Source organism: Cibotium barometz, chromosome 47 (assembly GCF_041138505.1).
Source record: "Cibotium barometz isolate CiBa-2024 chromosome 47, ASM4113850v1, whole genome shotgun sequence".
Taxonomy (NCBI): Eukaryota; Viridiplantae; Streptophyta; class Polypodiopsida; order Cyatheales; family Cibotiaceae; genus Cibotium; species Cibotium barometz.
Window position 1 is genome coordinate 16,327,895 of NC_141092.1, and position 72,089 is coordinate 16,399,983.

Here is a 72,089-nt window from a genome sequence, read left to right on the forward strand (position 1 = left end):
GTTTTTGTATTTTGGTTGCTTTTGTAGGTTTGACATTATGAGGTTCAATCATAACCGGTGATCCTGTATGACACTCAACAATGCTCAACATGCTCTCATGAGCTTGCTTTTTGCGTTCCACATATGTCATGTGATCATGATTTTCAAATCGAGGTAGTTGGGCGGGTTCTAGTTTCTTGATTGGTTTATGAGGTGCACTATGAGGTGCACTAAGTGACAGATCAAACCTTGTTTCATCCTCACTAAGTGACATACTAGAACTTGTTTCGTTTTCTAACTTTTCTTGGATCATCAGGTTTTCATTATGTTTGCCCATGCGACGAGAACGAACTTTCCTTTTGGTTTGTTTTTTCTCTATCTTACTCGTGGGTTTGTGGTTTGAGTGGTAGCCTTTGAGGTGGATTCTTGTGCATCATGTGTAGCTTTTGACTCTTGTGGGGTCAGATCCTCCACATGCTCCTTTCCTCTGTCCTTTATTTCAACTTTGGTTTTGATAGTTTGTTGTCCCTTTTTTTTTGGGTTTAGAGGGTTTGCTACCATTTTTTGCTTTTATTTTAAAACATGCTCTTCTACCCATTTCGAAGTGTTTTCTTTTGCATTCTTTTTTATTATTTCTCATGTCTTAGCATGTAAGCATATATGCACATTCAAGGGTACCGTGGACAATTGCCCATTTTGCACACTCAAGATATTAAGAGTTGTATTATGTGAGATAGGTAGCATTGAAGCACTCGCCTTGGGCAATCTTGGAATATGTGATCGATGCCACATCATTCACATATGGGTTGCAAAGTGTTAGTGCCTGTAGACTTGGAAGTATTCCAAACTGTGCACTCTGCTACTTTGTGCGGTCCACAACAATAGAAACATGGAAGTGTTCATTGAATTGTTTCTTGAGAAGTTTGAACCCTTTGACTGTGTTTGGTTGGGACACGTGAGATTGAGGTTTTAAGTTAATTGCAGGTGAATTGGGACATTGGAGTGTGTCGTGACCAAAGGTTTTGCAATATATATAGTACAAAAAAAATAGGCGCCTTCTTGTACGCACAATGGGGATTGGGATGGACGTAGTGATTGCAATGAACACAAGGCATTTCGCCCATTACTTGGAGAGGCATTAAGGATGGTTGGTTTTGAAGGGGCTCATCCTCTCTTGGAGATTCTAGTTCAAGCCTTTTAAGCAAGGTTGCATAGAATTCAGGAAATGGCAATTCTGAGATCAATTTTTCTTTAGCCATTGCGTCACTTGGTTTAGATAAGAAACATCTCGTATCATGATCATCCTCCATCATATTGTTGTCTAAACATGTTGCTTCTTTATAACATTGTTCGAATGTTTCTAGATCATGAACCGCTTAGTCTGTAAACTAGATTTTTACGATTTTTTTTTTAATGCGGGGATTGTTTCACATCGTGAAACAGCAGGGTTTCACGCCGTGAACCCTTACCCGTGAAACGTCGATTTTTGTTTTTGCCCGCAGGATTATTTCACATCGTGAAACAGCATGGTTTCACATCATGAACCCTTAACCCGTGAAACACCATTTTTTTTTTACGGTGGGGGGGATTGTTTCGCGCCGTGAAAAAGTAGGGTTTCATGCCATGAACCCTTAACCGTGAAATGTCGATATTTTTTTCTTGGAGTCTAGAGAAAAATTCAAATTTCCTTGTTTAGAGAGAATAATTTTTGAATTTTAAAATGAATAGTTATGTGCATTTTTTCAAAAAGACAAGTGGGAATAAAAAAAGTCAACACTTTTATGACACCCCCTTACACCCTTCATAAATGACCCCCAAAATGGAAAATTTGAATATTCATTGGCATCTTTTCATTCAATGCTCATTAGCCTTAATGAGTTATGGAAAAAGGTGCTTAAAATTTAATCAAGGATTAATCCTTTCACTAATCTTTTTTTCCTTTTGGACTAACTAAGAGCTCTAATTAACCACTAATCACTAATTAATTCACACCAATGAGCATATCATTGGATAGAGCATAAAATTGCTAAGCTATATGCATCAACTAATGTGTAAATTAATCTATAATTAGAGATTAATTAAACTCTTAATTTTGGTCTCTTCTCTTTATGCAAATTATGCAAATTAATCAAAAGAGAGGAAAATTTCTCCAAGTGATCACGAAATTGATGTAATTAGGTGTTTTGATACAGCTAGATGCTCTCAAAACACTCAAAAACACTAATTTTGACCTCTTACATGATCAAATTTGACCCCCAAAAAAAACACATTTTCTTATCTTTTTGCCTCTTGAGGTGGATCACCCTTAATGATAAAAATCAATCAATTAAGGAAGATTAGTCAATTTCAAGGATTTTTAAGAGTTTTTGTGAAATTTTTTAAAGGATTAAGCTACTCCTAATACTTGCTAGCACTCTAATGCATATAAATCAAACAAAAAACACATAAATCAAACAAAAAATAATGATTCTAGCTCTATGTAGCTAAAAACCTCTAAAATTTACATTCTATTGTATTTTTTGATGCAATGGAAGAAAACAAAGCCTAATACACTCTATGTGCAAGCCCTAGGAACATTAAAAACTAAATTAACAACAACAAAAACAACGATTTAAGTTAAAAATTAAGCAAAAAGACATTCTTTATAAAACAAAAAAAGAGAGATATTCTACACCAAATCACACACAATTCACCATAGAAAACCACTAATCAAGACAATGGGCAATGGGTAATGCGTAGATTAGAGGAAAACGATGGAAAAAGCCAAGGGATGATTCCTCAACGCGGCGCCAAAAATGTTATGGCTTACCCAAACCCCCCCTTGAAACACATCCAACAAGAGATTACTTGGTGAACCGCAACTTTTGTAAGGATCTTTCCAATGGCCAAGATCGTAACCCTTTAGGTCTCCAAGCTTTACAACTCCTTGATGAGAAGCAATTCCACCATGCCTCCCGCAAGCATTGTCACACCGTCACGTTTCACTACGTATACTCATCCTTCCTCTCACCTCACTTCACTCACACACACTCTCACTAGTATGCATTAGAGAGAGAGAGAGATTAGAAAGAGGATTAGCAAGATCATGACTCTATTGCACAATGGCAGAGTTCTTTGTATCATGAGAGCTATTCACTTATATACATGGCCATAAGTGTTCACACTCACTTTAAACTGTGGCCGACCAGACACTTTAGGCTCATAAGAGGCCTAATGCTATTACAATGACTACTCTCATAATATATCCATGAAGTACATCACTTGAGACTTCATCCTAACTTTCTACCACACGCTCTCACCATAAGCATTCTATAGGACCATTACGGGCGCCTGTCCAAGTTGTACATTTGGACACACCATTGCTTCATATCTTGAATGTATGACCTTTTGATGTATCTACCTTGACTCCTTGATATAAGATAATGGTAGTAGATCTTGTTAACCCTAGGAATGGGTTAACAATTGTGTATAACATTATCATACTTATGAATATTTTGTTCTTATCCTAGGATATAATTATTTCACAAATATGTTCACCTCATAGACCCTTTGGTCTTTTGTAGGCACGTTTCTTCTCCTCTCTCTCTCTCTCTCACACACACACACACACATGTGTAGTAGGATTTTGATGAGGCCACTTCACATTAAACCATCTCTCAAGGCTTAAAGTCATCATTGAGTAAGCCAAACACATGGGACAATCCATCACTTCATATTAAGCCACCTCTTGAGAATTAAAGTTACCACATTGAATAAGCCAAACATGGGGAACAAGATATATGCAGTCACTTTACGGACTTCTACATGACCTTAAATGCCCTTAAATGCAATCCTATGTGCTTTACTTATTAACTACTAGTTGAAACATATAGGCACTTAAACAATATACCATGTAAATAACGGAATGGCCAATCATATAGGAGCGGATTTCAAAGTCAATAAACAACATGGTTTAAGAGAAATAAGGTTGCCTCCACCCTTTTTGGGATCTATATAGGTGAGTTGGGAGATTTTATTTAAATTTTAGAAAGTGAGGGATGTACCCTAACTGACATATCAATCTCTATCCTCTCTCATGTGTTACATACTATAGCACCCTTGTTATGCAAAGGAGAGGGCTTACCTAAAAATTTCAATGCAATACACTATCTCATAGAGTGTCACCATGAATTTTTGAAAGACAAGGGTTATATTATTTCACGAGTTAAGGGAGGTTGCAAAAAGATACTTTTACATTTGATGCTAAAAGGATAGAGAAAGTGTGCACATACCTAGGTATTGTATTCACTCTGGTAAAATGCATCTTTGAGAGAGGCAATGCTTCCATAATGTTTCTAGCAAAGTACATCAGAGTGTCATCTCTTTCAAACATTAGTTAATCTAACAACTATGTACAAGAAGGCACCATTTTTGGTAATCAATCTCGCATCTGAACCTTGAAGGGAAGCCTTGCTTTGCTATCATGTTTCATATGCAATAGATCCTCCATAGAAATTGGAGTTGTGCATCCATAGAGTCCCTATCCAATAATGGGTTGTAAGGGGGATTCGTGAGACATATTCTACACCTTCAATGACTTTCAACTCTTGATGGAGATAAGACACATACATCTTGTGTTTAAGAATCAATCTGGTCATTTATAAGTTTTTGGTAATTCCCTTTGGAGTTACTCATGCTCCTACAACTTTTAGTCATATGATGAGCCACATATTCCTTAAACATCAAGATTTTGTGGTCTTGTTCTTTGATGACATACTAGTCTTCAGTAAAAATATTGAAGATCATAAGAAAAACATGGAGTTAGTTTTCTCTCTTTTGAAAGGAAACCAACTCTATCTCAACCGTGAGAAGGGTAGCTTCTTTCAAGATAAAATTGAGTACTTGGGCCACATAGTCTCAGGAGTAGAGGGCATTAAAGTAGGGCTAAAGAAGATCAAGTCCATGTCACTTGGCCTAGACCTCATGATGATATACATGATTTATGATCATTCTTAGGATTATGTGGCTATTATAGGAAATTTGTTGAGAATTTTTCATACATTACACATCCGCACTGACAGATCTCTTAAAGAAGGCTAAACAATTTCATTGGACCGACTGACATAACACATCCTTTTAATTTTTAAAAGGTTCCACTAACAAATCTCCTAAAGAAGGCCATTAAAGGAAATTTTTCAAGAACTTTGCATACATTGCACATCCATTGGATTATGCAACTATTATAAGAAATTTGTTGAGAACTTTGCATACATTGTACATCTGCTAGGTTATCCAGCTATGATAGGAAATTTATCGAGAACTTTATATACATTGCACATCCGCTAATAGATCTCCTAAAGTAAACAATTTCATTGGACCGATAGACGTGACATATCCTTTTAAGCTTTAAAAGAAACTCTTACTCATGCCCCTATGTTGTGATGATGCTAATGGTTATGGGACTGGGGCATCCCTTGGTTCCAAATTTCTAATCAAGACTAATCGACATAGTGTTAGACATTTTCTCTCTCAACCCTTAACTTCTGAGAAACACATAAAAAATGGATATCTTTTATTTAGAGTTTTCAACCAATGATACAATATCAACTTGGTAAGGAAAACATAGTGGCTATGCTCTAAGTAGAAGACTACGCAACAATCATATCTCTGCCATAGAGGGTTTAACCTTTGAGGCCATGAAGGATCCCTATAAGTAGGATTCGGATTTTGTGAAGCCTTAAAACTCAATGAAAGATAATATTTGGAATTCTAATGGTGAATACTCATATAATGAAGGATATCTTAAAGATTATGCATCACACGACCATTTAGACATATTTTTTTAGAGGAGATGCATCAACCTCCATACATGGGTCATAGTGGGATATCCTCTACATTGCTATGTGACTGGAGAATTTTTTTGGCCTGTGATGAAAAAGGATGTAGTTGAATTTGTTGTTGCTGCCGAGTGTATGACGTTAAAACATTAAGAGCTACAAAAATAAGACTCAAGGCCTATTGATGTCATTATGTATTCCCAATGACACATGGGAGCATCTATATCAATGGACTTCATTGCACTCTTTCCTACTACTGTGAGTCATAATGACATGATTTGGACTATAGCGGACATGATCATGATTCTAAGTTTTGCAGTCCTTTTTTGGACGATACTCTTTGAAAACTTGGACACTAATTTGTATTTCACGACGACTGCATTTCATCCAAAGTCTAATGGATAATCAAAATTCACTAATAGTACCATTCAAGAATTACTTAGAGGCCATGTTTCATCCTGACATATATTTCATTAGTTTGCTTCAACAATACACCTCATTCAGCTACTACGTGTCGTGCACCATTTGAGATTATTTATGGGAAGGCTTTACCCATTCCTACCTCTCACCTTTCTCATAAAGTAGAGGCTGCTGCTGTGATGAGTTTACTCGAGATTTTAAGAAAATATTTCAACAAGTATGCCAAGCTATACACAATCTAAAAGAAGCATATGCTAAACAAGCAAGCAAGAAACATGAAGCCACATTATTTAAAGGAGGAGATTATGCTCTATCAAGAATTGAAAAGAGACATCTCAAGAGTTTTGAGAAGAATCTAGTAGTAAAATTGGCACCAAGGTTCTATAGATCATTTACGGTCACCAAAAATACCCTTGCATATCGATTAGATATACCATCACACGTGCACATTCACAATCCTTTCCACATTAGTTTATTGAAACCATTTAAAAGATCACTTCCTTCACATCCTACTTACGAAGAGCCACCGCTAATAGTTGATAAAAAAGAAATACTTGAGCCTGACATAATTATTGATCATCAACACCCTCAAGAAACACATACACTAAATATCTTTTGAGCTTCAAGAACTATCCTATAGAAGATACTCGGTAGATTCATAATAAGAGATGTCTCAAGAGTTTTGCGAAGAATCTTGTAGGCACCAAGGTTCTGTAGACAATCTAAGGTCATCAAAAATACTAATGCCCTTACATGTTGATTAGATCTGCTATCACAGACACATTCACAATTCTTTCCATGCTAGTTTGTTGAAACCATTTAAAGGACCACTTCATCTTTTTAGTCCACATGCGGTTAAAAAGATGAAGTAACTCTATATGACACTTTACGTTTACGGTGTCATATAGAGTTACTCACATGTAACATGTCCCAACTATGCAAAATGGACCGTGAACATAATTTGTAATTATGTTCACTGTCCATTTTGCATAGTTGGGACGTGTTATTATGTTCGCCACCCATTTTGTGTCGTTGGGATATGTTATTACCTTTGCCACACCCATTTTGTATAGTTGGGACATGTTACATGTGAGTGCACTTTTTTATGGTTGCAAACAGTAGTTGTTGCAAGACTTCTTGTTATTTTTGTAAAAGGCAAGGCTAGTTTTGTAAGGAAAACAATTATGGCTGCTTTGGCTAATTTTGTAAGGAAAACTAATTATGGCTTAAAAAATACTTACATGTGGAATGTGGAGCTACTCAGGTCTCAGGGGGCCGGGGGATAGGGGGCAGGGGACAGGGGAGAGGGGAGAGGAGATTGCACCCAATCCTTTATCTTGTGTCACTTTCTTTATGCTTTTATGTGCTTGCATATGCTTTTGCTATGGTTGATTTATTTGCACACGTCGTTCAATTCTAGTTTTAAAGATACTTAAGTGAGTGGTGAGAGATTTTCCCTTGTAAGATTCTTAGGAGCTCTTAAATGGACTAGACATAACACATGTGACACACGTGACATTATCTTGCAATGGACAATGAGGCCATCGACTTGTATTGGTCTCCTTATACCATCAAGAAAAATCTCACGATGGAAAACTATGAGGTATCTTGAGTCTAAACTCTATGCTCTTTGAGAAAAAGATGTAATAGCTCCAAGTCCTAAGAACTATTGGTCTAAAAGTTAATAATCATGAATAACATGCCAAAATCTCAAAGAGGGAGTGAAACCTTTTCTAACTAAAACCCTTCTCTTACACAGATTTATTATCTTCTTCAAAGCCTTTCAATTGCTCTTGATCTATTATCTGACATGCCACATTTCATGAACATTCCTAAACAATTGTTGCTCTCTATAAGTAAGATCCTTCCTTTTTCCTTCCAACTTTGAGCACTTCATTGCAAGTTTTTCAATATTTTAGTATAATTTTTACAAGTATTTTAAAATTTTGCAAGTATTTTTCGGCCAAATGCTCGAAAATGGGCGTGACGCGATCAAAAATCAACTATGTCTCCTAATGGGCGCTATGGAGGAGGTCATAACTCAAAAGAGTGGCATGTGATCCATATCAAGTCCCTATAAAAGAAATCATTGAGAAACTCCAGGATACCACAACCTATCACGTCCCTATGTCGCAAGCCATCAAGATTACTCTACCACAATCCTTGGGAGTCCTATGTCTATCTAGAGTGTAGACACCATGGTATATGAACGTCACTGTACGTCAAGATCACTCTGTCACAATCCTTGGGAATCTTATGTCTATCTAGGGTGTAGACACCGTGGTGTATGAACGTCTTTGTGCATCTCTTAGTTTGATAGGGTGTAGTACAAAGGATTCACTCTACACCATGCAAGAAAACCTTCCATCAATCCTTCACTCCAAGATCTACCCCCAAAAAAGGAGTCACATACATCATCGATGAAGACACTAAGGTGTGTCAAATAATTTTCCCTTGGTGATAGGTTCCTAGAAGAGCACCTAGAAGCATTATCCCCCAAGGAGACACATTGCAACATGTTAGCCTAGCTTGGGTTATCGGACACACAGTAAAAAATCAAGCCAATGAAGGTAACTTTCAACAGCTACACACAAAAATGAGTTGATCTCAATGATGTCCCCTACATATGGGAAACGACACTTGGACATCACCCGAGGAAAGGTGTTAAAATGATGACCTTGGTCTTGCCTAAGTTCATTGTCAAAGTCCCACTACTTACAATTAATTTGATTGATATCCACATCCTATAGGACTTGACCTTGTGACCTTCAACTTAGAAGGTTGTTGCTCTATCGGAAGGATGTTGTGCATTACAAACACTTCTAGTAGAGAGAATGATAGAACCAAAAAGTTATGGGGTTTTTAGCATGGTCAACGTGATAGTCTCACCATCTAGCACAGTAGGCAATACAACACACAAGGACTTTTGCAAGTGCCCCATCCTCCACATTGTGAAATATCAAAATTTGCCAAAGGTTATTGCTCTTATCATTTAAGGACCTACACTTTCAACCATAGTTGTTACGAGACGCGCCTCTAACAGTTCGAGGCGTTCAACTACCTGATCAAGGCATCCATACAAAAAATAAATTATTTATTTTAACTGGTGTGAGTCTTTAGACGGGGGCTTTAAGGGCCCAAGGCAGCCCCTCTCACACACACTCTCTCTCCCTCATTCTCTCCCTCCCTCCCTTAAGCCTATCTCAAGACCCAAAGTTCAAAGTTCAAACTTCAAACACACTAGGATGATGATGTTTTTCATACCCACTTTTGGAGCTCTCTCTATACTCTACTGGTTCATTTCAATTCATTTCATTTTACTTTGTACCCTTGAATCTTGATGATGTATCCAGATGATGAGGATGGACTATATTGGTCTCATAGGTCATTTTGGCCTTTTGCAGACGTTTAATACAGCTTTCTTTCTTTCACACACACACTCTCTTCCCCTCTCTCATACACTCTCTCTCTCCCTCCCTCAAGGCTCATACATATACACTCTAGTCTCTCTCTCTCTCTCTCTCAACTTTCACTATATATATATATATATATATATATAAAACAGACGCCTCTTAACACGCCTCTAACGTCTCTAAGAAATACAAGTCTTTCGAGGCACGTACCATACCCGCCTCGTACCAAACACCTCACGCCTCTAACAACCTTGCTTTCAACAACCAAGGTGATTGTATTTAGGAGTATTAACCCCTACCTCTTACCCACGTCACGAATTCAGCTTAGATCAATGTGGCTTTCCTTGCTCTTTGGACTTTGTACACCTCTACAGTGACATATATGACAAAAGAGCTCTACAAATTAAAAGAGAAATAAACACGACAAAACCCTACCCTTACCTGTTTTGCCTTATATGAACATGGCTTTCCTTTTTCTTTGGACTTTGTACACACTGTACAGATTTGCAGACAGATGGCAAGGGAAAAAGTTATGATGCACATAGCCACTTCTGCTCCAATATCTACTTGTTTATGCATACATAGCCCCATGCTGCAGCCTTTTTCCTTCTTTAACAATCAGGAGAATAGTCAGTGAATAGAGTATAAAAATGCTCAAAACATGCATGCATGTATGCACTCATGGACCCACCGACCCGCCCGCACCCCCCCCCGGGCGCGCGCACACACAGAGAGAGAGAGAGCACACACACACACTCACACTCACACACACACACAGAGTGTTTGAGAATGAAAATCACCTTCTCATATTCGTCAAGTATATGAACTAGCTCTTTAAAAGGGGAAATCACTGTAAGGCATCTGTGTGTGTCAAGTGTCTAGAAAGAAAAATCATAGAGCACAATACTACACACCTCAAAAGATGAAACAATTTTCCTCCAATCTGAAGCCAAATGCGTACACATTACCAAAAAGGTAATGCCTAGGACTTCCCCAAAAGACAAAGCAAGCATTAAGGAGCCTTGCACAAAAACTAGGCTTCGAGAGTGCCGGAAGACTCTTTGGGTGTTCTATGCCATTGTGGAGACGTTTCAATCAGTTTATGAGGAACCAGCTTACTTTTGAACTTGGCACGGTCTCTGAAAGTCATGGTTTTGTACCTTGCGATTTCTGCCTCTTGTTCAGCACTCATCTCTTTCACAATTACAGTTAGTCTGCAGCTAGGATGATGCATTATCCCAGACCTGCCTTTCGCATGGTAAGATATCCGCTTCAGGTATCTCCCTTTACCAACAAACGCTTCAGCTGCATTGAAACAAACCCTTAATCAAATTACTGGAAAATAAAGGCATTGCGTTCTATTGCATTTAAAATGCTCCCAAAAAATACAACAAAAATAAAACCAATTTTGAACAACAGTTTGGCCTTGGTATTATAGTTCCAGGAAACCACCACAATGCAAGGCTTTTTAGGCCTTGGGTGGTGTTCTAACCAAAACGCATTTCTTACAATCTTTTTTTTCCCCAAGTAGAGATCCTAATAATCAGTCTATGATGTTGCTCCTCTCCAAGCTCGCGCACAAGGAGCAGTAAGTCCAAAGCCTGCCTGTAGGCTGCCTGTAGGCGAATATGACTGGGTGTCCATGGGCTGCAGCAAGTGGGGATTGAATCTCAGATCCCCCACTCAAGAGTTCAAACACTTGTACCACCTTTCATACATTCTAACACATTCCTGATGATGAAAGGCAGATCTAGTCTAGTCCAGCCAAGGATGGAATAGCATTAATGTATTGAAGTACCAATCGAAATAAATGACAGTTGGCCAGGAAAAGGACAGCAGCTGCGGACACGTCCAGTGGTTCCAATTTGCACAAGAGCAGGCCTGGCGTGCCCACATGCAAACACGAGGCACCAGAAGGCACTGACAGGCCCCCTTAATTATCGGCATGTATGGTATTTTAACACCCACAATCAAGGCTAGAGCAGCCCTGTGAGTGCGAGCTTGTCATCCCTTTAGGAAGGAGGGGGAGAGGAGGAAGGGTGATTGAATTGTGACAACTACATTCTAACCCATAACATCATACTCGTCACCATTGTACATCAATGTGGGATAAGTCTCCACTCTTCACTCTAGCTCACACGTCACCTCAAATCTCAATAATTAAGCCTAAAATGGGGTTAACATCCCCCCTACCTCATGTAAGTTTTGTCCTTGGGAACTTCTTCATGGCCTGAATGCCTTGTTGCCAAGGTTGAATCTGTTAGAAGTCATCTCCTGTCTAGATTTATACACCAGGGCCTTTGTTGTGGGTGTGCCCGCCCTTATGAGGTGTTTTCCCATTTTTCCCCACTCTCCGTATTTTTCCCCTATTTTTTCCCATTTTTCTGAGGCTTGGGAGGGCTGCCAGGTGATGCCAGGAGCACCCTATTGCTGGCCGACTGGATCTACATCAGTCGTGGGCTTCAGGGCTGCTGGCCGACTGGATTTGATCAGTCGTGGGCACCTGTTTTGCTGGCCGACTGCATTTATGCAGTCATGGGTCTTTTTTATCAGTCGTGGGCACTCCTGATGCTGGCCGACTGCCCTCTAGGGGGGTATAAATAGGACCCCAGCCCCCATGCCTTATTTGTATCATATTCGGGATCTTCTTGTGTATATAGAGCAGAGTTACACGCCTACATCTGTCTCTCTCTTGTGCTGTTTTTCTGCCTGCGTTTTTGCTCGTCTTCCCAGATTTGGTCATCATCTCCGCTGCATATTCTGACATGGTATCAGAGCCCTAGGCTCTAGATAGGTCTTGGGATTTGTGTGAGCAAGAGGGGGACTGTTTTTTGTGGCTGATTGGCGGACTGTTTTGGGCTGATCGGGAAGAGGAGAAGCAAGAGGAAGGCGGGCTGATTTGTTGGACAGCCACTTGCAGGTATCAGTTCTTCTTTGTTCCCACCCACCCACCCTTTTCAGAGTACATCCCCGCTATGGCAGATCTGTTTGAGATGGCCGAGAGACATGTGAAGATCCCGACACTCCCCACGTTTCCGGTGGACCGTCAGTTGGACGGGAGCAACTACGGCATATGGAAGGTGATGATGGAATCCGTTCTGGAGTCCTACGATCTCGCCGATTTCGTCGTTGTTGGTGTTCCACGGCCGGAAGTAGAGGAAGGGGAGTTACCGTCAACCCGAAAGGACCGGGAGGCCCAGACGCAGATGTGGGATCGCGTCAACGCCAGGGTCCGTTCGTTTATTTTCCTCAACTGCACACCACAGGTAATCAATCATGTAAAGCACATGACGCTGGCCAGAGGTATATGGCAGCATTTGGCCTCACTTTATAACAGGGTATCGCCCATGAAGAGGATTTCCTTGGAAGTACAGATGCGGGTTATGAGCCCTGCAAAGTCGTCGACGATGCGGGAGCATATTAACAAGCTGCAGGCTCTTCAGCAGGAAGTTCTTCAGGCTGGGAAGGAGATATCGTCAGAGGACATGGCCATCACGTTGCTGTCACATTTGCCCTCTTCGTACTCAGCATTCTACTCGTCGTTGATTACCAGTGGCAAGCTCAGCACCATCACGTGGGAGGAGCTTGTGCCCATGGTCCTGGACCAGGAGGAACGATTCACGAACCCTCCTCAAGGTGGAGGTTCGGAGGCCTTTACTGGCCAACGGTCGAAAGGCCGTAACTCGGGCAAAGGGAAGGCTTCATCGGAGAAGTCTTCTGAGAAGAAGTCCGACGCTGACCGTGAGAAACTAAAGGCAGAGAGGACTTGTAATGATTGTGGCGAGAAAGGCCACTACTGGAGGCAGTGTCCCAAGCGGAAGACCGAGAAGGGTGAAGACTCCTCAGCAATCATGAAGACTCCGGCTTTTGTGCACCTGGAGGTGATGGACACTGATGTTTCATTTTCTTCAGGCAGGGAGGAGATTGGAGGACTCTCCGCAACAGATACTTGGGAGTGGATTCTCGATAGTGGTGCTTCCAGGCACATGACTCCTTCCCGTTCCGGATTACAGGATCTCTGCAGACTTTCTGGTCATATTCTTACTGGGGATACGTCCACTATCCCAGTTCACAGTGAGGGCAGGATGGAGATAGTTCCCGATGGCAGAGGGGGGAAACATTCCTCCCAGGTGTTGTATGTTCCAGCACTTGGTTTTCATCTGTTGTCAGTGCATCAGGTTTGCAAGACTGGCGTACGGGTGGAGTTTGATGAGCATTTTGTTGCTCTCCGGGACAAAGCAACAGGCCAGGTGGTTTGGGAAGGTGGAGTGGAGAATGGAGTTTACAGGCTTTCAGCACTCTCTCTCCCAGGTCCTCAGGATTGTGATGAGTGGCAGTGTGGTAATGGCTACTCAAGTGTGGATACGCTGCAGGTGCGGGCTTTCCGAGACCTGGTGGTGGATAGCTTGCCAGTAGATGGCAGCAGTTGGCAGGAACTTACCAGTACTGATGTTGGTAGTTCTTGTGTTCGTGAGTCAGAGGAAGCTGAACAGGTCACTTATGCTCTGATGTCTCGTAGTGATCGGGACATAGAACTTCCAGTAGTTGAGGATGTTCTTTCCACGGGGACCTTTCGGAAAGCCAGGCAGGTGACAGGTGCTTACTTGCAGAAGGAGGTGGTTTCTCCAGGCTTTGTGGTTCCGGAGTCAGAGGGGGTGGTTGACAGGTTTCATCAGGTTTCCAGGACTTGTTTGTGCACCGTAACAGGTGTTGATCCTTGTGAGCAGTGTGATGTCTCTGTGATTCAGAAGCTGTATGGTTCATGGATCTGGTTGATGGACACCGGATTGGACGGGAGCTTCCTGATGAGGCAGTTGAGCTCTTGGTTGCAGATGTCTCTTTGGGAGGAAGGATTGCGTTTCCTGTGGTTTCTGCGACATGCGAAGGATCATGGACTCTTGTACACAGGAGGGGGATTGCTGGATGGAGTCCGACTCCGCGGTTGGAGTGACTCAGTTTGGGGAGGAGATCCGGACACGAGGAGATCTACTTATGGCCCAGGAGCAGTTTTACGGAGCAGGAGGAGGTTACATTGCAGGTTTGGGCTTCCACTGGAGGAACCCATGGTCATCCCGAGGCACTTTGTTCATGAACAGATCGTTGCTGATGACATCTTGCTGGAGTTCTGTTCGACGGAGGACAGTACGGTGGACCTCTTCACGAAGTCGCTCTCAGGATTTGCTCAGGCGGCACCCCAGCTCCCAGTGGTTGGTCACACAGCCAGGAGCTGAGAGGGGGTGTTAGAAGTCATCTCCTGTCTAGATTTATACACCAGGGCCTTTGTTGTGGGTGTGCCCGCCCTTATGAGGTGTTTTCCCATTTTTCCCCACTCTCCGTATTTTTCCCCTATTTTTTCCCATTTTTCTGAGGCTTGGGAGGGCTGCCAGGTGATGCCAGGAGCACCCTATTGCTGGCCGACTGGATCTACATCAGTCGTGGGCTTCAGGGCTGCTGGCCGACTGGATTTGATCAGTCGTGGGCACCTGTTTTGCTGGCCGACTGCATTTATGCAGTCATGGGTCTTTTTTATCAGTCGTGGGCACTCCTGATGCTGGCCGACTGCCCTCTAGGGGGGTATATATAGGACCCCAGCCCCCATGCCTTATTTGTATCATATTCGGGATCTTCTTGTGTATATAGAGCAGAGTTACACGCCTACATCTGTCTCTCTCTTGTGCTGTTTTTCTGCCTGCGTTTTTGCTCTTGTCTTCCCAGATTTGGTCATCATCTCCGCTGCATATTCTGACAGAATCTATAATGATTTCTTCACAGTTGTAGCGAGGTGCCCTATTGCCAAGCTTGAATCTGTAATGATTTCTTCACAATTGTACCTCAATGCCATGTTGCCAAGCTTGAATCTGTAATGAATTCTTCACAATTGTAACTTGCGCAGTGTTCTTATGAAATACGGATGGAATGGCCAAAAGGATGTGTCTATATTTCAAATTTAACATGCATAGCAAAAGGATGTAGACATATTTCAAATGTAACATGTATATACCAAGGCAAGCATCAAAGACAATAATAAAAATACAAAATTTGATGCTCCTCTAGACCCCTATTCATGTCAAATCCCTTGCTTGTAGAAGATTGGCATACCTTGTGTTGGCTTCTTGGGCTTGTCGTGTCATATCTTCAAGCTATAGTAGGGCCTTCTAAAGTATCAAACAAAGTTCGTTGGGAAGCCCACATGGGGCGTGTGATGCTAGGATGGCAAGAAATGGCAAAAACATCAAAACGGCAAGTGGAGTTGACTATGTGATGGCCCACCGAGAAATTTCCAAAAAGCTTTGAAACAGTCTCACAAACTTGATTGATGAATTAATTGACGCTGCTTCTGTAGAGAAGCTAGTCATCTTGCACCATGATACCATATGAGCAGGGCACTCCCAGAGTGGACAATTTTCGAACCCTCACATAAACTGCATGACACCACCAGTTTGAAACATGAATGGCAGTTTTCAGTGTAGCACCTACCTGCCCAAAATGTGCGGCAGATTCTGAGACTATACAGCATTCATTGTTTATGGGGATGCAGCACTGCACAGCATATTTGGGGTTCTATAGCCCAACTTAAGGGCAAATTGAGTGGCCGCGCCATGTATGTGACTTGGGGGGAAGTTGCTTGGCTCTCCAAGTCTGACCCGCAGCTTTTCTACGAGGGCTGTGTTACGGACTTTGCTATTTTCATTCGTAGAGGTATTGCCCAGCATGGTTTATTGCAGGATGTCCCTCCTCTAATTATACACCCCCCAGACAAAGGATTGACACCTATGGGGAGATTGTTGCCCCAGTATTACAGCATGGCATATCTGGAGAGCTAGATGCATAGAGGCTATTGAGGGTGTTTAGATTTTTGGGTCTCAGAGCATTAGTACTATATGGGGTGATATCATCCATACTCTCATGGCTACTTGGGCAGGCACAGTGCGTTGTATTTATGCGGGAGTGGGACCATGGCATTTTCTTTTCCTCTAGTCCCACAGGTCTCTCAAAGCATCATGATGCTCCTCAGTGGTTGAAATCACCGTGATTGTTGTATACTTAATAGAAGTCTCTTTCCTGGAAAAAAAAAACATGGATGCCCACTCCCCCACCCCACTCCATGATCTATAAAGAGATGAGCTGGCAGCCCACAATAAATTTCTAGGCCAGATCGTGCTTCCCCAAGGCACTTTCATGCATCACTCTAGTAGAATGGATGCATTCATGTAAGGGGAATACTTGAGGGAGGAGAGAGAAAACCATGGCTTGCTTTGTCTTCCTCTGCACATCAGCTACTTAATGTTAGGACCACACAATTGGTATGCACAGACCACATGAGCTCCCATTGCATACTCACCATCTCTCCTAATTTACAATTGGAGGCAGCCGATGGACTATTTTGGTGAAGAGAACTGAGTAGTTTGACATTTGAGGGTTAGCTCTAGAAGGGGAGGGTTTGCTCTAAAAGGGGCTCTCGCACTATTTGTACTTACTACTAACGCATTTGACCATTCAATAATACAACTCACTATGTGAGATATCCTTGCGAGGCTTGCTTGCCATAAATTTACAAGAACTTATATTGCATAGCAAAACTGACATGTGAAGAATGTCATAGCACCCAACATCAGATGTCGTTGTATGGTATTTAATGGAGCTTGCATAATGGATTGGCCTTGTGAATGCAACATGAAGACATGATTGTACTTACTTTGTGAGCTTGCTTAGAGTTTCTTTAACGAGTCCTTGCATATGGCTAGCAAGTTATAGCACTACATCATCTAGGAAGCGAAGGAAAGAAAAGCACAGACAGCTAACATTTTGCTTTTTTATATAGGGACTATCCAGAGTAGTATCTATTAGAAGTCTAGAAGTTCTGAACTGAACATGGAAAAAAATTTGAAGTTGAGGCCCATGCATAGCTAAAGAATCTTAAATCTTCACTAAAGAGCATAACAAGATTGTACATTTATGCCAGCCAATCGTTCCATGCCAAAGCTTTACTCCAAAAAGAAAATGAAAGAGATATGCTCGCATTAGAGTTTTTTTAACTTCTACAGCGCAAAGGCCAAAAAAAGACCCCAAAACATACCGACAAATAGGCGATCTCCATTCAGGCCATGATTGTGTGTTGCATTTGCACGAGCATTAGCAACCACCTGCAACACTACAAAAAATTAGTTGAACAGCAGGCAATGCCTTCAAAGCTTATTCTTTGGCAGTTGCGTGAGAAGCGTCAGCATAAATTAGAAGCAACAAATATATAAAAACTAAGAAAAGTGTACAGTAAGAGGACTTAAGAAGTTCAAATCAAACCGAGTAATCGACATTGATACAAAACTACGAGTATAATAAAGAAATTGCATTGCAGAAAAAGCTAGTGGGCAACTATATGCTATCTACAAGTAACATCACTTGCATCACATACAAGAATAGGAAATGTGGCCAATCAAGGCCATTTTGTTGGACAGTTAAGGAGAAAGAGAAGTAAGTGGCTCCAGGCCTAGGGCATAAGGAAGAAGGTGTTGAAAGTAAAATTGATAAGATACGTAGCCAATCAAGCCTAGCTCAGCTGGTCACATACAAGATTCGTCTTTTCTGGCCCTAATTAGCATACCTCCCGGATGAGGATTAAGCCCTCATCTCACCCCCACCCCCCCCCCTTTTTTTATTATAAAAAAACTGCTTTTCCTTATCAAGCAACCTTTGTCCATACAGTTGATGAGAGTCAGAATCACTATGTGCCCGTCACTCTAACAACTACTAGAAAACTTATAAGGACAATGCATTATAGTTAACACTAAAGTTCAACCAGAGGACAAAGAGCTGTCCTCCAAGGAGAGCATGGAGAGAAAGAAAGCAAGTTATATTAATGTCTTCAAAAGACCCGAAGGGTCTATGAGACAAAAAAATGTTACAGAAGTTCCATGAAACAACTGAATCACGGAATGACGGACTGCAAAAGGCATCATTTGTTTTCCTGAAATGGATCAACAGTGACATTCTATATTTAACATACAAGAGAAATTTGAGATAGCATTTTATGCTTAACTAATTATGCTAGAGCAGCAGTGGCATTCTATGTTCAACATTTTTTTTGTTTTTTTGTTTTTTAGAAATTTAAAATAGCATTTTATGCTACACAGTTTTATTACCTATGCTAAACCCAAGAAACATCATATTATGTCATCAAAGACCTACAAAGCTTCTAAAATATGAACATTGATTGTTGTAGCTGCAATCTTAAAAGCCTTTATCCTCTTGTACAAAGAAGTCTACAAACAGTTCATTTTAAGGCAGCTTTAGAAATAAATAGCAAAAAATATTATCATTAAAAGATAGCAAATTTGTTTAGGGCATCAAAAGACAGCCTGTACCCTTTTCACTGTCTTTGCAGCCCGCTTTTGCAGCACTGCTAGCTGCAAAAGTGCATCCTCAACTCGCATACCTCGAACAAGCGCTGCAACCAAATTCACCTTCTTTGGACTCTGCAGCCCAGCAGAAACAGTAGCAAGTTAAGCCCTCATAAATAGTGATCAAGGGAAATTAATGTAGATTCCTATTGCATACGATTTTGGCAATTCGAAGCTGACTACATGAGTTTTCTTAGTCTGGTCACAGCCAAGCTCTTTCAGCTTAGTGGATAGAGCCAGAAATATTTATTTGTTTATATGCAAGCTTTATTCAATATTCAATAATATACACTACATTAGGTTAAAAGTCTCAATTCTTTCAATCTTATTTACCTTCCTCTTCTCTACATATTCTCAGTTATGTGTTACAGTTTTGAAACCACCATGCTTCCGTTAATGCATGGTGATGCCTGCCATTACTGTGTCACACCTCCCAGATTGTTTAGATCCAGAGACTTGCAGGCATTTGGTCCCGTGCAAAGGACAGGCAGCCTCCGTCAAGCACGATCTGCCCTAGGACAAATGTGTTCCACAAGAGGAAGCCGCAAGGTCCAGGACATGGGCATGCTGGACAGGGGCCAGGCAGGCTGTTGGGCCAGCAAGCAGACCATTTGAGTCAAAGGCAAGCCAGGTAAAGTGTTGGTTGCCACTGGGAAAGAATACCCAAGTGGGGCTCTATTTTGACCCCGTCAGTTGGGTGCGCAAGCAGACCAGAGTAAGCTAGCAGAAGGGGTCTTGGGTCTTATAAATAGGTCCCCTCAACTCCCCTCTTCCTCGTTCTTGTACACAATGCTACAGTCCACAACTCTCTTGCCTTCATCAGGAGCCTGGAGGTGCAGCCAACAGCAGCAAAGATTTTCATCCTCAGTTCAGCCAGGATTCAGGCCTTCTGAGACTAACTCAGATTGCCCTGGAGGTTGGGCATATTTGGTTCCTGACACCACATATACATACGAACAATTGTGCATAGCATTCTCTCTTGCACTTTCTTTGCCTTTAATCAAATTGAGTATGTAAATAATTATCTTACGGCATATTTGGTTCCTGATACCACATATGCATATGAACAATTGTGCATAGCATTCTCTCTTGCACTTTCTTTGCCTTTAATCAAATTGAGTATGTAAATAATTATCTTACGCTGTTACAGTCACGACACGGTTTATTGATTTCTCTTGGCCACAATTCATGAGTGTCACATTCACAATAAGTGACCGGACTCTTGATTATATTAACAGGAACATTATTCGAAGTACATGTCTTCCTTCAAAGAGTGTACATATAATGAAAACACATGCCGCTTCCAAAAGAGAATTCATTTGATGGTTACACCACCAGAAAGTTGTGCGCGTCTTTATGTGTTACTCTTCCCTCTCTGTTCAAGAATGTACAAGGATAAATTTAATAGTGAGCAAAAATGTCCTGTATGCCTTGGCACCCCCTACATGTCCTCGTTCATGCCCCAAAAAAGGTGCATCTCATTGACCAATGATTTGGTCACACTGGAAAGCTGAACAATGCAAGCCTTTAGATCCATTTCACCACTAAGGTCAGCACAAAAGCTTATAAAAAACCACTCCAACCTGCCTTCAGAGCAAAACTATGTTGAAAATCTGCAGTGTGAAGTTGTATGTATACAAACCTCCTTGATCTTCTTCAGCACGGCTTGAACTGGCCTCTTCTCTTCCTCTTTAGTTGGAGTCTTCTTACCCGGGCCACTAGGGACAGGCACCATGGTTAAAGGAGAACGGACCGGCTGCTCTTTGCCATCAGTTGGTGGTGGACTAAGTAATGGAGCCCTTAAAGTAGAGATATTCCGAAACTTTAACAAATAAATAATCATGGAAAGCAAGCATCAGTAAACGTTGACAAGTTTCTAAAAACCAAAAAGATTATGAAAGAGGATTGTGATTGTGTCGGGTACCATTTTTTGGTGCAAATGTAGACCATGGACACAACCAACCATTGGCAAATACCATCTTAAACCTGAAAACGTCACCAAATACAAAACATGCAAGGGTTTAACAATTGACTTATTCACCTTATAAAATCATCACATGAAAGGGTTTAACAATTGACTTATTCACCTCATCACATGACTTATCTTTATCTCTACTTTCAACAATTAAACAACAGAAGGGTTCGGGTTCTCAATAGGTCTTCTTTCAATTTTGAAAGCTTTAAGAAATCCTTCCAATGTCTCACCCATCCGAAGCAAACATTTCTAGCTAAATGAGAGGCGGAGCTATATCAACTCTTTTTGGGTGAAAACAGCTTAGGCACTTGGCCACTCCTTGAGGAAAAGAAGCCATCCATCCCATCACAGATCCTCTCATCTAGAAAGCTTAAGCCCTTGTATGACATCCCAAATCAGGCTGCCCGTAACTTGACCCACACCATACACCCCACATCCGCATCTCTGTTCAACACAGCCAGCATAATCAAGACCCTCCTAAAGCTGCATGCCTTCTTTTTTGCCCTGTGCAACATGTGTTTGGCAGTCCCAAAATAGGTACAATCTGCCCATACCATTTCTCACATCTTGCCCTTGAGACAGCTCTAAGTAGGAAGCATGTCCACGTGGCACTCACATGAGTGATGTGTGTGACAGACGCCATCAAAAAACTATGCTAAGGTTGCAAAGAGGTCAATGAGATACCACCCATACACCTATTATTGATTTCTTTGGCTCTCACTTGATAACAACTAGCACATCGGAAGTACAACCAGCTCACGAGAGCCCCCCTCGACCCCAGGAAGAGAGTACTCTCCGCACCTCACAAGCACTCGCCACCCGCACAATGACACCACCATTGGGGCCAGAAAGAGCTGACCCCCCTCAATACTACATCAATGCTTATGTTTGGTAACATGTTTCCATACAGTTTGTTCATGAAAACTCTGGCTTAAAAGCCATGGATACTTGTACAAAAAAAAAGGCATTAGATTGTCGGAGCACGTATTCGACATAAGAAGACGATCATAGTCAATCCCTTACCTCCATGTCGTGGAGAGAACATTAAACTTTCGAGACCACGCATGCACAAGTGCTCTGGTACTACGGCCTGGTTCTCTCTCACCCACAGTGACAAGGATGCGGGTTCTCCAAGGACAGGCACTGGAGGTCACTCTCGAGCACAACCACAAGCAGCAACGGAGTAAATATGAACTGTGGAGTGCATCAGCAACAGGTACGCAATACGGGAGGCGCCCACAAGCACAAATGGCACCATACGCTGCCTGGCCAGCACCAAAAGCCAGTGACCAGCACAAGAGCAGGCCGGCCAGCAGATAAGCAACTGTATTCAAGCTGTTTTACAGGTTTCCAACATCACAATTGCTCAAAAACTGGATTTTAGAATTTCTGACAGCAAATTAGGTTTCTAACAAGTCGTATGGCCTGTCCATACCTGTACGTTCAAATTCTGTACAGGTCTCTACAGCACAGATCAGGGTTCCGTACATGAAGGTACAGGAGAAGGACATGGAAGAGGCACATTGATCACCGTGGTATGCTCGGATTTTCAAATGGTAGCTTGTAGATGCTTGTAGGAAACAAAACAATGGACTTCTTGTCTGCAGAGTTGGTCGTTGGTTAGGGTGCCACGTGGACATTCTAGCTAATCACTACACTTAGGATGGTGTCCTCCAGGCTCCCACATCCATGGCCACAAAGGGTGCCCATGCCGAAAAGGGTTGGCCACACTTGGCCTTCGACCCCAAGCACTAATAAATGGGCACCTCATGTTTTTAATGTGACTGTGAACCTGCAAAGCTTATAAAACATTACATTTAACCTTGCAAAAAATAACTCCAGGGTTTTGTAATACTGACCACCTGTTCACATGCCGCAAACGAAGACAGAAGATGGGGCATTTTTACGGTTCCACGTGTGGGCGTCCCCTACCCCTGAATTAAACACGTCATAGCAGGCATTCACACGAAATAATTCACGCAAAAACATTTTTCAGGCACGCAAACATGTGTGCACGTGCAACTTTGCCATGAAAGCATCTCCCTTTCCTGGAACTTGTAAAATGCACGCATCTCCGGGCTAAGGTCTAGATCACCAAAAAGCACGAATCAGGGATCCCAGGCACTCCGGTCCATGCACCAGCCACAATACAGGCGGCATGAAGGATGCAAGTGATGAAGGGTGCAATAATTTGGGCATTACGGGGAAGCATGTACCCTTAGGAAATTATGTGAAGGGTGTCAAATCAAATGTCACGTGAGTAGATGCGCCAAATGGGTCATAAGCCATGATATATGTGGGTAAGAATCAGCCCAAGATAGATCAAAAGAAGGAGCCTAGAACAAGTGGGCTAGTGGGTGCATAATAGTCAACTATGAGCATTAAAGGAGCTTTGAATCAAGAGAGGTGGAAGCTACAATCAAGGGAGCCATATTAGGCAATGGATTAAGCAAAGAAAGGTGCCAATGATGATGTACTCCAGCCTATTTAAAGGCACCTATCTAATGCAAAGTATAGTGTGTTGGATCTAATCTCTTGCCTTGTTATTATCTTGTCATTATTTTAATCATTCTTTCTCTACTTTCATTATGCAAGTATGATTAGCTTAATCCACTTCTTTCCACCATAGTGAGCTCCCAACTTAATTTTAAGTCTTGATTGAGCCTTATAAAATCCCCTAGAGTACCAGTATGTACATTAGTGCCTATAGTGACATGCCTTATTGCAACCACACGGGGAAAAACATCTACATAGACATGTATTCCTCTTGTTGTTGACATGGGCTTACTATTTGTCATCCTGAAAGCCTCTAGCAGCTCTGTAACATACCGCTGCTGCTGAGAAATGAATATGCCATCTTAGCGCTGAAAAATCTCCAATCCAAGAAAGAAATGATGCAACCCAAGATCTCAAATTCCTTACTGAGGGCAGTTGTAACTTGGTTGAACACAATGCTAATCAATACACTTAAATACACCAAGATTTAATGGACAACATGCTCAATACAAGAAGTAATTTGCTGAATTGACTAAGAGACGCACAATGAGCCAGAATGGCCGGCCCCTCCCTCAAATAAAGTATTGCAAACAATGTGTTGTCGGTGTAGACTTGCAGCTCACACTACCCTCTTTGAAAGAAAGTGAAGCAAATAGAAAACACAGGTGTAGGCCCAGGTATAAGACATGTAAATGCCGGAAACTGATGTTTATTGCTAAAAACTGAGCACGAGGGAAGCCTGTAGGTGATGTACAATGATAAGAAGAAGAAGCAGCTGCTAATGACCTCAACAAGATGCAAAAGAATGAGATGAAATGGGGGACAGCCCTTATATACTCCCCATGATAGCTAGTCGACCAGCTTTAGCAGGCCGACAGCATCACAATAGCATAAAAATGCTATAAAAGCATTTAAAAATAGGAACAAATACCTAAATAAATATGCACATGTAGGGCCTTGTAAATGGCCAATACAAGCATGAAAATGATGCAGTAGACCCTCTGGAGATCATATATAATCCGACACCTCCTCTTCAGCGCCAGAGGGGCAGTCCAATACCAGCACGCTGAAGTACCACCTCCATAGTAGCTCTCGGAAGTGGTTTGGTGAAGAGATCAGCCACATTGTCCTTGGTAGAACAGTAGGCCAACCGAAGAAGTCCCAACTCGATCAAGTCGCGTACAAAATAAAAATGCACTTCAATATGCTTGGATCGTCCCCGTATCACGGGATTCTGAGCTAGCGCAATAGCACTCTAAGAATCCGAGAAGATAGTAACCGAGGAAGTGTTGGCACAACACAAATGCTCTTGAATCTGATGAATCCAAAGTGTCTCAATGGAGGAGAGAAGATACGATTTATACTCAGCCTCGGTGAAAGAAGTAGAAACAGTCCTCTACTTTTGAGACTTCCAAGAAACCAATCCAGAACCAAGCATGAAGCAATATCCAGATGTAGACCTCCGAGTATCAATGTAGCCTGGCCAATCAAAATCTATGAAGCCAACCAAATCAACACCACTGGAGTAGGTGATGCCATAATCTGAAGTAGCTCGAAGATAAAGAAGAACTCTCAAAGCTACTTGCCAATGAGACCTTCGGCTGATCAAAACTGGCTGAGGACACTCATAGCATAGGAGATGTCTAGACAGGTGTTGGCAAGGTAAAGCAATGAGCCAACAATCTACAGGTATTATGTGGAATCCACCAAGGGTGTATCATCCTCCTTGGATAACTTGGCATTGGGATCCATGGGACGAGAGAGGTGTACAATCTGACAACCCATAAAGTGAGAGCAGCTTCTTCACATACTTCTGCTCAGTGCTGAGAAAAGAAGATACAGTCATTTTTCTGCCAAACCTCCAGCCGAGGAAAATAATGTAGAAGGCCAAGATCAGTCATCTCAAATATCTCTGAAAGCTTGGACTGAACCTCTGTGACCAACCCAGTATCTGAGCCAGAAAGGATGAGGTCATCAACATACAAAACAATGACACAAATATCTCCATTGAAAAGAAGCACATAGAAATTGTTGTCAGCATATGCCCTCTCAAAGCCAAGAGATAACAAGAAGGCATCAATCTTCTGATACCAGGCACGGGGTGCCTGTTTGAGACTGTAAAGAGCCTTCCGTAGAAGATACACATGAGTGTGTCCTGTCCCTAAATCAGAAAACCACGAGGCTGCTCAACATAAACTTCCTCCTCTAAATCTCCATTCAAAAAAGCAGATTTGACATCCATCTGGAACACGGCCATCTGAAGTGTGCAACCAGAGCCAAAACAATCCTGATGGTGGTATACTTGGCTGTAGGAGCAAATGTCTCATCAAAGTCTTCACCTGCCTTTTGAGCATATCCTCGAGCAACAAGGCGGACTTTGTACGTTTCCAAAGTACCGTCTGCATGACACTTGACTTTGAAAATCTATTTCACACCAATAACACGACGATGTAAAGGCCATGGCACCAAAGACCAAGTGTTATTCCTCTCAATAGAGACCATCTCTGCTTCCATGGCTTGCCGCCACTACGGCTGTGAAAGAGCCTCCTCTGGACTCTCAGGCTCATCGATCTCCTAGAGAGAGCTCATGAGAGCATAACTCATTGTGTGATGAGATGTGGAAGCCTGAGATGAACAGCAGGTCTAAGGATGGTGGTAGAGATCTAGTTATGAAGTTGTGCATCAGTGAGACCAGAATCTCCAAATGTTGAACCCACCGAGGTAGGCCAGCCTTCCTCTCAAAGCGTGAAGAAGAAGATCCAACTGCAATAGAGGACTCATCCGATGCTACTGGAAGTGGTGATGAAGCAAGCATTGGTGAGGGTAATCCAGAGTCAAAGCAGGACTCGTAGAGGGAACTGGGAGCTGCAAAAGCTGGTGCAATAGGAACGGGTGGCTGTAAAGTAGCAGCTGGCACCAGGGTTGTAGTGGGGGGGGGGGGAGGAGGAGGAGGAGGAGGAGGAGAAGGTAGACGTGGAAGAGGTATAAAATCACTAGCATCTGTTGGGAATGGATCATCCAAAAAGTCGGAAGATGCATCAGGTGGAGAGGAATCAATGCCAAACAAGCTCTCATTAAACCGAGCATCACGAGAAATGATTATGTCATCAACCTCCACATCCCAAAAGCGGTACCATATGGATCTCAGACTGTAGCCTGTGAAGATCATCCTCTTTGACTTCGGTGCGAGTGTGGTCCTTTCTTATCTGGGACATGCACAAAAGCAACACAACTAAAAACACGAAGATGAGAAACAGAAGGCTTGTGTCCTGTAAAAGCCTCCTCCGGAGTCATCCCCTCAACCGCTTTTGTGAGAGAGTGGTTAATGAGATAAACTGAGGTAGCCACAGCTTCACCCCAGAAAGCAGGAACGAGCCATCTCTTTGACGGTCCAGTTCTTGCGTTCCACACCTCCATTCTACTGAGGAGAGTAAGGCACTGAAGTCTATCGGTGAATGCCCTTCGAAGCAAGGAAGTCATCAAATGGTACAAACTCGCCACCATTATTAGTTCGGAGGAATGAAACTCTACCCCCATACTGATTTTCCACCATCGCGATCCAAGTCCTAAAACTGGCAAAAGCATCTGACTTGCGAACCAAAAAACATACCCAGACTTTGCGAGTGAAATCATCCACAAGAAGAATATATCGAGCCTCTCCAAGAGACTCAACCTCCATAGGTCCTGCAAGATCTGAATGTATAAGCTCCGGTCTTCGGGTTGCTCGATGAGTGGCCTCCTCTGGAAATGCATCTCGATGATGCTTGCCCATCATGCAAGATGAGCATATGTGTGAGAGAGACCTAAGCTGAGGGAATCCGCTGACAACCTGCTTAGAATGGAACTTCTGTAAGGCAACAATGGGTACATGACCGAAGTGAGAATGCCACAGAGAAGTATCTGCCTCAGAAACCAAAGCATCAAGAGGGAGAAAAGATGATGAACATGGGAATCAATGTGAGAGATCTGGGAAGAAAAATTAGTGATCTTGTAGAGACCCCCATCATGGGCTCCATTGGCAACAACCGAGAGAGTCATCCTGTTGATTACTTCCATGACCTCATCATCAAAGTACACACCAAGTCCCTTCTGAGAAACTTTGTATACTGAAAACAGATTTTTGGAAATCCATGGTACATGTAGAACATCCTATAAGGTGGTAGAGGAACCCAAAGAAACATTACCAACACCAGTGACAGGAAGTGAAGAGTTGTCACCGATGCGAACTGAAGAAGAGAGAGTCTGATAGTGAAGGAGATAGCACAGGCGGAAGCATAAACATTAAACATATGAGAGAGTACAAAGTAAATAGAGAGAGTTGGACAAGATCACCGTTTATAACAGCAGTAAAGCTTTACAATGGCAATGGCCAGCAAACTGAGTGTTGAACTATGTGTAAGGGAATTGGATGAAGGAGTGAATAATGGGGAACTCCTTATATAGTGCCTTAGTGAGCTCACCGACTGCCTCTAGGGCTGGCCGACTGCTCACAGGACAAATAAATAGGAGAAATACAATAAAATGCCCAGATAAATGGTAAAGCCCCAGAACACTGAGATGCACAATTCTAACACCCCCTCTGCAGCTCATAGTGTGCAAGAGTCGGAAGAAGATAAGTCAATGAAGATGCAACCATGGACCCTCCAGCACCGCGAATACTAGAATCACCTCGGAGAGAGCACCCACCAATCTGTTTCCTCGAAACAAGATGCCACCACGAGCAGCAAGGAACTTTGCTTGGCCACGAATTCCTACACAAGTGTGCAGTGAACTCCAAAAATAGATGATGACCTGCTAGACACACCGCGCCCATAATCCCCAACAGTGGACGGAACACATCACGTCCCAAAAGCCTCGAACAATGAACTTGGAACAGATCCAGTTCATAATCTCTGTTCTATCAAAGATAACCAAGTCTTGCCAAATGTCTAATACTTGGAACTCCGAATCACGGTCCCCATGCCCAGCCTGGAGGACTTCCTGCTGAAGGGCCTGTAGCTTATTAATGTGCTCTTGCATCGTCGACGACTTTGCAGGGTTCATAACCTGCATCTGTACTTCCAAGGAAATCCTCTTCATGGGCGATATCCTATTATAAAGAGAAGCCAAGTGCTACCATATGCCTCTGGCTAGCGTCATATGCTTTACGTGATTGATTACTTGCAGTGTGCAGTTGAGGAAGATAAATGACCGGACCCTGGCATTGACACGATCCCACATCTGTGCCTGTGCCTCACGGTCCTTCCGCGTTGACAGTAACTCCCCTTCCTCTAGTTCCGGCCGTGGAACCCCGATAACAATGAAATCAGCAAGGTCATATGACTCCAACACAGACTCCATCATAACCTTCCAGATGCCGTAATTGTTCCCGTCCAACTGACGGTCCACTGGGAACGTGGGGAGAGTTGGGATCTTCACATGCTTCTCAGCCAGCTCTAACAAATCTGCCATCGCGGAGATGTAACTGAAAAGGGTGAGTGGGTGAGAAAAAAAACTTTAAACCTGCAAGTGGCTGTCCAGCAACTCAACAATCTCCCTCTTACTCAGAAAACTCCCAAGATCTTCAAGAGCCTAGGGCTCTGATACCATGTCAAAATACACAGCGGAGATGATAACCAAATCTAAGACCACGAGCAAGTAGAGTGCAAAAAATAGACAGCACAAGAGAAGGAGAGAGATAGGCGTGTAACTCTTCTCTATACACAAGATCCCGAATATGAAAACAAGATACAATGATGTGGGGGCAATGGGGCCATTTTATATGGCCCCATATATCCAGTCGGCCAGTGGAAAAACAACTGCCAGCCTCACGACTGGGTCTCCTCCAGTCGACCAGCCAAGAAAAAAGGTCCACGACCTGAACAAAATAGTCGGCCTGCTCCACATGCACACGAGTGCAGTCGGCCAGCTTCTGGGTCATCCTAACAGCATAAGGCAACCACCCACACCATGGAAAAAATAGGGAAAAATGGGAAAAAAATATGGGGAGTGAGGAAAAATGAGAAAACACCTACAAAGGCCCAAAAGAGGCCCTAGTGTCTGATAAAGACAGGAGATAACTTCTAACACCTGCCTGGCCTCCCAATAGGTCCCCGTGTAAAGAGCTTCCTCAACTACAAAAATTCTTTGTCCCGAATACTACGAGACATCAGAGCATAGGTTACCTGTAAAGTTTCCTCTGACTAACGAACACAAGAACTACCAACATCTGTTGTCACGACCCTGTGTTTTTCTCTAGACAAGATGCAGATGTGCACGGGGACATGGTGGACAGTGTGAATGGCATCAGGTGGGAGTGAAGATGGAAGCCCATGTGTGAAAGGGGGCAAAAAGATTTTAGCTTAAAAAGGTTTAAAAACCTTTGTAATCGTTTTAAAAGCCTTTCATTAAAGAAACGTGGCCCTTATGCTATTTTTGGGGCCACGTGTGAGCTTTTTGGTAAAAGAGGGGCTGTTGGGCAGAAAAAGCAGGAGGCGCCTATCTTTTGGTGTGGGGTGTGCTTTTCCAGTCAAGCTGCTCATCTGGATATACTGGCGGCTGCTGCTGAAGACTGAGTGTGGCTGTTGTCTGTAAGCTGAGTGCTGTAACAGGCCGTACAGCAGCTGTACTGTGCTGTACGACTGCAGGTACTGCTGAGTACAGGTGGCGCAGAGCTGTGGGACAGAGGCAGCCATAGCAAGCGACTCTCAACAGGTGGTTGCAGGTTCAGGTACAGGCCGTACAGCCCTGTACGACAGCCGTACAGTGTACGGACAGGGCTGACAGAAGTTGCCTTGAACAGAGTTGCTGCAGGCATATTTGTACGGACAGGTACAGCCGATATAGGCGACTGCTGTACAACAGCTGATACAGAGAGGAGGGCTGGATATTCATGAACATAGACATCATGTCGATGGCGTTCATCTGATGGAACTTTCAGCTTCTCTTTGCTTTGGATTCGGGACTGTTTTGGGACAGTTTATGGGCTGTTTTTGTTTGGCTGCAAATTCAGCTATGTGCTTGGGTTTTTGACTGCAAGTATAGGTCACTTGGTTATGTTTCTTGGCATTGGAGTGATGCAAGCTCGCATGGCTGCGTGCTCATGGAGCAGATTGTTTTCTTCCTGCTAGAAAGGAACAGTGGGACCTACAGTTATGGGCATCTCTATGTTGCCAGATGTTTCATGAGGGAACAGGCAACTAGATGTATGGGAAACAGAACAGGAGTTTTCAAAGGGAAACAGGCCTAAGGGTTTCATGTGGAAACAGGTCGTAGGTTTTCTCGAAGAGACATGTTTTTGGGTTTCTCCAGGAGATAGGTCACATGCAGGCAGAAGGTACAGGAATGGACACATGTTTGGTACAGCCTTGCTACTGATTAGACAGGGGACAGGGAATCCATGACAGAGATGGATAGTACCCTTGGATGGTAGAGAGGGTTTGTACAGGTGTGTCGACTGCATGTTATGCTGTGCTGTGATACTCTTCTGAGAGACAGTTTGGGAGTCTGTGTTGTGATACAGGAGCACTGGATGTGTCAGGGTGTGATGCTGTTCATAGTGTGAGAGGCTATGGATGGTTGTGGCAGCCTTGATCATGGGAGAAAGCTTCTGTATGCAGACTCAATGTGAGAGAGTCTTTTGATATGAACAATGGCTGGACTTGTTTGTGGATGCCGTGTGGACTAGAAGCCAGATGCAGGTTCTTTGCAGGCTTCAGGGGTTCTACTGTGACGGCTGAGTTCCCAGCCTTATATTGTAATCAAAGCTCTTATAATCAATTAAAGAAATACCGCAAGGGGCGCCACTGCGATTTGGGGCCGATCGGTGTCGGTGTACTTTTTACAGGAGCACTCTAGCTCCCCCTGGTTGTTTTCCTTTTCTAGGTCCTCAATGGTGTTGAAGTGTTTTATGTGCAAATGTTTGTTCCACCGCCCTTTGCTTTCTGAAGGCCGGTTTTCAAGGTTCTGTTGCCGGGACTTGAACCCGGGTCGCTCGGCAACGGAACCTTGAAAACCGGCCTTCAGAAAGCAAAGGGCGGTGGAACAAACATTTGCACATAAAACACTTCAACACCATTGAGGACCTAGAAAAGGAAAACAAACAGGGGGAGCTAGAGTTATGGGCATCTCTATGTTGCCAGATGTTTCATGAGGGAACAGGCAACTAGATGTATGGGAAACAGAACAGGAGTTTTCAAAGGGAAACAGGCCTAAGGGTTTCATGTGGAAACAGGTCGTAGGTTTTCTCGAAGAGACATGTTTTTGGGTTTCTCCAGGAGATAGGTCACATGCAGGCAGAAGGTACAGGAATGGACACATGTTTGGTACAGCCTTGCTACTGATTAGACAGGGGACAGGGAATCCATGACAGAGATGGATAGTACCCTTGGATGGTAGAGAGGGTTTGTACAGGTGTGTCGACTGCATGTTATGCTGTGCTGTGATACTCTTCTGAGAGACAGTTTGGGAGTCTGTGTTGTGATACAGGAGCACTGGATGTGTCAGGGTGTGATGCTGTTCATAGTGTGAGAGGCTATGGATGGTTGTGGCAGCCTTGATCATGGGAGAAAGCTTCAGTATGCAGACTCAATGTGAGAGAGTCTTTTGATCTGAACAATGGCTGGACTTGTTTGTGGATGCCGTGTGGACTAGAAGCCAGATGCAGGTTCTTTGCAGGCTTCAGGGGTTCTACTGTGACGGCTGAGTTCCCAGCCTTATATTGTAATCAAAGCTCTTATAATCAATTAAAGAAATACCGCAAGGGGCGCCACTGCGATTTGGGGCCAATCGGTGTCCGTGTACTTTTTGCAGGAGCACTCTAGCTCCCCCTGGTTGTTTTCCTTTTCTAGGTCCTCAATGGTGTTGAAGTGTTTTATGTGCAAATGTTTGTTCCACCGCCCTTTGCTTTCTGAAGGCCGGTTTTCAAGGTTCCGTTGCCGGGACTTGAACCCGGGTCGCTCGGCAACGGAACCTTGAAAACCGGCCTTCAGAAAGCAAAGAGCGGTGGAACAAACATTTGCACATAAAACACTTCAACACCATTGAGGACCTAGAAAAGGAAAACAAACAGGGGGAGCTAGAGTTATGGGCATCTCTATGTTGCCAGATGTTTCATGAGGGAACAGGCAACTAGTGTCAGAATATGCAGCGGAGATGATGACCAAATCTGGGAACACAAGAGCAAAAACGCAGGCAGAAAAAACAGCACAAAAAGAGAGAGATGTAGGCGTGTAACTCTGCTCTGATATACACAAGAAGATCCCGAATATGATACAATCAGTGGTATGGGGGTGGGGGCCTATTTATATGCCCCCACAAGTGCAGTCGGCCTGCTGAAAAAGGCTCCACGACTGCATATGCAGTCGGCCAGCAGCATGCATCCAGTCGGCCAGCTCTGAGGAGTCCACGACTGATCAAGTACAGTCGGCCAGCTCCAATACACATATCAGATGTAGTCGGCCAGCATATAGATCCTCCTGCCAACTCAGGGATGCCTCCCAAGCCACAGAAAAATGGGAAAAAATAGGGGAAAATGCGGAGAGTGGGGAAAAATGGGAAAACACCTCATAAGGGCGGGCACACCCACAACAAAGGCCCTGGTGTATAAATCTAGACAGGAGATGACTTCTAACACCCCCTCTCAGCTCCTGGCTGTGAAACCAACCACTGGGAGCTGGGGTGCCGCCTGAGCAAATCGTGAGAGCGACTTCGTGAAGAGGTCCACCGTACTGTCCTCCGTCGAACAGAACTCCAGCAAGATGTCATCAACAACGATCTGTTCACGAACAAAGTGCCTCTGGATGACCATGGGTTCCTCCAGTGGAAGCCCAAACCTGCAATGTAACCTCCTCCTGCTGCTACGTAAAACTGCTCCTGGGCCTGAAGTAGATCCCCTCGTGTCCAGATCTCCTCCCCAAACTGAGTCACTCCATCCGCGGAGTCGGACTCCATCCAACAATCCCCCTCCTGTGTACAAGAGTCCATGATCCTTCGCATGCTGCAGAAACCACAGGAAACGCAATCCTGCCTCACAAAGAGACATCTGCAACCAAGAGCTCAACCGCCTCATCAGGAAGCTCCCGTCCAATCCGGTGTCCATCAACCAGATCAATGAACCATACAGCTTCTGAGTCACCGAGACATCACACTGCTCACAAGGATCAACACCTGTTACGGTGCACAAACAAGTCCTGGAAGCCTGATGAAACCTGTCAACCACCCCCTCTGAATCCAGAACCACAAAGCCTGGAGAAACCACCTCCTTCTGCAAGTAATCACCTGTCACCTGCCTGGCTTTCCGAAAGGTCCCCGTGGAAAGAACATCCTCAACTACTGGAAGTTCTATGTCCCGAACACGACGAGACATCAGAGCATAAGTGACCTGTTCAGCTTCCTCTGACTCACGAACACAAGAACTACCAACATCAGTACTGGAAAGTTCCTGCCAACTGCTGCCATCTACTGGTAAGCTATCCACCACCTGGTCTCGGAAAGCTCGCACCTGCAGCGTATCCACACCTGAGTAGCTATTGCCACACTGCCACTCATCACAATCTTGAGGACCTGGGAGAGAGAGTGCTGAAAGCCTGTAGACTCCATTCTCCACTCCACCTTCCCAAACCACTTGGCCTGTTGCTTTGTCCCGAAGAGCAACAAAATGCTCATCAAACTCCACCCGTACGCCAGTCTTGCAAACCTGATGCACTGACAACAGATGAAAACCTAGTGCCGGAACATACAACACCTGGGAGGAATGCTTCCCCCCTCTGCCATCGGGAACTATCTCCATCCTGCCCTCACTGTGAACTGGGATAGTGGACGTATCCCCAGTAAGAATATGACCAGAAAGCCTGCAGAGATCCTGTAAACCGGAACGGGAAGGAGTCATGTGCCTGGAAGCACCACTATCGAGAATCCACTCCCGAGTATCCGTTGCGGAGAGTCCTCCAATCTCCTCCCTGCCTGAAGAAAATGAAGCATCGGTGTCCATCACCTCCAGGTGCACAAAAGCCGGAGTCTTCATGATTGCTGAGGAGTCTTCACCCTTCTCGGTCTTCCGCTTGGGACACTGCCTCCAGTAGTGGCCTTTCTCGCCACAATCATTACAGGTCCTCTCTGCTATACCTCTGGCCAGCGTCATATGCTTTACATGATTAATTACCTGTGGTGTGCAATTGAGGAAAATAAACGAACGGACCCTGGCGTTGACGCGATCCCACATCTGCGTCTGGGCCTCCCGGTCCTTTCGGGTTGACGGTAACTCCCCTTCCTCTACTTCCGGCCGTGGAACACCAACAACGACGAAATCGGCGAGATCGTAGGACTCCAGAACGGATTCCATCATCACCTTCCATATGCCGTAGTTGCTCCCGTCCAACTGACGGTCCACCGGGAACGTGGGGAGTGTCGGGATCTTCACATGTCTCTCGGCCATCTCAAACAGATCTGCCATAGCGGGGATGTACTTCTGAAAAGGGTGGGTGGGTGGGAACAAAGAAGAACTGATACCTGCAAGTGGCTGTCCAGCAAATCAGCCCGCCTTCCTCTTGCTTCTCCTCTTCCCGATCAGCCCAAAACAGTCCACCAATCAGCCACAAAACAGCCCCCTCTTGCTCACACAAATCCCAAGACCTATCTAGAGCCTAGGGCTCTGATACCATGTCAGAATATGCAGCGGAGATGATGACCAAATCTGGGAACACAAGAGCAAAAACGCAGGCAGAAAAAACAGCACAAAAAGAGAGAGATGTAGGCGTGTAACTCTGCTCTGATATACACAAGAAGATCCCGAATATGATACAATCAGTGGTATGGGGGTGGGGGCCTATTTATATGCCCCCACAAGTGCAGTCGGCCTGCTGAAAAAGGCTCCACGACTGCATATGCAGTCGGCCAGCAGCATGCATCCAGTCGGCCAGCTCTGAGGAGTCCACGACTGATCAAGTACAGTCGGCCAGCTCCAATACACATATCAGATGTAGTCGGCCAGCATATAGATCCTCCTGCCAACTCAGGGATGCCTCCCAAGCCACAGAAAAATGGGAAAAAATAGGGGAAAATGCGGAGAGTGGGGAAAAATGGGAAAACACCTCATAAGGGCGGGCACACCCACAACAAAGGCCCTGGTGTATAAATCTAGACAGGAGATGACTTCTAACAACTAGATGTATGGGAAACAGAACAGGAGTTTTCAAAGGGAAACAGGCCTAAGGGTTTCATGTGGAAACAGGTCGTAGGTTTTCTCGAAGAGACATGTTTTTGGGTTTCTCCAGGAGATAGGTCACATGCAGGCAGAAGGTACACGAATGGACACATGTTTGGTACAGCCTTGCTACTGATTAGACAGGGGACAAGGAATCCATGACAGAGATGGATAGTACCCTTGGATGGTAGAGAGGGTTTGTACAGGTGTGTCGACTGCATGTTATGCTGTGCTGTGATACTCTTCTGAGAGACAGTTTGGGAGTCTATGTTGTGATACAGGAGCACTGGATGTGTCAGGGTGTGATGTTGTTCATAGTGTGAGAGGCTATGGATGGTTGTGGTAGCCTTGATCATGGGAGAAAGCTTCTGTATGCAGACTCGATGTGAGAGAGTCTTTTGATATGAACAATGGCTGGACTTGTTTGTGGATGCCGTGTGGACTAGAAGCCAGAAGCAGGTTCTTTGCAGGCTTCAGGGGTTCTACTGTGACGGCTGAGTTCCCAGCCTTATATTGTAATCAAAGCTCTTATAATCAATTAAAGAAATACCGCAAGGGGCGCCACTGCGATTTGGGGCCAATCGGTGTCGGTGTACTTTTTACAGGAGCACTCTAGCTCCCCTGTTTGTTTTCCTTTTCTAGGTCCTCAATGGTGTTGAAGTGTTTTATGTGCAAATGTTTGTTCCACCGCCCTTTGCTTTCTGAAGGCCGGTTTTCAAGGTTCCGTTGCCGGGACTTGAACCCGGGTCGCTCGGCAACGGAACCTTGAAAACCGGCCTTCAGAAAGCAAAGGGCAGTGGAACAAACATTTGCACATAAAACACTTCAACACCATTGAGGACCTAGAAAAGGAAAACAAACAGGGGGAGCTAGAGTTATGGGCATCTCTATGTTGCCAGATGTTTCATGAGGGAATAGGCAACTAGATGTATGGGAAACAGAACAGGAGTTTTCAAAGGGAAACAGGCCTAAGGGTTTCATGTGGAAACAGGTCGTAGGTTTTCTCGAAGAGACATGTTTTTGGGTTTCTCCAGGAGATAGGTCACATGCAGGCAGAAGGTACACGAATGGACACATGTTTGGTACAGCCTTGCTACTAATTAGACAGGGGACAGGGAATCCATGACAGAGATGGATAGTACCCTTGGATGGTAGAGAAGGTACAGGAATGGACACATGTTTGGTACAGCCTTGCTACTGATTAGACAGGGGACAGGGAATCCATGACAGAGATGGATAGTACCCTTGGATGGTAGAGAGGGTTTGTACAGGTGTGTCGACTGCATGTTATGCTGTGCTGTGATACTCTTCTGAGAGACAGTTTGGGAGTCTGTGTTGTGATACAGGAGCACTGGATGTGTCAGGGTGTGATGCTGTTCATAGTGTGAGAGGCTATGGATGGTTGTGGCAGCCTTGATCATGGGAGAAAGCTTCTGTATGCAGACTCAATGTGAGAGAGTCTTTTGATATGAACAATGGCTGGACTTGTTTGTGGATGCCGTGTGGACTAGAAGCCAGATGCAGGTTCTTTGCAGGCTTCAGGGGTTCTACTGTGACGGCTGAGTTCCCAGCCTTATATTGTAATCAAAGCTCTTATAATCAATTAAAGAAATACCGCAAGGGGCGCCACTGCGATTTGGGGCCAATCGGTGTCCGTGTACTTTTTGCAGGAGCACTCTAGCTCCCCCTGTTTGCTTTCCTTTTCTAGGTCCTCAATGGTGTTGAAGTGTTTTATGTGCAAATGTTTGTTCCACCGCCCTTTGCTTTCTGAAGGCCGGTTTTCAAGGTTCCGTTGCCGGGACACATCGTCAACTTTCTCAAGGAGGCGAGTCCGTGGTTGCTTTGGTCGGGACAATCGCCAACTTTCCTAAGGGGGCAAGCTCGTGGTTGTCTCATGAGAGTCACATCAAAAGCTTCAACATGAGGAAAGTGAAAAGGAAGTGCAGGACACAGTACAGGATTTTGTGTCTTTGCCTATATGAGGTGAAGAGCAAGAGCTGAAGATGAAGTTCAAGAGAAAAGACACCAAGGACAAGAAGTAGTCGGCTAGGAACAAGAAGCAATTGAGGTGTTATGGTGCAGGAGATGCGTTGAAGGCTATGGCTTTCGACAGTTTGTCACCGGTGGTATCTTCACGGAGGCTTCATGGGTTCGAACTTCGGAAGACAGTTTCTTTCTATGTTTAGCAGTGGTGATCTACTATGCTTCATCAAGGACTTGTGCTTATCACTTGGGTGGAGTGCAAGCAGGTTTTGGGTGCCTGAGGATGTATCAGATGAGGCTCAGATGGAAGTGGAGGAACTTGACGAGGTTCTTATTCCTGAGCATATACTGGCACATAAGGAAAGAAAGGTACAGCGTAAGGTTTCCCGTCACTATCCTGTGAAGTTCAAGAGCTGTTCACTGATGGATACGAAGTGGATGGAGGAGGTTCACTGATGGATGCGAAGTGGATGGAGGAGGGTGACTTAGCAGATTCACCTCAGGAGTTGCAGCTTTATCTTGATGCCTATGAGTTGGAGTCGACTCTTTGTTACGGCTCATTCAGGTTCAGCAGAGCATAGGTCTGGAGCATTGCCTGATGCTCAAGAGGGGGGTAGCACCTCCGCTCCCTTGTTACAAACAGGCTCAGTTATTATCTAGGAGTCGCTTGGTGACATCTTTGTATTCACCCGAAGGAACTGAGGCTGACAGTACATCTGCTTATGGGACTTCTATGATCTTGTGTTCTAGACACATGAGATGGTAAAGTTGGGTATGGTTCACAGTCGGCCGCACCTTGAACTATAACTGCAACTATGGATAACTCTATGGAGGACATAAGTCTTGCGAGCAGTCCTAGAGTTGGTTTTGTTCCTGGAAATATGGATCGAACTCTGTTTGTGCATGTATGCATACACTTTTTGAGGTAGAGGTATTTTTGTATTCTGGTGCCATTGGATCCTAGAACCATTGAGAATACATTGGGAAATACTCTGCATTGTGTCATGTGCTGCATGTATGTTGGTATGATACATCAAGTGCTTTATTATGTTCATGGATGCACCACTGAGCGTGACTCCTGCGGGATGGCCATGAGACATATGTGGGAAAGTACTTGGTAGATGTAGTGTTTCGATGCATTGAGTGCTTGCATATGCTCATGTTTTACCTTCAGTCATGGGAGCATATTGTTTGCGAATGCATATGTGTGTCATGCATATGTGTGTCATATGTAGAATGATGCATGGTTTTGTTTTTGGCTAACACAGATAACGTGTTTCCATTTGGTTTTAGACTTTTGCTGTAGGTTCTGAAGGAACAAGCAAGAGGACAGTGTGGCTTATTGTGCAGGATGATTATTTTATCACCCAGATGCATTGGAGGGCCATTGTTTTTGCCATATGGGGTATCTTTGCTCATGAGATGCTTTACTGTGCCATTGAGTGCAATCGAGGACGCTTGCCATTTTTCAAGAGGGGGGTATGTCACGACCCTGTGTTTTTCTCTGGACAAGATGCAGATGTGCACGGGGACATGGTGGACAGTGTGAATGGCATCAGATGGGAGTGAAGATGGAAGCCCATGTGTGGATAACCCCATGTGTGAAAGGGGGCAAAAAGATTTTAGCTTAAAAAGGTTTAAAAACCTTTGTAATCATTTTAAAAGCCTTTCATTAAAGAAACGTGGCCCTTATGCTATTTTTGGGGCCACGCGTGAGCTTTTTGGTAAAAGAGGGGCTGTTGGGCAGAAAAAGCAGGAGGCGCCTATCTTTTGGTGTGGGGTGTGCTTTTCCAGTCAAGCTGCTCATCTGGATATACTGGCGGCTGCTGCTGAAGACTGAGTGTCGCTGTTGTCTGTAAGCTGAGTGCTGTAACAGGCCGTACAGCAGCCGTACTGTGCTGTACGACTGCAGGTACTGCTGAGTACAGGTGGCGCAGAGCTGTGGGACAGAGGCAGCCATAGCAGGCGACTCTCAACAGGTGGCTGCAGGTTCAGGTACAGGCCGTACAGCCCTGTACGACAGCCGTACAGTGTACGGACAGGGCTGACAGAAGTTGCCTTGAACAGAGTTGCTGCAGGCATATTTGTACGGACAGGTACAGCCAATATAGGCGACTGCTGTACAACAGCTGATACAGAAAGGAGGGCTGGATATTCATGAACATAGACATCATGTCCATGGCGTTCATCTGATGGAACTTTCAGCTTCTCTTTGCTTTGGATTCGGGACTGTTTTGGGACAGTTTATGGGCTGTTTTTGTTTGGCTGCAAATTCAGCTATGTGCTTGGGTTTTTGACTGCAAGTACAGGTCACTTGGTTATGTTTCTTGGCATGGGAGTGATGCAAGCTCGCATGGTTGCGTGCTCATGGAGCAGATTGTTTTCTTCCTGCTAGAAAGGAACAGTGGGACCTACAGTTATGGGCATCTTGTTAGAAGTCATCTCCTGTCTAGATTTATACACCAGGGCCTTTGTTGTGGGTGTGCCCGCCCTTATGAGGTGTTTTCCCATTTTTCCCCACTCTCCGTATTTTTCCCCTATTTTTTCCCATTTTTCTGAGGCTTGGGAGGGCTGCCAGGTGATGCCAAGAGCACCCTATTGCTGGCCGACTGGATCTACATCAGTCGTGGGCTTCAGGGCTGCTGGCCGACTGGATTTGATCAGTCGTGGGCACCTGTTTGCTGGCCGACTGCCTTTATGCAGTCGTGGGACCTTTTATCAGTCGTGGGCTTTCTTTATGCTGGCCGACTGCCCTTCCAGGGAGATATATATAGGTCCTCAGCCCCCATGCCTTATTTGTATCATATTCGGGATCTTCTTGTGTATATCAGAGCAGAGTTACACGCCTACATCTCTCTCTTTTTGTGCTGTTTTTTCTGCCTGCGTTTTTGCTCTTGTGTTCCCAGATTTGGTCATCATCTCCGCTGCATATTCTGACATGGTATCAGAGCCCTAGGCTCTAGATAGGTCTTGGGATTTGTGTGAGCAAGAGGGGGCTGTTTTGTGGCTGATTGGTGGACTGTTTTGGGCTGATCGGGAAGAGGAGAAGCAAGAGGAAGGCGGGCTGATTTGCTGGACAGCCACTTGCAGGTATCAGTTCTTCTTTGTTCCCACCCACCCACCCTTTTCAGAAGTACATCCCCGCTATGGCAGATCTGTTTGAGATGGCCGAGAGACATGTGAAGATCCCGACACTCCCCACGTTCCCGGTGGACCGTCAGTTGGACGGGAGCAACTACGGCATATGGAAGGTGATGATGGAATCCGTTCTGGAGTCCTACGATCTCGCCGATTTCGTCGTTGTTGGTGTTCCACGGCCGGAAGTAGAGGAAGGGGAGTTACCGTCAACCCGAAAGGACCGGGAGGCCCAGACGCAGATGTGGGATCGCGTCAACGCCAGGGTCCGTTCGTTTATTTTCCTCAATTGCACACCACAGGTAATTAATCATGTAAAGCATATGACGCTGGCCAGAGGTATATGGCAGCATTTGGCCTCACTTTACAATAGGGTATCGCCCATGAAGAGGATTTCCTTGGAAGTACAGATGCGGGTTATGAGCCCTGCAAAGTCGTCGACGATGCGGGAGCATATTAACAAGCTGCAGGCTCTTCAGCAGGAAGTTCTCCAGGCTGGGAAGGAGATATCGTCAGAGGACATGGCCATCACGTTGCTGTCACATTTACCCTCTTCGTACTCAGCATTTTACTCGTCGTTGATTACCAGTGGCAGGCTCAGCACCATCACGTGGGAGGAGCTTGTGCCCATGGTCTTGGACCAGGAGGAACGATTCACGAACCCTCCTCAGGGTGGAGGTTCGGAGGCCTTTACTGGCCAACGGTCGAAAGGCCGTAACTCGGGCAAGGGGAAGGCTTCATCGGAGAAGTCTTCTGAGAAGATGTCTGACGCTGACCGCGAGAAACTGAAGGCAGAGAGGACCTGTAATGATTGTGGCGAGAAAGGCCACTACTGGAGGCAGTGTCCCAAGCGGAAGACCGAGAAGGGTGAAGACTCCTCAGCAATCATGAAGACTCCGGCTTTTGTGCACCTGGAGGTGATGGACACCGATGCTTCATTTTCTTCAGGCAGGGAGGAGATTGGAGGACTCTCCGCAACGGATACTCGGGAGTGGATTCTCGATAGTGGTGCTTCCAGGCACATGACTCCTTCCCGTTCCGGTTTACAGGATCTCTGCAGGCTTTCTGGTCATATTCTTACTGGTGATACGTCCACTATCCCAGTTCACAGTGAGGGCAGGATGGAGATAGTTCCCGATGGCAGAGGGGGGAAGCATTCCTCCCAGGTGTTGTATGTTCCGGCACTTGGTTTTCATCTGTTGTCAGTGCATCAGGTTTGCAAGACTGGCGTACGGGTGGAGTTTGATGAGCATTTTGTTGCTCTCCGGGACAAAGCAACAGGCCAAGTGGTTTGGAAAGGTGGAGTGGAGAATGGAGTTTACCAGCTTTCAGCACTCTCTCTCCCAGGTCCTCAGGATTGTGATGAGTGGCAGTTTGGTAATGGCTACTCAAGTGTGGATACGCTGCAGGTACGGGCTTTCCGAGACCAGGTGGTGGATAGCTTACCAGTAGATGGCAGCAGTTGGCAGGAACTTTCCAGTACTGAGGTTGGTAGTTCTTGTGTTCGTGAGTCGGAGGAAGCTGAACAGGTCACTTATGCTCTGATGTCTCGACGTGTTCGGGACATAGAACTTCCAGTAGTAGAGGATGTTCTTTCCACGGGGACCTTTCGGAAAGCCAGGCAGGTGACAGGTGATTACTTGCAGAAGAAGGTGGTTTCTCCAGGCTTTGTGGTTCAGGACTCAGAGGGGGTGGTTGACAGGTTTCAGAAGGCCTTGCGTGGTCTTCAGAAGGTTTCCAGGACTTGCTTGTGCACCGTAACAGGTGTTGATCCTTGTGAGCAGTGTGATGTCTCGGTGACTCAGAAGCTGTATGGTTCATTGATCTGGTTGATGGACACCGGATTGGACGGGAGCTTCCTGATGAGGCGGTTGAGCTCTTGGTTGCAGATGTCTCTTTGTGAGGCAGGATTGCGTTTCCTGTGGTTTCTGCAGCATGCGAAGGATCATGGACTCTTGTACACAGGAGGGGGATTGTTGGATGGAGTCCGACTCCGCGGATGGAGTGACTCAGTTTGGGGAGGAGATCTGGACACGAGGGGATCTACTTCAGGCCCAGGAGCAGTTTTACGGAGCAGCAGGAGGAGGTTACATTGCAGGTTTGGGCTTCCACTGGAGGAACCCATGGTCATCCAGAGGCACTTTGTTCGTGAACAGATCGTTGCTGATGACATCTTGCTGGAGTTCTGTTCGACGGAGGACAGTACGGTGGACCTCTTCACGAAGTCGCTCTCAGGATTTGCTCAGGCGGCACCCCAGCTCCCAGTGGTTGGTTACACAGCCAGGAGCTGAGAGGGGGTGTTAGAAGTCATCTCCTGTCTAGATTTATACACCAGGGCCTTTGTTGTGGGTGTGCCCGCCCTTATGAGGTGTTTTCCCATTTTTCCCCACTCTCCGTATTTTTCCCCTATTTTTTCCCATTTTTCTGAGGCTTGGGAGATGCCAAGAGCACCCTATTGCTGGCCGACTGGATCTACATCAGTCGTGGGCTTCAGGGCTGCTGGCCGACTGGATTTGATCAGTCGTGGGCACCTGTTTGCTGGCCGACTGCCTTTATGCAGTCGTGGGACCTTTTATCAGTCGTGGGCTTTCTTTATGCTGGCCGACTGCCCTTCCAGGGAGATATATATAGGTCCTCAGCCCCCATGCCTTATTTGTATCATATTCGGGATCTTCTTGTGTATATCAGAGCAGAGTTACACGCCTACATCTCTCTCTTTTTGTGCTGTTTTTTCTGCCTGCGTTTTTGCTCTTGTGTTCCCAGATTTGGTCATCATCTCCGCTGCATATTCTGACACATCTCTATGTTGCCAGATGTTTCATGAGGGAACAGGCAACTAGATGTATGGGAAACAGAACAGGAGTTTTCAAAGGGAAACAGGCCTAAGGGTTTCATGTGGAAACAGGTCGTAGGTTTTCTCGAAGAGACATGTTTTTGGGTTTCTCCAGGAGATAGGTCACATGCAGGCAGAAGGTACAGGAATGGACACATGTTTGGTACAGCCTTGCTATTGATTAGACAGGGGACAGGGAATCCATGACAGAGATGGATAGTACCCTTGGATGGTAGAGAGGGTTTGTACAGGTGTGTCGACTGCATGTTATGCTGTGCTGTGATACTCTTCTGAGAGACAGTTTGGGAGTCTGTGTTGTGATACAGGAGCACTGGATGTGTCAGGGTGTGATGCTGTTCATAGTGTGAGAGGCTATGGATGGTTGTGGCAGCCTTGATCATGGGAGAAAGCTTCAGTATGCAGACTCAATGTGAGAGAGTCTTTTGATATGAACAATGGCTGGACTTGTTTGTGGATGCCGTGTGGACTAGAAGCCAGATGCAGGTTCTTTGCAGGCTTCAGGGATTCTACTGTGACGGCTGAGTTCCCAGCCTTATATTGTAATCAAAGCTCTTATAATCAATTAAAGAAATACCGCAAGGGGCGCCACTGCGATTTGGGGCCAATCGGTGTCCGTGTACTTTTTGCAGGAGCACTCTAGCTCCCCCTGTTTGTTTTCCTTTTCTAGGTCCTCAATGGTGTTGAAGTGTTTTATGTGCAAATGTTTGTTCCACCGCCCTTTGCTTTCTAAAGGCCGGTTTTCATCTGTACTGGAAAGTTCCTGCCAACTGTTGCCATCAACTGACAAGCTATCCACCATCTAGTACGGGAAGGCCTGCACCTACAGCGTATCCACACTTAAGTGGCCATTACCAGACTGCCACTCATCACAAAACTGAGGACCTGGGAGAGAGAGTGCTGAAAGTTCGCAAACTCCATTCTCCACTCCGCCTTCCCAAACTACCTAGCCTGTTGCTTTGTCCCAGAGAGCAACAAAATGCTCATCAAACTCCACCCGTATGCCAATCTTGCAAACCTGATGCACTGACAACACATGAAAACCAAGTGACGGAACATACAACACTTGGGAGGAATGCCTCCCCCCTCTGCCATGGAGAACTATCTCCATCCTGCCCTCACTATGAACGGGAATAATGGATGTATCCCCAGTAAGGAAGTGACCAGAATACCTGCAGAGATCCTGTAAAGCCAAATAGGACGGAGTCATGTGCCTGGAAACACCATGGTCTAGAATCCACTCCCAAGTATCTATAGCAAAGAGTCCTCCTGCATGAAGAAAATGAAACATCGGTGTCCATAACCTCCACGTGCGCAAAAGCTGGAATCTTCACGATTGCTGCTGAGGATTCTACAAACTTCTCGATACTCCGCTTGGGACACTGCCTCCAATAGTGGCCTTTCTCGCCACAATCATTGTCGGTCCTCTCTGCCTTCAGTTTTTCGCGGTCTGCGTCGGACTTCTTCTTAGAAGACTTCTCCGGTGAAGCCTTCCCTTTGCCCTTGTTATTACGGCCTTTCGACCGTTGGCCAGTCAAGGCCTCCGAACCTCCGCCCTGTGAAGGATTTGTGAATCTTTTCTCCCGGTCTAAGACCATGGGCACAAGCTCCTCCCATGTGATGGTGCTGAGCCTGCCACTGGTAATCAAAGAAGAGTAAAATGTTGAGTACTAAGAGGGCAAATGTGATAGCAACATGATGGCATAATCCTACGATGATATCTCTTTCTCAGCCTGGAGAACTTCCTGTTGAAGAGCCTGCAGCTTGTTGATGTGCTCCCGCATCATCGATGACTTTGCAGGATTCATCACCCGCATCTATACTTCCAAGGAGATCCTCTTCATGGGCGATACCCTGTTGTAGAGAGAAGCCAAATGCTGCCATATACCTCTGGTCAACATCATATGCTTGATATGATTGATTACCTGTGGTGTGCAGTTAAGGAAAATGAAAGAACGGACCCTGGCATTGACACGGTCCCATAACTGTGCCTGTGCCTCACGTTCCTTCCGAATCGAGGGTAACTCCCCTTCCTCTAACTCCGGCCGTAGAACCCCAACAACAATGAAATCAGCAAGGTCATAAGACTCCAAGACAAATTCCATCATTACCTTCCATATGCCGTAGTTGTTCCCGTCCAACTGACGGTCTACTAGGAACGTGGGGAGTGTCAGGATCTTCACATGCCTCTCAGCCATCTCAAGTAAATCTGCCATTGCGGGGGTGTAACTGAAAAGGGTGGGTGGGTGGGAAAAAATGAGGAACTAAACCTACAAGTGGCTGTCCAGCAAATCAGCCCGCCTTCCTCTTGCTTCTCCTCTTCCTGTACGGTCCAAAACAATCCACCAATCAGCAACAAAACAGCCCCCCTCTTGCTCACACAGTTCCCAAGATCTATCAAGAGCCTGGAGCTCTGATACCATGTCGGAATATGCAGCGGAGATGAAGACAAGATCTGAAAACACAAGAGCAAGTGCACTGCAGAAAAACACAGCAATGGAGAGAGAGAGAGAGAGAGAGAGAGAGAGAGAGAGGCGTGTAACTCTACTATATACACAAGAAATCCCGAAATACAGAATACGAAGTGTGTGGGGGCTAGGGGCCATTTTATATGGCCCCTATGATCCAGTCGGCCAGCACATAAGGCAACCGACAGCACTCTAAAGCAACCTGCAATATCTCCAGTCAGCCAGCTACATGCAATCGGCCAGCACTCCTAAGAGCCACAGGACAGCCTCCCACCAAAAAAAATAGGGAAAAATATGGAGAATGGGAAAAAATGAGAAAACACCTAAATCGGGTGGGCACACCCACAACAGAGGCCCTAGTGTAACCATACAGACAGAAGATGACTGCTAACACACACATGGGTTTCCTTTTTAACTCCAAACTGATGCCATTCACACTGTCCACTATGTCCCCGTGCACACCTGCATACTGTCCAGAGAAAAACACAGGGTCGTGACACGTGACACTGATGCTGCTCTCATGTTCCATGTTCCTAGGATTCCATGATGAGATTCCATGGACAGTTTTGTATCACCCCGATGAGATAGTTTTGATTTGTTTCTATTTATTTTCCATTCCATGATGAGATATTCCAGACATTATTGTATCACTTTGGTCTCACAGGCCCATTGGGTCTTTAGTAGACGCTTAATACATCTATCTCTGTGAAAATATGCCCAATCATAGTATTTTACCCAGCCCAAAAGGGGTTTTATTTTAGCATTTCTTTGTCTTGCTGCTGGCCAACAGCTTTCCCTAGCCGATGAGCAGCCCAACAGCATATATATAGAAATGCATCATAATTCAGCAAAAAACACAACTCATAATCATCACGGATCTGCTGCTGCTGCTGGCACTTCTTCTGCATCAGGCTGATCACCACCATCGTTTTCTGTACACAGCAGCCGTCGGCTTTCCTTCTTTGGATCAGCAGCACTGTACCTGCAGCAACAGCCATCGTCTCACTTCTCTAGATCAGCAGCAGTGTACCCTATACCTGCAGCCTATACCTGCAGAGCAGCCGTCATTTTTCCTTCTTTGTATCTGCAGCACAGTACATAGAGGCAGTCGACTTCCTTCCCTCTACGTGCAGCACACTTCAGGGACAGCAGCCCATTCTTTGCTCATTCACCATCTATTTGGGACAGCAGCCCACTCTCTGCTCATCACTCTGACGACATCTACCATTCGGGACAGAAACCCATCTTTCCTCACCTCATCTGACAACTATCTTACCTCGTGACGGCAGCACACCATCTGCCCAGGACAGCAGCCCCCTCTGCTCCTCAGATCTGTGTTTATCTGCAGTCCACTCTTCTGGATATTTGCGTTTGTCTGCATCACCTCACCTTCGGAGAGCCTCTGCCTCACATCAACACGAGCCTTTGTCATTGACCGTGCTTCAGCTCTGACCTCGTCTTTGCTTCTTCGACAGTCTACTACTCAGAGTCTCCTCACATGAGAGGGCCTCTTGTACTGGATTTCATTCACCATCATACATACACTCATTTATCCATTTCATGCTGCGTTGATTTGCTGAGATCTCTCGCACATCTGGTCCTTTCGTCCTTTTGCCCTCACACCATCTTTATTTCTTTTTCTCTCCAGTAGAGATGTGACATGCGGAAGCCTTGACTTACTTGATCGAGTCTTAAGCCTACTGATTAGGAACACTCATGCAAAAGCAATGAATAGACAGCAGAGAGAAGTGAGATGTCTTTGATTGTGGCCTTTGGCCTTCCAAAATGGATTGAATTCTCACCAAAAGAACGCCTATTGGCCTGCCCACATCATGTTGGAAATATTGTTCATCCCCAAATGGACTCCCTACATGCTTGTATCTGGCCCATTTATGAGGCCCTGCACTACATATTTTATGTGCTATTTTTGCACCATTTTTTGGTACCTATTTTAGAAATTTTCAGCATTTTATGGAATTTTGTCCAGGTTGGCCTATAGGACCCGGCCAACCAGCTCATGAGAACCTATATAAATAGGTGCCTCATTCCCACATCATTTCATCTCTGATTTCAGCCCTGACTTGCACATACCAGCACTCACGGGCCTCCCTCGTGCTGTACCTTCATTCGTATTCAGGTTCTTGATCATTTGCAGTCTATTGCCTACACATATATGCTGTTTAATTCTCTGTTTTCGGATTTGTAGCAGTAGCACAGATTTCTCAGACATCAATGACTGACTACCCCTTGCTATTTATAGGCTCATGGGAATATCCTTGCATTAGCCCGACTGCTGTCGGCCAAAATCCAGCTTGTTATGTCCCAGTGTTTGAACATAACAAAGCTAGCGTGAGGCTATATAGTCAGGTTGTGGCTCAATATAGAGAGAGTTTCTCAATAGAAGAATAGATGAAGCACCTAGGGTTAGTCACCGGACTTCTTCACACCCTCTTTCTTTGTCGCAACCATGTCTGGCTACATGAACTCACAACTGACCACTGATGAGGCCAAAAGATCCAAAGAGTGGACTTCAAATGGTGATCATTAGGATGTTCACACAATGTGAATGTACAGTAAACTGTAATATGGAAATGTTCTCTTCCCAATTAGTCTGCCTCTTCTTAACATATGGACAGAGCAGTATGTAAGTTGCATGACCAAGAAAGGTCCAACAATTGCCAGAAGATCACCTCAATTATCATAAAGCCATTGTAGAACTTGGGTTTGTCAATTGAATGTAAATATGAATGCATATATACTACACGCTTGTAGGTATGCATGTAAGTGTGGCATGGCATACGGCTCTCTCTCTCTCTCTCTCTCTCTCTCTTTCTCTCTCTCTCTCTCCAAATTCCACTAGGATAATAAGCAGATAAGCAGAGAAGGCGTACCTTTCTCGATGGGGGTTGCTAAGTGCGGATCCATGAGCTTGTCGGTAACCTGAGTGACAGACCAAGCGGCGTTTTTGAAGATGGCAACATCGCCAGCCCTCTCGGGGGGTGCTTTGAATAGAGGGGTGCATTTTCTGCGAAAGGGCCGGGCAGCCTTGTAGCGTTCGGCGAGGACCTCCAGGTTCTTCATGGAGGGAATCCAGGAGGAGGATTCAGGCCAGAAGGGGACAGCCTGCAGAACCCTAGACTCTGAGAAGGCCTCGCCCAGCTCCTTGGCAGCGGAGGGCTCGATCTTGCGCCTGAGCAAATGCTCCCACAGGGTGGTCTGCGTGTGGCTAGGGCGCCGGCTCTGCAGAAGACAGGATAGTAAGGCCCCTCGCTTCCTCGCCATGGAATCGAAGAGTGCCGCCATTTTCTAAACAAACTCTTTGGCGTTCAACACTCCATTGTTGCCAGCAGCTCAAGACTGTCATGCTCCATCTCCATGAATAATTTGATGAAGGTATCCATAACTAAAACCCTGTCACAATAAAATAAAAACTAAAACCTCTCAAAAACTAAGTTTTTTTTAACCTTCAATAAAACTAAAACCTCTCAAAAGCTATGAATTTTTAAACCTTCCATTTGTTCAGGGGGTGGGGACAATAGCCGGGTGGTTAAAGGCGGTGCTCTTCTTCTCTGAGGACATCTCTCCACAAAGGGATGTGCTCCCCCCAAAAAAAAATTTTTTTGATGCCATCTATAGCAATGCAAAATGAAAATTGCAAGCATTTTTAGCAATGCAAAATATTTTTAGAAAATTGCAGGTATTTTTATACTAAAATGTTCGTAATTTGGGAGCATCCCACGTGTATTGCCCGCACGAAAAATGCAAATGCAGCAAAGCAAGCTACCTTATAACCCTAACCTTCTCCAAACAAGATTCTCATTCGCTTTTCTCCTAAGACTAAGGGAGGACAAGCGAGCCTCAATTGGCAGAGGAGGAGAGGGGGGGCACATTAATGCAAGTGGCTATGGCATGGATGGGGTCTGAGCATGAACATAGTCCAATCTTGCCGCTCCAAAAAAATCCCTCCACAATGAGGTTTTCGACTACATTACTTATCTCCATATGCGAGGGCTTATGGAGATGACCCTTGGCACTATAACTAATGTAAATAATTTCTTTACGAATATATTTTCCCCTATGGACTTTGTTTGTAATCTTATGGAATTTATGCTCGTAACTATTTTAGTTTCACTCAGTTATGTGTCTCCTTGTACTTGCATCCACAACTTGCTTAGACTCATGAGTAGCTTGCATATTGCCTTGTAGGTGATGTAGTATGCCTAAAGTGTTGGATACAATTTCATTCCCCATTCCAAGTTTAGCCTTTCCACTTAGAAGATAATAGCACTTAGTTGACTTAAAAGCAAGTTTACCTTGTTTCCTTAACACTTGGTCAAGTTAAAAGCACTTTGATGATCTTATTGGAGAAATCAATAAATTTTTAGTCTATTGGTCTTTTTCATTTTCCACTTCACTTGTAGTTTTCATATCACCCGAATGGAAGTTGTAAATGCAAAGTTTAGTCAATAACCTACAAGAATTGAAATAATGCATTCCAAGAGCTACCAAGAGCCACATACTTTATGATGTCTATTCCCAAGAGCTGAGCATTATTGAGGTTGTTCCAAAAGATACCCGTTGAGAATGGGAAAATAAAATAATCATGTTGAGATTTTTTTTGTATAATTGTGTGGGGAGAGGGGTGTGTTTATGTTATGGCCTATTTATACTCCTCTAAGAACTCTACCATTCAAGAAGAGCAAACAGTGAAACAAGCAATAACCATCATGGAATTCTTAACTTACTTCTGGCGGCCTAGGATCTCTTTGACCTCCAAGCTCCACCAATGGTTGCTAGCTCCAATTTTCCAAGTCTCCTTCTTGTTGTCACCAAGAAGTTTGTTGCACTTCCCTACAAGGACTCGCCTCTCTCTCTCTATCTACACTCTCTCACACAAAGAATAAAAAGGCACACGTGCAAGAAGCATCAAAGCATTTCGTATAATAGAAGATATATTACCAAAATTACTTTACAAATGGCCACATGGCCGCCATGTGATGTACTAGCTTTCCCTCACTAATTACTCCGAACCACAAGTGTAGCTTGGAGTACCCTCATCCAATATATAGTCGTGTCATTCTCCACCAAATGAGCCAACCGCAAGGAAGAGACTTGCCACAATAGTAGCCCTTTTATACAACCTATTTAAGCTGTAATACCAATAGTAGCCCTTTTATACCAACTTTTGCATAAAATATGAAGGCATTCCTAGTTAACCAGATATGCTAAAAAGCTGTCCACCGAAAAAATGAAAGAAAATTGAACATTCTGGGTTATCCGGCCCATTCGGAATCTTGCCAAAAATCCAGTCTTTAACCTTTATGGGCCTATTTGTTAACGGAGTCCATACGCAAGAAAGGAAATCCCACACCTTCTTTGCCACCGGACATGAAATGAAAAGATGTGGGCATGTTTCCAAGCATGTAGTACAAAACACATAATTACCAAAAGCAATCTACCGCTTTCGCACTTGGTCCCCCAATGGTAGGCCTCCAACTAGCATGCGCCATAAGAACACCTTCCCTTGATATGGAATCTTAGACCACCAGCCTTGTAAGATTACTTCCTTCCATGAGGCCCTACTCTTCCTGATGTTCCATACCCTATTAGCCTTCTCGGTGATTCATCGCTTATCTTCCACCATCATATGGTACACTTGATTTGTTGTATGTTGGATAATGTCCTGAGGCTTTCTAAATGCCTAATCTAACCAAGATTGTTGATCCTTCAAGTGAAGAATATCACCAAATAGTGTAAGTGTTGCCCTCACCTTCTCCTATAATTGTACATATCCACATAAAACCCAAAAATATTGACGGATTTTTCAAAAAGACAATAAGCGACCTCTACATGGCAATAAAGCATCAAGAATTCTCACTAGTCCCAATCGAGCCATTCTATTGAATTTTGGCTGCTCAGCAAGTTTGTCTCAGAAGTCGTGAAGTAGCCAACACCTCACCTGCCATGGAATTCAACTGCAACCCTGCTGATCTGAAGGCTTCCATTTAGTGTGTGCCAACACCTCCTTCCATGAGATCATCAAATGAGAAAGGAGAGGTGAAGCCACCACTTGAACCTATTGGGAACCAATGGTTCTTGAGATACACACACATCTTGCAATAAAGGCCATCTCCTAGTGACCGACCATATGTAATCTGACGTCTAATAGGGTTGCCCCTCCACTCCTCTTCGGAGTAGTAACATGTTCCCAAGAAATCCACGTCTTCCCTAACTTGAGATACACACATATCTTGCAATAAAGGCCATCTCCTAGTGACCGACCATATGTAATCTGACATCTAATAGGGTTGCCCCTCCACTCCTCTTCGGAGTAGTAACATGTTCCCAAGAAATCCACGTCTTCCCTAACTTATTTCCTGCTCTTTTCCATAGCATAAATCTAATTGGCTATTGTATATGATGCAAAGCTTTGTTGAAATATACGAGTGAATGGGTGTGTGTGCGGGAACAAGCCCTTAGCAAGAGGCTATAAAAGAGAGTCTGTAAATGAGTGGGTAGCAGTGAAAAGTTGAGAAGTACCTACTGGGAGAGAATAAAGTATAGCATAAGAAGATCTAGGATGTGTGGAGATATTATGGGAAAAGTGAAGAGGTGGAGAGAATCAAGCAAAAGAGGTGGAGAGAATCAAGGATGAGGTGTCCCCCCAGATGTAAGGGAGGTGGCACAAATCAAGGAGCAGATCAAACTTGTATAAATTGAGCTTGTGCTATTGAGAAATTGATGGTTTTTGAGTATCCATGCCTACATTAAGCTATCAATCTCATGTTAATTGCTCACTAATCTCATGTTAATCATCATCTAATCACTTGCTAATGATGTTTATTCTTGCATTTTATCCACCATAGCTCATCACATTGCTCCAAATTTAACATGGTATCAGAGCCTAGCTTAGGATCCATCCAATTTCTACACCCTATTAATCTTAATTAGGAGATAATCACCTTTTTAATCTCTTTTCAACTATTTTCTGACCCCCGACTGGTGGAGGAGCTCTCTCTTCCTCCAGCCTCAAAAATGGCTCAAGATCTTTTACCCACAACCCAAAAGGCTTCAGCTCATCAAGAAAGCACACCAAACCGCTGTCGGGAGCAGTAGAAATCCGCGAAATCATCGGTGCCTTTTTCTAACAGTAAATCTGCAAAATTGGCTTCACTACTTGCAATTGGGAGCAAAGGAGCTAGCCCAAAGGGTTTTTCGATGCTGCGAACATGCCTATGTGGTCATAATTATGAAAAAACGTTGCCAGCAAACAACCGATTTCAGCTCCATATTACTCACAGAAAGCAGTTCTGGTAATCTTAAGATTAAGCATTCAATGTCTAATCAAATCCTTTGGTTCTTGGCTTGATACTCTACTAGACTAACTGCTATTGATGCTCTTGAAAGGATCTAAGCTCATTTGAACTCTAAGGCCCCAGATCTGGCCTCCCCGCACACTCTACTTTTTGCACATAAAATAGGAGATTATTTCACTAATCAATGATTAACCAGCATTTCACTAATCAATGATTAACCAACATTAATCACTATATTTTGGTGCAATTGAGGGTTCAAAATTACCATTGGGTATCTGATACAAATCCCTATCACTTCAGATTGAAATTCGGAGATGGTTTGATACTCTGACCATTTAGTACAGATCAGCTACACTTGGCTTTATGTAATTTTTGGTAAATTTATGCTGATAAATCTGTTGTAATCATCATTTAACACCAGATTTGAGTTGTAAAAGGGTAGACATTTCCCTTGAATCTTAAATTGGATCAAGAGGTAAGACCCCCTTCACATCATCAGAGCACGATCATTAGAGCACGGCACAAGAAATAGCTAAGTTTAATGGGGAGCAGTTTCATACATGGCAAACAAAGACCATGTATTTGCTCATGAGGAAAAATCTGTGGGGGCTAGTTGAGGGAAGAGATGAATGCCCAGAGGTGATTGGGGAGAATGAGTAGAAGATCAGGAATGAGAAAGCATTAGGACTCATTGCACTAAGTTTAAATGATGAAATCATTCACCACATCACAGGGATACAACGGGCAAGCATGAGATAGAAGGAGCTCTATTAGAGCAAGAGACCAAGGTCAAAGAGAAGAAAGGGGTGGACCCAACAACTGGAGAGGAAAAAGCATTCTACACCCGAGGAGGATTCTCACAAGACGAGGACGAGGAAGAGGCATGGGAGGAGGAAGGACCTTCACTTGCCACAATTGTGGGAAGCCAGGACACATGGCAAGAGACTGCTATAGCAAACCTAGTGAAGAAGGATCAACATCGGCCAACTTCATGGTGGAGACTCCTAAGGAAGTGGAGTCAGATCATCTTTTCTGAGAGAGAAAGAGAGAGAAACCCCCACAACCCAATGAACCTGCCCTAACAGAGTAAAACCACCTCTGAGCCACCGATGATATAGGCCATGTGGTAGATGTATGTGTGAGCACTTTAGTCAACGTCACAGGCACTTTGTAGTAGCCTTGGACACATAGAGAGAGAGTGTCAAGGACTATGAGTTAGGGACTTGAGGCACTGGTCACGGGCTACCAAGTAAGAGGGAAACTTGGTATACGGTCCGTGCTAGGATTATTCACTTGAGGGGAGGTGTTGAAATATACAAGTGAATGGGTGTGTGTGCGGGAATAAGCCCTTAGCAAGAGGCTAGAAAAGAGAGTCTGTAAATGAGTGGGTAGTAGTAGTGAAAAGGTGAGAAGTATCTACTGGGAGAGAATAAAGGGTAGTATGAGAAGATCTAGGATGTGTGGAGATATTATGGGAAAAGTGAAGAGGTGGAGAGAATCAAGGATGAGGTGTCCCCCCCATATGTAGGGGAGGTGGCACAAATCAAGGAGCAGATCATGGACAAACTTGTATAATTGAGCTTGTGCTAATGAGAAATTGCTGGTTTTTAAGTATCCATGCCTACATTAAGCTAAAGAAAAAAGATCTAATCATAATGGATTGTGCCACTTTGAGCCAAACATGCATAGGACAACCCCAAGTTTTCCAATACACAAACTTATCATTTATCCTTGCAGAAATCCATGCATGTTAAAACCCTAAGATCTCTCCAGATAATTATCATGCATAAACATGCATAAACCAAGCATAAACTCATCCACCCGACCACCCCTGAGCCCAAGGGATACACACATGAATTATAATGAAGTACCTCATTCCTTAACCTAGATGTCCCATACCATCAAGAGATATGACTTCATTCTAGCAGCATATAACTCTAGTGTGAAATGGTAGGTGAGTAGATACAATACTCTACACCAGAGAACGTTACTCGAGTGTGTTTATTCCCCTATTATATAGGAGGGCCCTCAAGTGACTCTTGACTCTCCATTTTCCATGTGTGACCCTTGGATGCTTGACCCTAACCTTAACCCTTAAGGTTAGCCCTAACCCATGCTCCACTAGAGCTTGTTCCCATGCTCCCATTCTCACAAGCCTAATGTGGGTTAGCCTCCTAGTATATGCACATACAATGTGCACATAACATACTTCCCCTCTCTCAAACTATTGCACTCTTGCAATGAAAAGAAGGAAATCTACACTGAACATTCTCAACCGGTTCCCAAGTCGAATCCTCTATTTCCCTATCTTTCCACAAAATTTTAACCTCAGGGAGGATTAGTCGACTACGAAGTTTCCTTTCCTTGAATTCAAGTACCTTTTTAGGTTCATGTGGAACATAGGATAAATCTTCGACTTCAATGAGTTCTTGAGGAGAGTAACTATGTTATCCTCACCTCCCAGTTTCTCTTTCAAGCTACTGACATGAAAGACTGAATGAACTCTAACGTGTGGAGGCAGTTTTAGTTCATACGCAACCGTGCCAATCCGACATATAACTCAAAATGGACCACAATATCTAGGAGATAATTTCGAGCATTTTTCGTGTTGACAAAGTCTGAGAGTCTTTAGAAACTTTTAAATAAACCAACGCTCCTGGCTCAAAAAACCAAGGTGAGCGTCCCCTATCAGCATAAAACTGTGCTCTATCCTGGGCACTCCTGATAGAATTATGAGCTTGGGTCAGCATTTCTTACATATCACACAAGAAATCCCTCGATGCATCAAGTTCGATGTCCTTAAGATTGATATCAATAGGTGTCATGGGTTGATACCCATACATTAGCATGAAAGGACTAAAACCAGTAGCCGTATGTTTAGAACTGTTATAGGCAAATTCCATCATTGGAAGATATTCTTTCCAATTTGATGGTTTTTCAGACATATACGCGAAGCATATCCTCTACAATCTGATTCACACGCTCTGTTTGCCCATCAGACTGCGAATGATCAAAGAAACTCATACTCAAAGTAGGTTCCTTGTTGTAAACCATTTAGAATAAAGTAGGAAGACATGGCATTATAACGACAGGAACCAGGGATCCATCGGCGGCCTAACGTACCCACATCTACACAGGGAATTATCGGCGTCTCGAGTTACTCATATCAACATAGGGAGTTATTAACGTCTTGAGATGAGTCACATATGTACATCCATAAACCATCAGGTGGACTATATATAAATCACTCAAAGGACGGAACTTAAAGAAAGAAATTCCAATAAAGAAAGAATCCAAAATTCCTTAATCCGAACACAACAAGATAAACTAGTTGAACTCTAAAGAAAGAGATTTCAACAAGTGAAAATCCCGACGAGATTACACTCATTAAAACATGTAGGCTATAGATAAAAGAAGTTTATCTAGAGAATGTCTACACTACAACTTCAAGTGAAGTCAAAAAATGAGATTGTCTTTGAATGTTGGGTCAACATGCTAAGTGAAGTAAGCAAAGCAACAATCTTGAGCCCAAATTATTCGATAAGATAATATATGTGAGGGATCGATCACTTGTATCCCATACCACCATGATACCACCCATACATACCTCACCAATTTGGAACTCCCTAGTATGCCGTCTAGGAAATATGAATAAAATCCTGCATAAAAGGAATAAGATGGCCTTATCCTAGACTTTCACATACTAAAATATGTCTCTATATACCTGAGACCACATCAAGGAATAACTATTTTCGAGTACATCATTAGAAAATAATTTGAATTATTGGCGCCTTTCTAATGATAACTACCCCAATAAACATAATAAAGCTGGGGTAGAAAAACAACAATTCACCTAGATACATAAGCAACTAGGTATCTAAGTTGGAATATGTACAAGAATACAAAGAATATACTCCAAAATTTCATGCAAAAAATCGAAGGCAAACCCTACCTTCAAAGCACATGATATTATCCAAAAGATTAAAATATCCTCATAAAACCATGGATAGAAGCATAGAAGCACCTCGAATCTATGAAAATCATAGTATCATAAAAATCAACACATGCCAACTAATGGTCATTAATTATGCCAAAAGAAGCATTAAAACTAGTGGCTACCAATGTGTACTGATGAAGAGATAGACTTATAGTTTTCCAATAAGGAAGAACTATTCGTCATGTGAGAGGTAGCACCACTGTCGGCTATCCACTCATCCGCAGTATGCGCAAGATCTTTAATTACCACAAGTGATGTGTCACATGAAGAAGTAGAAGACATAGCAACATATGCAATCTTGGCGTTACCGTCTTCTGTCTTGTCTTTGTTTTTGTCGTGAGAAGATGTTGATGTAGAAGAACCCTTAGATTTGGATTCAAGTTCAACTTTTACCTTCTTGGATGACGCCTTCTTAGCAAAACAACGATCCTCCGTATGGCCACTACGACCATAGAAAGTGCACTCAATGGAAGAATCCTTTGATTTGTCCTTGTCGCCTTTGGTTGAAGAATCTTTAGCATTGGAATTAGAGCCTTTGTGTTGATCATTCCCCTTGCCTTTGCCTTTGCCCTTGCCTTGGCTTACAAAAGCCGAGTCCTTTTTGTTTTGCTTGCGAGTAAGGCACTTATCATGAAGAAGACCCATAGTCTCTTCAAAGGAAGGGAAAGGAACTCGAAGAAAGATGTTATCTTTGAACGATTCAAAAGAAGAAGGCAATTTACCAAGTAGCTTGTGGACTGGATTGCTTACCAATGTACCAAACTCTTCAAGTTGCTGCTTGATTCGATTGAATTCTCCAAGCTTCTCCACTATGTTGTCGGATTCGGAGATAGAAAGCTTATCCAAATCTTCTTCCAACTTAGCCATCTTAACCGTTGAAAGTCTTCCATATTTCATTTGTATAGCGTACCATAATTGTTGAGCCGTACTCCTTGTAGAGAGAACTTGAGACACAACCGATGTAGACATGCCATGCACAAGTAAAGATTTGACCCGTGCATCCATATAGGTTTGATATTGAGAAGGCACCATATGAGAAGAAGTGATTATAGACCACACCCCGGCGCTTTCCAAAAGAAGTTGCATAAACAAGGACCAAGTGTGGTAGTTGTTTGGGGTAAGCTTTTATGAATCGAAAAGACTTGGAAGGCTCAAAGATTGAGTGAATGGGTTAAAGGGCTGATATGATTGAGTGAGGAGAGGAGTAGTAGTGGAAGTAGTAGAAGAAGGAATCATAGTAGATGAAGTTGCCATAAAAGGCATAGATGATGTAGGGGGATATACCATAGAGGGCATAGAAGTATGTGGATAGGAAGGCATAAAGGACAAAGAAGAAAGAGAGAAAGAATCCATAGAAGGTAATGGATATGATGGAAAAGAGAAAGTAGAAGCACCTACCGAAGAAGGAATTGCACCAACTTCCGTTGTAGTAGTTGCCGGTCCAACCGTCGTAGGAGATGTAGGATCCATAGTATCTTCAAGTTTGCCTTTGTCTTTTGGAGTAGAGGACTTCCGAGATCCCATAGGGAGTGGAGGGTGGAAAAACACAAGGGAAGAAGTGTCGTACCTCCAAAAACGCAGCCAATAGATGGGCTGTCCACCAAGGAAGTATCTCCAAAATATGCACAAAGATAGCGCAAAAACGCAGCCACAAAACACAGCCGATATATGAACCAATAGACTCCGTAGAAACCACCAAAAGAGGGCTTAGAATGTAGCCTTAGGTAGAAGGAGTACGGAGGAGTTGATTGTCCACAAAAATGCAAACACAAAGTGTGGCAAAGTGGAATTTTCAGCCGGTAGAAAGGTGTAGAAAAGAGGATGAATATGTTCCTCAAAACACCATGAAGAGGGCTGAAGTTGATGATGAAAACGCAGCCAAGAAATCTCTCCACAAGAAGCCTCCAAAAAAACGCTACCGCATGTAGGGAAAACTAGTTGGCAATGTTTTCACCGCAAGTAGAGTTGTAGGACTCGGATTGAAGTGCTTTAAAAACACACTTGTAGAGGATGGTAAGGGGCTGGTTTGAAGCCTCTTGCATCATTGAATGAGTGCAAGGATGATGAGTAAGGGTTTCTGCAAAACACGCAAGCAGAAATTTTGCATGCAGGCAGTCTGCAAAGAATAACTCAAAAACGGTGAGGAATTTGCGAAAACTTTCTTCTACAAAGTTGTAGACCACAATGATTCTAGTAGGTATGATGGGCACAATCTTCAAAAACGCATTCGTTTAGCAGATAATCAAAGAATGAAAAAACGTAATTAAAAGCGGGGTTGTTGAAGAGGACTAGAGGTAGAGAGGAAGAAGGATAAGGAGGCTCTATGTGCACCACCACCTTGCTCTGATACCATGTGAGAAAGAAGAGATGAGAGAAGAGACAATGTACTCAAGAACTCATCAATGAACCACTAGCCAACTTGATTAGAAATGAACTACAATGCCTCATATATATAGGAAAGTTCCTCCACCCTTTCCTCCACCCAAAAATGTGTGTAAATAGGGAAAAATGGAAATGAATGCTATAAATCCCAAAAATGCCTAGAGGCTAAAGAGTGTGCCACTAGCGTGACACCATCTGGAGATGCCACCTATCCAACATAGACCACACTTAAACAAGTGCAAAATAAATTATCATGGAAAAGTGTTAAAGGTGAGACACACTTTCCCTAATTTTCTAGGGCCTCAAAATACACTATTTTTGAATTCTATCAAATCTATCTTATGGCATTCCAAACCTATTATTTTCTAGAAAATTTTTAGTAATTAGATTTACCAAAATACATTGACATTTTAAAAAATACCAATTTCTATGATTTCTAAAAATAATTTTTAGAATATTCTTAATTTCTACTGAGAATCCCATCATTCACGAAATTTCCAATTCTTCCCAACAATTATCAAATCCAATAAAAATTTATAATTTTAATAGATCTCCTAAATTTTTGGGTTAAAAATAGATTTTAAAAGGAATTTAAATGGTCACGGGTGCCCAAATGGACACAACACATGCCAATCACCAATCCCACAAAATAACCTTTGTCTAATTGTCGGAGCATGCTTCTACACCTCACTCTATTATAGATGCTCTAAAAAATAACCCGCCAAAATGCATAAAAAATATATTTTTTTCATAAAAATGCTCTAAAAAATTCTTAATAGTTAGGAAAAATTTCCAAAAATTATAAAAATTTAGGGAATTCATTCTACCAAGAATATCCTCAATAAAATGTGTGGTATCTTGGTAAAAATTCCATAAATGCTTATTTTAGACCAAAACAATTAGAAAAAATAGCATTGAACTCACGAAATTTTCTCACAACATCGATTCGTCCATTGAATAGAAGAAACACATGTTTCAACTGCCATATCGATGATTCGCGTGCGTAATCACAAAAACAAACCAACAAAATAACATTTTTATTTAGTAAATATTAAAATTTACTTTTAAAAATACTAAAAATTGGAATAAGAAAGAAAAAATAACAACAATTAACTAGAGATTGCTCTGATACCACTGTTAAAACCCTAAGATCTCTCTAGATAATTGTCATGCATAAACATGCATAAACCAAGCATAAACTCATCCACCCGACCACCCCCGAGCCCAAGGGATGCACACATGAATTACAATGAAGTACCTCATACCTTAACCTTGATGTCCCATACCAAGAGACATGATTTCATTCCAATAGCATATAGCTCTAGTGTGAAATGGTAGGTGAGTAGATACAATCCTCTACACCAGAGAACCTGCCTTGAGTGTGCCCCCTATTATATAAGAGGGCCCTCAAGTGAGTCTTGACTCTCCATTTCCCATGTGTGACCCTTAGATGCATGACCCTAACCTCAACCCTTAAGGTTAGCCCTAACCCATGCTCCACTAGAGCTTGTTCCCATGCTCCCATGCTCACAAGCCTAATGTGGGTTAGCCTCCTAGTATATGCACATATAATGTGCACATAACAATGCTAACAAATCATGTGAATCAACATCAACTCCAATCTAATAATCCAAGTGGTGTGTGATGCATCCCCTTTATATTACCTGCCCATTCCATCCCAAACTAAGCAGATCGCTCTCAGTCTAGCTTATTAGAGCAGATTTTTGCATATTAATTCATAACCCTGAAGCAAGATCAAAAGTATCCTAAATAGCCATAGCCTTATGAACATTATCTCTTGAGCCTTAAGAAACATGAAAGAATCATCTACCAATGCTTAGCCAATCATCTGCTCTTTGCTTGGAAGTGTAAGCCCTACAACTTCACCGTCCTCCGCTAGCTTATCCAGTTGAGATAAGATTGGATGTGTAACAGTTGCAAACAAGAGAGGACTAAGTGCGCATCCCTGCCTGACTGATCTCGTCAAATCAATTGGCTCAACCACCCCACCATTAATCATAAGCCCAGCCACTACATGTTGGCTAATAGTATAAATCAAAGAAGACATGCGAGGGCTAAATCCCATAGCCTGCGTAAGCTATGAAAGAAAAGACCAACTAACATGATCATAAGACTTTTCAATATCTAGTTGAATCATAGCCACCTCTTGTCTCAAATCCCTTGCATAATCAATTCCAATTTATACATTCAATATATTATGCAAAATATTACGACCTTTAATAAATCCATATTGCCTTGGATGAATCAGAGTAGGAAGAAATCACTGCAACATGTTAGCCAAGACCTTTGCAAATATCTTATGCATGGCCCCTATTAATGTGATTGGTCTCCATCATTGATTGCATGGCCCCTGTTAATGTGATTGGTCTCCATTGATGTAGATTAAGTAGGGATGGAACTTTAGGCAATAAACGTATAAGCCCAATCTTCCAACTCATAGGCATGATACTTGTATTCCAAACCTCCTAAAAAATAGAAGTGAGAGGGGTCAACTCGTCAACATACTTCGTGAAAAACTCATTGGGGAGCCCATCCCATCTCGAACTTTTCCCTTTATGCAAATACTTCAACATAGCTTCCACGTCATCCTCATAAATATCTCTTTCCAATTCATTTGCAAAAACATCTGATACTTGGTAACGAACCAAGTGAAACAAAGACTCTCTATCTGTAATGACATATTAGGAGATATTACCTCTTGGCGGACCCAACAAACGGCGATAAAAGTCCATACACACATCTAGAACACAAGCAGGATCAGTAATCAGTAATCAATACTCCTTGCCTATCTTGCGTCCTGACAATATTCTCACGTGCATGCTTTTGCTGCAAATAAGCAATGAACGCATATGACTAAATTAGAATCTAGTAGGGCATCCATTCAAGCCATAAGCTTATATCTCACATATTGATTCCCATGCAATGCTGCAACACTTGATGAGACAACCAATCAATACCTATCTCAATGTTAGGGCAAGAACCATCCTCTTGAACCACCTGGTTCAAATCAACTATAACAACGATTCTAGGTTCCACAACTTCTCCCTAAAATATGATGCATTATGAATCCCATACTGGCGAGCAAGCTTTTGAATATTGAACATACAACACTCCCAAGTTGACACCCCAACAGAGATTACATGGCCTCAAAAGTTTTGTAACCCCTGCAACAAAAACTGATGGAAAACAGTATGTTCTAAGAAGTTTGGTTAACCTTGAGAGGATCCTTTCCCAATAATGGCCTATAAGAATGGCTATGTATCTCCAATACCAAAGGGAAATGATCTAACAAAATATGATTATATTCAACCTGCATGGACAATATCTCTAGCAAAAACAAATCATGTTGGCAAATATACATTTGGTCCAGACGAGCTCTTATACCCACATACTGTTGAGAGGCATCTGTAAATCCTCTCTCATGCGGGTGTAGCCATGACCACATATCTTGTTTCAAAACTTGATTTGGCAAACACATTCTAGCACAGCCTCTCCGGGCCCATCCATAATAGAGTGAGGTGTAGAAGCATGCTCCGACAATTCACATACATTAAAATCGCCCAACATAAAGCTAGGCTCACACATACACAATAAATCATCCCATAACTGATGACGTTGTGCAACACCACTAGGCGCATACAACCACACAAGCCATAATGTTTCATCCATAAACTCCACTTCCACAACAATGAACTGCCCTCAGACATCCTGCATAACCAATAATGGCTTAAACTGAGATTTCACTACAATTATGACCCTTGATTGTGTAGTGGGGTGCCCACTACACAACACACGAAATTCCTTATAATCACACATGTATCCAGCCATGGAATGTTGTTTATGCTCGATAGTACAGAACATATCCCATAACATAGTAAGCCACATGCAATAATTCTTGGACAGTGAACACACACCTTTTACATTCCAAAGAGCAATTTTCATAATCCATTAAAAAAAACAGAAAGCCAATCAATGAAAGGTACCACCATTGGCCTCTCTTTCCTTAAAATATTGCACAAGATCCTCAATGCCTTCTCTCTCCATCTGTTCCCATACTCTTCTCCAGCAAAGCGTCCACCTGTTCCTTCTCACCTAAGAGTCACCTAAAGTATGGGCATCACTAGGTGATGTATCCTATCTCCACTTGACATCCGAATACTTCTTGTCCCAGGCTGAGACCATAGTCCCTTTTCTATCAAATAGAAGAGGAAAATTTGCCTGATTTTCTTTCATAACTTGAGGTCTTAGATTATATCGAGAGTGTGACACCCTGCCTTGGTTATCTTTCTCTCGAGTCCATCTTGAGGTCTTAGATTATATCGAGAGTGTGACACCCTGCCTTGGTTATCTTTCTCTCGAGTCCATCTTATGGCACCAGGATGAAATGATTTGATGCTACTTCTAGCATCAAAGAATCTCATCTCTCTCTTTCTCTCTCTCTCTCTCTCTCTCTCTCTCTCTCTCTCTCACGCGTGCGCGCACACACACACACACACACATGCATGCATACACGCACACACATAAAAGCAAGAGTAAGGAGTAGACAAGAGCTTACTTAGCACAAGGGGGATAGTGTCATTGTATCATAAGAAATTGACATATATATAACTGGCCCTTATTCACACTTGGGCGCTCAAACTAAAACCCTAAACTACTAAGGTTGGTCATTTGCTAGCTTTATTCATAATATGTATAACATTTATAGTGCCTTTTCATGACACTTATTGTGCTAATCCCGCTTGTAGTAGAGGGAGTGCCTTTATTAATGTCAAAAAGATGAACCCTCACCATGCATGGCTATGGTGTGCTTATCCTAATTATTGTGATTAAAGAACACTAATCTTATGGTGGGTGCAACCTAATTAACAACTTAATGATGAATGAAAATATTATGCTAACTAAGTTTAAGACTCAGGCACAATTAGGTTACAAGATTGAGACTTGTACAATTAGGTTACAAGATTGAGACTTGTACTCATAAAGAGGCTTGAGAGCTTGCATCATATTTCATTGCTTGAAATGGTCCCCTTTTATGTGAGGAGGTACACTCTTGGGCTTGTACATCAATGTGGGATAAGTCTCCACTCTTTTCTCTAGCTCACATGTCACCTCAAATCTCAACACCCCGCCTTGATGGTGACTTTATCTGTCTTTGAGGCCTAGAGGTCATCTCTAAGAGTGAGGTCCTCCCCTTGATAGAGACGACCTATCTTTGAGGTCTAGAGATCTCTTCTAAGAGTAGGGTTATAAATTTTGGGTATTTCTTCTACCTTGGCTACATGTCACCTCAAATCTCAACACCCCGCCTTGATGGTGACTTTATCTGTCTTTGAGGCCTAGAGGTCATCTCTAAGAGTGAGGTCCTCCCCTTGATAGAGACGACCTATCTTTGAGGTCTAGAGATCTCTTCTAAGAGTAGGGTTATAAATTTTGGGTATTTCTTCTACCTTGGCTACATCATCGGTGTCAGAGCGTAGGACATACAATGTTTTTAGAAAAGATGTTTGGAGCTAGAGACATCATTTTCTACCACAAAGTGACCATCTTCCACATAGTTGTTTTCTTGATTCTGTTTGGACTAGCAATATTCTTCCAAGTTCCCAATCCTTTCACAAGCAGTTTGTTTTATTTTTGAAATGACAATTTGCAAAGATGTGACCAAGCTTGCCACAATGATTACATCTAACAGCTTGCCACAGTGATTACATCTGATAGCTTTTCCTTTTCCTACATATGAAGCATTTATCTAATTCCTTGAGTGACAATTGATGTGTTTTTAAGTTTAGACTCATGCTCAAGTAGAAGACTCAACTTCGGTTAGGGTTTTGTTGACATTTTTGAGTGTGGACATAAGAACATCATAGGGGGGTTTTGTCAACACTGTTGAGGAGAACTGCAATTGCTTCATCTTCTTCAATCTTCTTCTTATTCCTGCTAGTTGTTGCTTGAGTGCCTTGTTGATATGTGAGCCGCCATTATGTCAAATTATTCTTTGTCCAATTTATAAAACTACATCAAATGCTTAATCTTGGAGCTCTTGGTTTCACTTCCAAGGACTTTGTTGAGTTCCTCCCATGCCTTCTTGCAATCTTTTATCATTTCAATGTGATGTATAACTTTATCTCCCAAACTTTGAGCTATTATGCTAAGTGCTTTGTAATTGTTGAGTGTGTTAAGTGACGTGCTATTTGTTAAAATTATAGCAATGTGATGAGCTATGGTGGATCAAATGCTAGAATCAACATCATTAAAACAAAGAGATTATATGATAACTAAGTCATGATTAGTGAGCAATTAACTGATAGCTTAGTGTAGGCATGGATAATCAAAAACTAGCAAATTCTCATTAGGCCAATGCCTCAATTTATAGAGTTTACATCCAAGCATCCAATCCCACTGATTTCTCCTTGATTCACTCCACCTCTTTTGCTTGATTCTCTCCACCTCTCCCAGAATATCTCCACACCTCCTAAATCTCCTCATGCTACCCTTTATTCTCTCGCAGTAGATTCTTCTCACCTTTTCACAGGTTCTCTCACATTTACATATTCTCTTTTACAGCCTCTTGCCACCCACCAAGGGCTTGTTCCTGCACACACCCTATTCACTTGTATATTTCAACACTATCACCATCTTCACGAGGCTCAATTAGATCCCATACCCCTTTTCTCATTAATGTGTACATGGTTTTCATTTTCTAGATGTAGAAGTTATCCCCATTAAATTTATTTTGTTATAGTGTGAGTTTCTCCATCATGTACGACGAGGGGGTCTTACTGATAGTATTGGTAGTGTATATCCCTTTACAATATGCAATGAGAAAGTTGGGAAGGTCTTTGCAAGTGATAATGATTCACGGCCAATGTCTTGTCCCGGTACAAGATTGGCTATGAAATCTCTCTTCAATTAAGTAATGCAAGTGGATGCGATGAATTTGATACAAGAGATGATTTCCCATAGTGTATTTACACCCAAATTTTCTAATTTTGAACTTTAATTAGCCTAATTTATGCTAATATTACACTAGTAATAGTAATTAGTGCTTAATTAAGTGATTAGAGAAAATAGAATGTGCTTAATTAAAGTGATTAGTGCTTAATACTCACAAACCATTCGGAGCCCAAAAGCAGCTCGGGGTGTGATAATCCACGAATGATACTCAAGTCCCAATCTTGGGAGAAGTCCATTGAGCTACGATACAATATTTTGATGTACTTAACACATCTAGTGGAAACTACTAGGATGCAGAAGCCATGCTCGCAAAGGGCATGCGGAGGAGGGTAAGGCCAAAGACTGCACCAACAAACCCATGAACTCCTATAGAACGATGTGCATCAATGAGGCGGAGTCCTCACAGGTTGACATGTCGGGCAAGTAAAGCTGATGTACTTAACACATCTGGTGGAAACTACTGGGATGCAGAAACCATGCTCGCAAAGGCATGGAGATGAGGGTAAGGCCAAAGTCTGCACCAACAAACCCATGAACTCCTATAGAACGATGTGCATCAATGAGGCGGAGTCCTCATAGGTTGACATGTCGGGCAAGTAAAACTGATGAAGAAAACACTCGGGTGAGGGTAAGGCCAAAGATGTCACCAACAACTTTGCCTCTGGTTGGGGTCTCAGCTTTTTCAAGAGCACCCAATGCGTACAATGGTACACTTGGCCCTCTGACAATCCTTAATGAGGGCTATTTGGAAACTTGCGAATCCTGACATTCCTGGTTTATGTAGTTCGTTATGTCCTTGTATAACTCAGGTTGAGCCATTAAAGGTGCAAGTGTTGATATGATTCTGGCTCATGAGAGAAGAGCATTCTTCCGTATGAGGTTTTGAGAGACTGTTTTAATCTTGTAAGGGAATTATCGAATTCTATACGTGCTCTCATTAGTTCGTACAATCTATCTCAAATGACTCCTCTGTAGAGAGAGTATGTCTTCCTCTTGAAAGGGAAACCTCTAGGTTTTGTATCTTGGTTGCTATTTTAGGTTTGGCATTATGAGACTCAATCACAACCGGTGACCCTGTAAGACATTCAACCATGCATGCACTCCTAAGCTCGTTTTTTGCATTCTGCATATGTCATGTGATCATTATTATCCATTTGGGGTGGTTGGGTGGGTTTCTAGTTTCTTGATTGGTCTATGTGATGCACTGAGCGAAGAGTAAGAACTTGTCGCATCCTCACTTAGTGATGTACTAGAATTTGTTTCATTCTCTGACTTCCTTTGGTTTGTCAGTTTTTCACTATGTTTACCCATGCGACGAGATCGAATTTTCTTTTGGGTTTTTGTATCCTGTGTCACACATATGGGTGTTGAAGTTTGTGTGGTAGTCTTTGATATGGATTCTTCTGCATCATGTATAGCTTTTAGCTCTGTCCTGTTTATGTCCCCTTTTGGGTTTATGTTCCCTACAGACTCCTTTTCCCTATCTTTTACTTCGACCTTGGTTTCGATAGTTTTTTGTCCCTTATCTTTCTTGGATTTAGAAGGGTTTGTTTTCTCTTTTGGGTTCTGTTTTAATGCATTTTCTTCTTCCCATGCTGAGGTGTTATCTTTTACACTCTTCTTGACTGTTTGTCGTGCCTTGGCTTGTAAGCGTGTAAACACATTCAAGGGCATCGTGCCTTGGCTTGTAAGCGTGTAAGCGTGTAAACACATTCAAGGGCATCGTGGCCAATTGCCCATTTTATACACTTTAGATGTTAAGAGTTGTATTTTATGAGGCAAGTTGCATTGAAGCAACTCGTCTTGGGCAATCTTGGAACATGTGATCAATGCCACACTGTTCACACATTGGTCGTAAGGTGTTAGTGACCATGGGCATGAAAGTATTCCAAACTATGCAGTCTGCCACCTTATGAGGTCCACGACAATAGAAACATTGAAGTGTCCCATTAATTGCCTCCTAAGTAGTTTCTACCCTTTGGACTGTTTTTGTTTTGTGCACGGGAGGTTTTGAGTCCATCGTGGAGGATGAAGCAGGACACTTTTTAGTATCATGGTCAAAGGTTTTACAATAGATGCAGTATAGAAAAATAGGTGCCTTGTATGCACAATGAGGATTAGGATGGTTATAGTGATTGCATTCAATACAAGGCATTTCGCTCGTCCCTTTTATAGGTATTAAGGATCTCTTGTTTTGAAGGTTTTCATCCTCTCTTCGAGATGTTGGCTGTAAAGTTTTAAGCAAGGCTGCATAAAATTCTGAAAATGTCAATTCCGAGATCGATCTTTCTTTTGCCATTGCTTCATTTGGTTTAGATGAGTAACATCTCGTAGCATGATCATCTTCTAGCATGTTGTCATCTAAACGTATTGCTTCTTGCAACATATGATCGAATGTTTCTAGATTGGATACAATGATCAAGTTATGTAAGCTGTTATTCTGTAAGCCCATCATGAAACATCTCCTCAATTGAACATCGTTTAATTTTTTCTATGACTCACAACGTGAGTTCAAGACTTTTATCCGAAGGATAAAATCTCTAATGGATTCATTTGGTTGACATTCAATTGAATAGAGTTGTGTTGTTGCACTCCACCGATCACCTTGTCGGGAAAAGCCATGTATAAAGGTTGATTTTAAAGTTTTGAAGTTTGTCTTGATCGCCGGCATCAATGCGACGAACCATCGACTAGCTTTTCCCTCTAAGCATAAGTTCAACGCATGTACCTTAGTGGGACAGTTGGGATTTCCAAAGGGTTCACATCTCTGTTCAAACATTTGAATGAATTGAACAAAGTCAGTTGTTCCGTCATATTTGCCCATAATTTTAGAAATTTATACGGCCGTATTTTTATAAGTTCATTGAGGCCATATGTGAGTGCTCTTGTTGAAAGAGACTCACTAAGTCCTTGGGCCACCCCCCTTCCTAGACTACTTAGTATGTCCAAGGTGTGGGCATCTAGGAAAGGGTTGGTACTTATAGGATTTTCGGGAATGTTAGGCAAAGGACCAAAGCTCGGTTGAATCGAAGTGACAGGGGGTGTAAAACCCGATGACACGCTTGTTATAAGCATGGCCAATGGCATGGGGAGGTGAATTGGTGGCATAGATCTCAATGGCTCGAAGGTGTCAGCCATTGGGTTGAGTCCTTGTGTGATCCCTAGCAATCCCTCTATCGTTGGCCATGTCAGAGTGCTTAAATGCTCCTTAATGAGCAATTACAATTTTATTTTTTTTTGCTTTTTATACTTTCCCATAGCCCGTTCAGCCTCAAGAGGCTTGGCGTACTCTTCGTTGGATCAAATGGGTGTCTGTTTGCCCTAATTAGCTTAGGTGCTATATGCACGTGAACGACCTCTTAGAGATATTTTTTCAGAAAAAGCGTATGCTAGGAACTTCCTAGATGGAAGAGAAGATCCAAAAACCTATTTTCCACCACTATCTCAAGACCCAAAAAAAATCGAGAATTTTTTTCCTGTTTTGCAACACGTTTTTTAAGATGATCCAAAAGGAATTTTGAAAAACTCTATATGAGGGAGTTGTAGTATTTTTGGAGTACTGCAACTTTGTTTCCCTGATTCGTATGTGATTTTATCGTTTAGACCCCCAAAACGTAGCTCGAATATGGCTCATCGTCATTTTCGCACTGTTTTTTAGAGTACAACTTTGTTTCCCTGATTCGTATGTGATTTTATCGTTTAGACCCCCAAAAAGTAGCTCGAATATGGTTCATCATCATTTTCGCGCTGTTTTTTTTACGATTTTTTGTGGTTTTTTGGTTGTTTTTTGCCTCGATTTTTGGGTCAAATTTTGAGACTGCTAGTCGGAGGCCAAAATGATCAATTTTCACTTCGCTCGACCGCATCCAAAGCCAAAGAGCTTGATGTCAGCTTTCCGATGAGCCTTAGAACGCCTTCATCGGATATACGGTTTAGGAGATACGTGCCTCCAAATAGGGGTGGTTTCCAAAGTCTTTATATATATATATATAATTTTTGCCCGCGTGAACTTTTGTTTCATGTCATGAAACTCTTCACGCATGAACCAGACTTCACATGGGATTAAATTTTATTTTTTATTATTTTTTTAAAATTATTATTATTATTTTATTGTCCACGTGAACTGTTGTTTCACGTCGTGAAACACTCCACGTGTGAACCGGACTTCACGTGGGATTAAATTTTGATTTTGATTTTTTATTTTTTATCCACGTGAACTTTTGTTTCACGCTGTGAAATACTCTTCACACGTGAGCTCCACGTGGGATTAAATTTTGATTTTAATTTTTTATTATTTTTGGACTTCACGTGGGATTAAATTTTAATTTTTTATTTATTTTTACCCGCGTGAACTGATATTTCACGCCGTGAAACACTCTTCATGCATGAACCGAACTTCACGTGGGATTAAATTTTTATTTTTTATTTTATTATTATTATTATTATTTTGCCCGCGTGAACTGTTGTTTCACGTCGTGAAACACTCTTTACGCGTGAACCGGACTTCATGTGGGATTAAATTTTGATTTTTTTTCTTGCCCATGTAAACTGTTGTTTCACGCCATTCACATGTGAACCGGACTTCACGTGGGATTAAATTTTGATTTTTTTAAACATTTTTTTTTCACGTGAACTGGTATTTCATGCCGTGAAACACTCTTCATGCATGAACCGAACTTCACGTGGGATTAAATTTTATTTTTTTATCTTTATTTTTTATTTTTTTTGGAGTCTAGTTGGAAAATACGAATTTTTCTTTTTGGGGGGAATATTTTTTGAATTTAGAATGAAAGGGATATGGGCATTTTCCCAAAAAAGGTAAGTGGAATCAAAAAAGTCAACAATTTAATGACACACCTTACACCCTTCATAAATGACCCCCACAATGGACAAATTGACAACTCATGAGCATCTTCTCATTCAATGCTCATTAGCCTTAATGAGTTATGTAAAAAAGTGATTAAGAATTAATCCAAGATTAATTCTTTCACTAATCTTTCCTTCTTTAACACTAATCAAGGACTCTAATTAACCACTAATCTCTAATTAATTCACACAATTGAGCACACCATTAGATAGAGCAAGGAAAAACTAATCTATGTGCATCAACAATTGTATAAATTAATCTAAATTAGGAGATTAATTAGACTCTTAATTATAGTCTCCTTTTTAAGGTAAAATTAAGCAAAGAGAGTCAAATTTCTCCAATTGATCGAAAAATTGATGTGATTAGATATTTTGATGAATTTGATGTTCTCAAAACACTCAAAAATCCCAATTTCGACTACTCAAATGATCAATTTAGAT

General features: G+C 43.1%; 1 protein-coding gene across 1 annotated transcript; it reads right to left on the reverse strand.

Annotated features, from left to right (window-relative positions):
* Positions 1 to 10,410: 10,410 nt before the first annotated feature.
* On the reverse strand, positions 10,411 to 49,556 carry LOC147611417 (uncharacterized). The gene is made up of 6 exons (XM_086784513.1): positions 49,007 to 49,556; positions 20,951 to 21,012; positions 20,669 to 20,848; positions 18,991 to 19,101; positions 17,706 to 17,772; positions 10,411 to 10,933 (listed from the first exon to the last, which is right to left on the reverse strand). The coding sequence occupies exons 1-6, from the start codon at positions 49,416 to 49,418 to the stop codon at positions 10,662 to 10,664; spliced, it is 1,104 nt and encodes a 367-aa protein (XP_086640639.1). The 5' UTR covers positions 49,419 to 49,556; the 3' UTR covers positions 10,411 to 10,661.
* Between the last annotated feature and the right edge of the window lie 22,533 nt (positions 49,557 to 72,089).

Bases quoted from the DNA above. Each gene is read 5' to 3' on its own strand.
- LOC147611417 (XM_086784513.1), bottom strand. From the start codon at position 49,418: ATGGCGGCACTCTTCGATTCCATGGCGAGGAAGCGAGGGGCCTTACTA. The intron at 21,013-49,006 runs GTACGCCTTCTC...TGACGTTTTCAG, and splicing joins AGCAACCCCCATCGAGAAAG to GTTTAAGATGGTATTTGCCA. The intron at 17,773-18,990 runs GTACAGGCTGTC...GTAGTGTTGCAG, and splicing joins CTGCAAAGACAGTGAAAAGG to GTGGTTGCTAATGCTCGTGC.